The 72089-nt window shown below is 33.7% G+C and overlaps 5 protein-coding genes and 1 pseudogene across 9 annotated transcripts; 2 read left to right on the top strand and 4 right to left on the bottom strand.

Annotated features, from left to right (window-relative positions):
* Window positions 1-1653: 1653 nt before the first annotated feature.
* On the bottom strand, window positions 1654-6449 carry LOC112789848 (NAC domain-containing protein 73). Its single transcript, XM_025831938.3, has 3 exons — window positions 5831-6449; window positions 5349-5541; window positions 1654-2625 (listed from the first exon to the last, which is right to left on the bottom strand). The coding sequence occupies exons 1-3, from the start codon at window positions 5945-5947 to the stop codon at window positions 2075-2077; spliced, it is 861 nt and encodes a 286-aa protein (XP_025687723.1). The 5' UTR covers window positions 5948-6449; the 3' UTR covers window positions 1654-2074.
* Window positions 6450-9146: 2697 nt separating this feature from the next.
* Window positions 9147-12866, bottom strand: LOC112789847 (receptor-like protein kinase HSL1; annotated as a pseudogene).
* A 5158-nt stretch (window positions 12867-18024) lies between these two features.
* Window positions 18025-18639, top strand: LOC112769872 (protein DMP7-like). The gene has a single exon (XM_025814330.2). The coding sequence runs from the start codon at window positions 18025-18027 to the stop codon at window positions 18637-18639; it is 615 nt and encodes a 204-aa protein (XP_025670115.2).
* Window positions 18640-22928: 4289 nt separating this feature from the next.
* On the bottom strand, window positions 22929-24446 carry LOC112774631 (uncharacterized). The gene has a single exon (XM_025818469.1). It carries the CDS (start codon window positions 24444-24446, stop codon window positions 22929-22931), a length of 1518 nt encoding a protein of 505 aa, XP_025674254.1.
* Window positions 24447-29201: 4755 nt separating this feature from the next.
* On the top strand, window positions 29202-42596 carry LOC112789846 (homeobox-DDT domain protein RLT2). Of its 5 annotated transcripts, none has more exons than XM_025831937.3 (18): window positions 29202-30242; window positions 30392-30877; window positions 32049-32122; window positions 32960-33260; window positions 33337-33426; window positions 33508-33672; window positions 33751-33973; window positions 34454-34554; window positions 34657-34743; window positions 34818-34970; window positions 35097-35249; window positions 37519-37728; window positions 37832-38512; window positions 38594-39154; window positions 39513-40103; window positions 40230-40334; window positions 40949-41209; window positions 41382-42596. In XM_025831937.3, exons 3-18 carry the CDS (start codon window positions 32106-32108, stop codon window positions 42192-42194), a joined length of 4512 nt encoding a protein of 1503 aa, XP_025687722.1. In that variant the 5' UTR covers window positions 29202-30242; window positions 30392-30877; window positions 32049-32105; the 3' UTR covers window positions 42195-42596. The 5 variants fall into 5 exon arrangements, 4 of the variants coding, with proteins under 4 accessions (XP_025687722.1, XP_025687719.1, XP_025687718.1 ...); XR_003196428.3 differs by having other exon boundaries at window positions 29220-30242; window positions 32835-33260; window positions 41070-41209; XM_025831934.3 differs by having other exon boundaries at window positions 29220-30242; window positions 32835-33260; window positions 35175-35249.
* Window positions 42597-42818: 222 nt separating this feature from the next.
* LOC112789845 (uncharacterized) lies at window positions 42819-44976 on the bottom strand. Its single transcript, XM_025831932.3, has 3 exons — window positions 44582-44976; window positions 43657-44099; window positions 42819-43398 (listed from the first exon to the last, which is right to left on the bottom strand). The coding sequence occupies exons 1-3, from the start codon at window positions 44744-44746 to the stop codon at window positions 42954-42956; spliced, it is 1053 nt and encodes a 350-aa protein (XP_025687717.1). The 5' UTR covers window positions 44747-44976; the 3' UTR covers window positions 42819-42953.
* Between the last annotated feature and the right edge of the window lie 27113 nt (window positions 44977-72089).

Here is a 72089-nt window from a genome sequence, read left to right as displayed (position 1 = left end):
AATTCAAGTTTACCTCTCTTTTCAATGTCTCCCAACTATAAATTTAACATAAGTGGAAGGTGATTACACCAATACCAGATAATCAACTAACACTATCTACTTTTTCTAACAGAATTCTCTTTATCTATAACACCCTCTCAAATGTAGGTCTGGCCTGAACTTATACACACTCTAAATTTGGTTCTAAATTTGTCAAAGAAACGTGTGCAACCTTATAAGTTGCTGAAATATTCACAACAAAGAATTATCATTGATTAACATAACCTTATCTTTTAAAGAAGTATAGATCAATCTCTAGATGCTTGCGATGACTCTCTACAAGAGAAGCGGATATTAGTGGCGGTTTTTTTAAGTTTTGCGACAGTTTTAAACCGTCGCTAAATAGAAAATTAGCGATTCATCAATGGCCCTCCTTTAAGACGCGGAGATTTGATTTTGCGATAGTTTCTACCAACCATTGGTATAACCACCGCTATTCATGTATTTTGCAGCAATTTTGACGGATGCATTATGCCCAAACACGATTTTAAGATTCTTTTACGACAGTTACTAATTGTCACTATTTAGTGCTGCCAAATTTGATAAAATTTTATTTTTGGCGATTACCAACCACCGCTATATCAAAACCCGCGTAATTTTTCAAATGTATTCCATCGGTTACAAACCGCTGTTATTTATTGTTGCTAATTTTTTAAATTAAAATGTATTAAATTGTTTTTCTTTAAATATTTTGGGAATTTTTTTTGTTTTTTTTGTTTTTGTTTTTGTTTAGTTGCAAAGTTGATTTGGATCAAAAGATTGCTTAGTAAATTGCAATTTCTTATAACAGTTTCACCCATTGTTTATTATAATAATCAAAGTGTTGTGTTACTAGCAGTACATCCTATGTTACATTCTAAAACTAAATATTTTGAAATTAATTTTCACTTTGTGAAAAACTATGTTATAAGCAAAGTGATTCAAGTAATGCATGTTTTTAGTTCTGTACAACTTGCAAATACCTTTGTAAAGACACTTCTTTCGACTTCTGTTCTCAATCTCAAAGACAAGCTTATGGTATATTGTCCCATTAATTCGTCAGCATCGTCTAAAGCAAAAGAAAGTTTTGAAGGTGGAAAATAAAAGAGATGGAGTCATAAAGGAAGAATGTCGAAATTACTCTAATCTGTTAGTTAATTGTCTAACCACCTTTCATATTCAGAATGTTGGGCTATCAATTTTGTTAGAGATATACCACACTTGCAATTGTGTATATATAATTTCTGTACTCTATCGTTTAGTTTGTATTAAATGTTAAACAACTCAGATGTAGATGCTAACTAAAAGGTTCTGCCATCTCTTCTCTCAACTCTCTCTGCATTTCTCTTGTTAGCTCTTAGTTTTCTCCTTTTTCAACTAATCTTTAGTACCATTCAATCCTATTCTCCTTATATATACCCTCTTTTTTATAGATAAATCGCAGTAACAACTTATTTACAAATAAATTGTATTAAAAGACAATGATTTTTTCTCTTTTAGAAAGTGCATAAGTCGAACCAATTTACATAAGTCATGTCTATACAGATTGATGGTTAGAACTCACCCAATAATAATAATAATAATAATAATAATAATAATAATAATACCTTTAAACGGGAGACAGCAGAAAGACAGTGACATAACAAATACCATATTCTTCACTTCGCCGAATTTTTAATTGATTTCTTCCTCAACAAACACAGTAGTATCGAAAATGAACCAAATTCTCTCCTTATTAATAATTATTATTGTTCACTTACGTGCCCTCTTAACTATTTTTTATAATATGTTACAATAATGCCTCAGTATTATATAGAAAACTCCTATTTATGATTTTCCTCTCCTCAGCTCCTTTCACAAACTCTTTCACCTTATATGTCTATTTCCCCAAGTAAATTACCATTTCAACAACAAATTTTGATCGCTTTAAGTAATTTTGTTAAACAAAACAAAAAAAAATCTAGTACCATAAAATAATTATCAATCTCCAAAAAACCATTTTATCAGCAAGCTAATTCTTTCATAGATAAAATGGTAATTTACCATTTTTTCTACACTACTCCTTTCGATTCAAAGAATGATAATTAGGAGCACCTTCATGGAGAGGGAAATGTGAAATGACGACTTGAGCCCCACTAGACCTATGTTGGTGTTCCCCTTGATCAAATGATATGAAATTTGAATGGTAATACTCAACAAACCCGTTATTATTATTATCCTTGACAAGTGCGGCTGTTGAAGAGTCTTTGTTGTTATTGATCAAGAGTGAAGAACATTGTCTAGGATGTGTTTGGTAGAACACTTTGGAAACAACCAACTCTCCTTCTTTCTCCTCTTCATCATTGCCAAGGTGGTATTGGTGCATCACCCAATTGGTTTTCTCTGGCTTCCTTTGCTTCCCACCATAGTTTGTGTAGAGAACAAGGATTTTCTTGTATCCTTTCAGCTTCCCCCTAATATAGACTGGTCTGGTCTTCCCTGTTTTGTGCCAACGGGTTTCATTTCCCTCTTCGTCCGAGTTCACCTTCCTTCTCTTCCTTGTTCCGGTTGTGTATGCTTTCGACGGCCGGTGGAAGAAGTGCCGGATCAATCCATCCTTGCTTACTCCTGTGCCGAAATTCGATCATAAAATATTAATAATTTACATAAAATTATAAATTTCATTTTAACTTGGGTAATGCTAGTTAGGGTAACAAAAAAGATAATTCACTGTTTTGGTAAATATACGAAAAAACATGTAATTTATCTTCGTTTTAATTATGTTACTGAAGACTTAAAGAAAAGTCACTTTAAAGTTTAAACTGTGATTTTAAAATTATATTTCTGAGATTATTTAGACACTGAAAATGGAATTTTTTTAAGATATAATTATTTATGTATTTTTTTATTAGTTTAAATTTTTATAAAAAATAATTTTATAAGATGGTATCAAAATTTTTATAACCAAAACATTTAGAGTTCGATTCTTATTATTTTTCATAAGAGAAAAAATAATATAAGACAAATAAAAAAAATTATACAAAATTTAAATAACTCTAAAAGAAGTTTTTTTTATAATCGTATTAAAGACCTAATTATTTATGTACCTTTTTTACCACTTTAAAATTAAAAAGAAAAATAATTTTATGATAATTATATTTAATAAATAATTATGATTTAAATTGTACTTGAGGTGAATGCACTAGAAAATAATATAATATATGAAATCATGCCTTAATGATTGCAAAACTTTAGCTATGTATTTGTTTTTGATAAAGTTTTAGTTTTTGAAAATATCTTACCTAAACTAATTTTTGAAAGATGATTTTTTTTTTTAAATTATAACATATATATGTTTCATAAATTAAATTAAAAATAAATTTTAATAAATACAAATAATAACAATTGTGTTTGATAAAATAATTCTTAAAATTTTAAAAGACTATAATAAATATAAATATAAAAGTAAATTTAAATATTTATTAATGTATAAGGTTATATCAAATTTTAAGTTTTGATAAATACATGTTAACTTTAAAAATATTTTTTTAATTTTTTAAATATTTTTACCTTTTAAAAATTATAGGTTTAATTACTCTATTGTTTCTATAGTTTCGTGAAATTTTCAATTAGATCCCTTTATTTTTTTAATTGAGTTCCAACACTAATTTTTTTCAATTAAGTCTTTTTTAGTAGTAATTGGCTTAATTTTATAGGGATCCAACTAAAAAAAATTGGTATAGGGACCTAAATAAAAAAAGAGTGTAAGAACCCAATTAAAAAAAAAATTAGTGCAGAGACTCAATTAAAAAAAAAGTATAAAGACCTAATTAAAAATTTTTCGAAAATATAGGAACCAATAGAGTAATTAAACCAAAATTATAACCACAAATATAAATTGAGACGGATTTATGTATTAGGGTGTGGGCCGGTAACTCCTCCCCCCACTACAACTTAAACATTTATTGAGTAATATATAACAATAATAATTTTTTTCATTAAATTAATTAATTTGGCCTCATTAAAAAATTTTTTACTCAATTTTTAGTACTTGATAATCAATTGGAAAATTTTATTTTATATATGCATTTTCATGATCAATTCTCAAACTTAAATAAAATTGGTATTTTTTATTATAGAAATTGGTTAAGACTTAAAAAAATATTTTTTATCCATGACTATTTCCTTTTTTTTAAGTTAGATTTAATTTTGTGGTAGCAACTACATCAATTGAAAATACTTTTTAAGTTATGAATATTATAAAGAGTTGATTTTGTAATTGTATTGGAGATATATTTTTAAATAATTGTTTAGTAACATATATATATAAAAAGAGATATTTAATTGTATTGACAATGAAAAATTATTCAATTTTTGTTAATATAAAACTTAGAATAATTGAATTCTATAGTGTATGTTATTATTTAAATTATTAGATTCTTTTTAATTTTTTTAACATGTGTTTTTATATTTTATGTAGGATGAATTATAAAATATTTTAGAATTAGTGTATATTTTCTAAAAGATGACAACTACTAAAGATTTAATTAAAAAAATTTTAACCTAATATAATAAGTTAATTATAAACTTTTAGACTATAAGAATTTAACTAAAAAATTAGTAAAATATAAGAACAAGTAAAATATTTAAACCAAAATATTATTATATTATATATATTTTACTCTCACTATAAAATTTTTTTAGATCTATTGCTAAATACAAATACATGAATTTTTTTTTATTTAACATATATAAAACAAACAATTTGTACTTTTCACAATACCTCTTCAAAAATTTTGTCAAATCAAATCAAGCATAAGTGTCAACATTATTGGTAAATTCATTACAAAGATTTCACATTTATTATAAGATATCTAATCACCTTCAAGTTTCAAAACGTTCACTTGAAATTAAATATACTAATTGATAGGGAAATCTTATTATTAGTTGTTAGAATTTTTTTTTAGGCTCGTGAAATTAAACATCAAATTAAAATCACCGCTTTTATTTAAGAGCAATGCTAGGGGTCAGCAACATTTGTGATTGGTAGCCATCAACTAGCCATCAATGATGATTTGATGGTGTAAGATTTTATCCAATGACTCATCTTTTTCTGCTGGTTACATGCTGGCCCCTTAGACTTTTCCTTTATTTAAAATATGACTTTAATTTATTATAAAAAGACGTAATAATACTACTCCAAATCTCCAATGTCATGGGAATATATATGTAACAAATTAAATAAGTTCTCGCAAATTATCCAAAACTATAGTTATATATAATAAAAGTATCATTATATTTCTCAATATTATAAAGACTTATCCAGTAGTAATAATATATGCATGCATGACCTGGCAAGTTCTCTGGATGAGTATAGCAGATTCCATTCTCTCCTTCAAGAGTTGGGATGAACTCATCAATTAAAGGGTGAAGCTTGTGAATATCAGATCGCACTTTTGCTTCCAAATGTTCAAGAATCTCTTGATCTGTTGGATCAAACTTCACTCCAGCAGGAAGTCCAGGTAAGTCATGAATTCCACCACCCTATACTTATTTATATTATTAATACAACAACAATAATAATATTATGAATTATATTTCATGAATAAAGAAAATCCCACAAAATATAATAAATAAACCAAATAAAATATATAGATAATCAATTTGTGTAATAACTTGTTGCCAAAAAAAAAATATAATATATTATTATTGTTATTATAATAATAAAGTAACTCTCTCATATATATTTATGATATGAACAATTATCAAACTAATGAAAAAAATTTTATGTGCTAACTAATAACAAATTAAAGGGGTATTTAGAACTAAGAACCTGATCTTGGCATTTGATGTGATGACCACATGTTGGACAAGTTCTAATTAAACTGTCTTTTCTTCCCTCCACTATGATGTTGCCATGATTGTTTTCATGTTCATTGGACTCACTCATTTCTCTTTATTGTTTAATTTCCCTACTTATTATCCTTCTCACACAACATTCCACATTTCCACTTATGGAGATCTTCTTTTCCTTCCTTTGTTTTTCTCTTGTTCTATAAAACAAATAGAACAAAAACTAAAAAGAGAAAGATAGAAAGTTGTATGTGTTTGTGTGTGTGAGAGATAGAAGGGTTGAGTATGTACTTCAAAAGAGGGATCTAATAATAAAGTAACTAGTAATAACAATTATTAATTAAATATAAAATTAAAGGGAGAAAAAGTTTATAAACTTGTCTCTTCTAAAGATTGCACCACCCCCTCATGCTAGCACTTGTTGAGGTGTGGGAAGGAATTAAAGAATTAAATTCTCCCTCACTTTCTCTTTTTTGTGCTTTCTTTTCAGTTTTCAAGAAGCAGTTTCCTTCCCCCAAAAACAAAACTAAATAGAGAGAATGAGATTAACAATGAGATAGAAGAATAGAAGATAGGATTGGTTGCAATGAGAGAGATAAGAATAATAAAAAAAATTTAAAAAGGAATAAAAACATTGCTTTGATTTCAAGTTTAGGTATGCTTTGTATATATTACTTGGTATATGAAAACTTGTAGATGAATAAATGTTGGTTTTTATTCTTTTTAATTTTTGGGACGTGATTTTGTCCATTTTACACTGATTAAAGGTACATAGCTCTGCTCTGATGATGAATTTGATGAAATAATTAAATAAATCATGTTTAAACTTAGAAAGAAACGATTAAAATATGGATTTAGAGCTAGAGTGGGATTGGGGCAACCGAATGTATAAGCTCAAAGAGTAAGAATTTAGGTCCAATGTCACCCTAGAGTGTTGATAAAGTAAAAAATATAAATACCAAGAAGACTCTATTAATAATAAGGGGGGAAATTGAATTGAAGAGAACAATTGTTTTCATAGCCCAACATAATTCTATTACTTCACGTAGACTTCTCATGCATAGCAAGAAAACCCCTAGCGTTCCCACTCAATAGATATTTTCATATTGAGTGGGAATATTTGATTTGTAATGAAAGTATTGGTTTAATCTAATTTGTCTCTACTAATAATAATGGATTAAGTCATTATTATTATTATTATTATTATTATTATTATTATTATTATTATTATTATTATTATTATGAAGCCAACAACTACGATTGTTACTAAGTATAATATATCCTTTTATAAATTTTTCAAATTGCATTTAATAAAAAACAATGCTAAAGAATTAATATTCGGATATTCTTGTTTTGAAGAGTTTCGAATGTTTTTATCTTTACATGGATTGTTGAGTGTAATGTTGGATATGTAATACTAATTTTCAAGGCTTCTTGTTTAATCAGTATAAATATAATTGTGTTCATTACAGACATTATATTGAGAATGTTAAAGAGGTCGAATTGTAAGTTTCTAACAACATTACTAATCAAATAAACTAACAAAACTAACAATCTCTTAAAATGAAGGGAGTACGTACAAGTGATCCAAATGCTACTCCCTCCTCTCTGATGAGTTCCTTACTTATGAAATTCATAATTATTATATATATAATTAATTTAGTTTGTGTGCTTATGGATCTATGAGGTAGATTTTGTAAATTTTATGAGATTAACTAAGATTGGAAGTAGCGTCCCTACTTTTTGTCTAGTGTTGGTGGTTGTTAGAAAGCATATTGCTCTATTTGAGTATAAAGGTGAAAATCATTAGGTCCCAACCATCCTTTCGCCTTGATTTATATGGACCATTATATTATTGATTACTTCATTTTATATTATCCTAGACTTATATCATATCAAGCTAACAAATTAATAGCAGCAGGTGAAAGTATGTTTATGTAACAGTTTATGTGGTACTTAAGTTTTAAAGTCAAGTGGATCGGTGTTTAAGAAAATTATTTATTTATTTATATGCTCTCTTTTTTTTTAACATTTGTCTCAATAATATATAGATTTTATTAACCATAATTATATATTTTAAATTAATATTATTATAAAAATACATTATTAATATTATCTTGATATTAAAAACATTTGATATTATGAATTTTCAATTTGTTTAGAATGAGACTGATAAAAAATTAAAACGGAGAAAGTATATATATATATATATAAGTTTTTTAATAAATATTACAAATATCTAAATGTAAAATTCTTCAAATTTTTTAATTTATTCAACACACTAAAAATTTGATTCTAATGTCATATTTTTCTCTTCAAAAATTTTATCTTCATATCACCCTAGATTTGGAAGGACTATTTCCTTCAAATTGCTTCAGTATAAATTTAGTTAGAGTCGTTATGCTTAGATTTTATGGTTATAATTTTTTATTTAATCAAGTACAATTACAACTATTTTCAGTTAGAGTTACAAACTTACAATGAATATTTATTTATATATAATAAATTCTGGTGTAACTCAACTTGAGTTTAACCAATCTTTCATTAGAAACATCTTTATAGTATGAAAATTTTTCATGACTAATATCAAAATTTTACCATGCATGTCGCATGATATCTTTTTAGAAAACTCCACCGCCTCTTCCAATTATCCATCTTCAAGCCCCAAGATATACTTGGTAATAGTTTTGACCAAATTGTCGATGGCTCTATTGACTTTAATGGAAAAACTTCGGACCCTCTTCTAGTGCTTTTGAGACACATGCATGCAAGAATTTGATCATTTTCATTTTCAAGCCCCAAGATATACATTAGTGCATTTTATTTGGTAAATCAATAGTGTCAATCCTAGTGATTCTGCAATATATACGAGTCTCCAATGTAATTAAAGCAATAATAGATATACAAAAAAAAAAATTCAGCTTCTCTCAATTACACTCAAGTTCATCAGCATTCATTGTTGAATTTGACATTCTGTTATCGCTGTGCTCGAAGAACCATTATAGTCTTAGACTCTTGGTGACGAGTTGAGTAAAAAGTTTGGTTTAACATAATAACATGCTTTCTTCAATGAGTGAGTGAGTGGGATGGCAAGGTGTATTATAAAATAATGTACGTTATGGTTATGTAAGTAACTATAAATAACTATGTTATAAGAGTTAAAATCAGCATGAAGTATATGATGTTCCTAGAATGGGATCGCAAGGTATAAAGAATAAAGATTGTGTTTAATAAATCTGAAACCGAGTAAAGAACAGCCTTTTTTATTGACCTCCATTTTAAAATAAAAATTATAAAAAATGATGGTCCAGGATGCTAAGCCTACTAGGCTATATTGGGCCAGAAGAACAGTAACCTGTGATCCCTCCACTGTTGGGAGCAGGAAGTGGTCGCTGCTCTGTTAAGCCAGCCTCGCGCATTACCCTCCATTTTAGGGGCCGAGGGGCCTTGGGCCTTCGCCCAGACCACCGGGCCAACTCTCAACTTGGAGTGGGCAGGCCGACAATTAGCCCTTGCCAACCCAACCTAGAATGCCAAAGCACTTGTTCCATCACCTTAATTGCCCCCACTTGGGTCACAAGCTGGCGTTACACAACTCGGCAAACAAAGTGATACGGTGAGAATCTTATAAGGACTATGATTTTCTTTTATCTATCGATGTGAAACTATAGTGAGTAGGGACCTTCATAGGAGGGTTCCATCCAATGGAGCTATGCAAAATATTTACAAGTTCTCGAACTATGCTTCTTTTACGATAAGAAATCTCTATCAAAATAAGGGGAGTGTGTTACCTCCCTCACGCTTCGGGATCTGGGAACCGTTGCTGCTTCCGAAGCATTTTCACCACCCACCACATTGCAGGGCGGTTTATAAGGAGAACGTTTGTGCAGAGAAACCTCACACTAAGTACCTTGCTGATTTCCTCCTTGTATGTTGAATCAAGGGCAGGATCAATCACATGATCCATTCCTTTCTGTTCCAACAAGGATGAGACCCATTTTACCAGATCATTTTCCCCATAATCTGCATGATTAGGAGGTCTTTCGGTTACTAACTCCAAAATGACAACACCAAAGCTGTAAATATCACTCTTTTCGTTCACCGAAGAGTATATACATATTCTGCACAGGACAAAACAAAAGTTGGAGACAAAAGTCAACTTTTTTCTATGTAGCTCTGCTATCTGGTTAATGAGTAAAAACTCAACACATTTTGTTGATAAATGCTCATTAGCTATTTCTTTTCACACCTTGCAAATAACAGAAATCATGATAAGGTAAATAAAACAATATATATAATATGTCACCCATAATAATTCCACACGAGTTGCTTATGAAACACAGCAAATTTCTCTATAGTTCAGCATTATAAAACATTGTCATATAGACAAAGATAAACAAAGCACAAATACAAATTTTGATAGGCTCATATATTTACTCTGATTTGATATTTTAGAATATAGCATACACAACAAAAAGAGGACTCCAAAATACTGACTAAGTAAATATATAATTAATCAATTGTCAACTGAAATTCACCAACCTGGTGCGATGTAACCATAAGAGCCTGCAATTACAGACATGGACACTCCCCCTTGGCTAGTTCCATTAACAATTTTGGCAACTCCAAAATCACCACTTTTGCTCCAAACTCACCGTGGAGCAATATGTTGTTCGATTTTACATCCCTATGAACAATGAATGGCACAATACCATGATGCAAATAAGAAAGCCCCTCAGCAGCATCAATTGCAATCTTGTACCTTGTTGGCCAATCCAACAAGCTTTTCTTGTTACTCTTCAACATATCAGCCAAGTTCCCATTCGGCATATATTCATAAACCAAGAGCCTGTTGTCACCATTGTTGTAGCAACTCCACAACCTTACTATATTTTTGTGCCTTATTTTTCCTAGTGTTTCAACTTCAACATCAAATTCATCTATTTCAGAACCAACAATCCTGATTCCATTCTTGGTTTCTCTCCATAATTTCTTGACGGCCACAGCAGCACCACTGCTTAGAACAACCTTGTAAACCTTCCCAGATGATCTACTCCCTATCACATTGTCTTCACTCATCAATTTCACAATCTCAAACTCATCAAAGCCCAGCTTATGAAACGACCTCCACTTTGAAACATTTAAACTTCTCTTCTTCTTTCTTAAGTTCCTATATCTCACATAAAACACAGCCACCCCAAGGATGAACAAGATTCTAGCAAGTGCAAATATGGACCTGAAAATCCATGCAGAAAATCCATGCATACCTCCGGTACTTTCTCCCCCTTGAGCTATGACATTTCCCAAATCCTTTAACACAAAGCTCAGGGTTTCCTACAAAACATATTTCATAATTCTTAGTGGCATAATGAGGCAGAGCATCCCAAGAAAGCCGATTGTATGACAAATTGAACTTATTGAGCTTCAGATTCTCCAGCTCTAGAGGAATCTCACCAGAAAATTGGTTACTAGAAAGATCAAGGATAGTGAGCTCAGACAACCTTCCTAATTCCTTTGGAATTGTGCTACTAAACTTATTATGTGCCAAATTAAGCTCACAATTTCACTAGACATTTCATTATAGCTCAAATCAAGAGTACCCAACTGGATCAATTTGGCCATGCTATCAGGGATTCTACCAGAAAGCTTATTATTACCACCATGAAACTCCAAAAGGTTATTCAATGATCCAATTCCATCAGGAATTAACCCACTAAACTGGTTATCCGAAATCCTCAAATCAGACAGATTATAAGCAAGGGATATCAAATTTGAAACTGAACCAGACAATGAATCAGAATTAAGCTCGAGTAAATGCAAATGAGGCAAACCCCAAAGTGCATCAGGTACCTTTCCAGAAAAGTTATTGTTCCCAATTCTAACCCTCCTCAGGCTCATGCAGTTTCCGAGGCTCTCCGAAATTTTCCAGGAAAAAGAATTGAACAACATGAGCAACTCCTCCAACTTTCCCCACGGGCACAAACCCGCCGGCAACTCACCAGAAAAACGGTTAAAAGAGACGTTGATGATCTGTAACGGTGAGTTAATACCGAGTTCACTCGGCAAGCTCCCAAGAGTTCGTTTCTAAACAATTTGAGCTCATAGAGGTTCGGTGAACGAGCAATTCTCGCTGGCAACAAACCTTCGAGACTGTTGTTCTACAAATTAAGGGAACCGAGTGGCAATTCGCACAGCTCCTCAGGGATCATTCCGGTCAACTCGTTCTCCGACGCGTCGAACTGCCAGAGGCGCGTTAGGTTGCCCAAACCCCTCGGCAACGCGCCGGTGAGCGCGTTTTCGTATAATTCAATCTAGAACATGCTATTCAACCCCGAAAACGATTCCGGTATCTCTCCGGTGAGTTTGTTCTTCGAGAGGTCGAGATTCTCGAGGCACGTGAGGTTCCCAATGGAATTCGGGATTGGACCTATGAGGTTGCAACCCGAGAGCCAGAGTTCCTTGAGGTTAGCGAGTTGGACGAGTTGACTTGGGAGCTGACTCGGCGCAAAGGAGTTGTATGCTAAATGAAGGACCTTGACTGACGTCATGTTAGTTAACGAGTTCGGGAATGGTCCGCTGAGGAAGTTGTTGACTAAGTCAAGTAACACGAGGCGGTGAAGAGTGTGGCTGAGTTGAGCGGGGATGTCGCCGGAGAGGTTGTTGAGGAGAGGTCGAGGTGGCGGAGTGCGGTGAGGAGGGAGAGGAGGAGGGAATGGTTCCAACGAGAGTGTTTTGGGAGAGGTCGAGGTGACGGAGACGGCGGCAAGCGGAGAGGGATTGAGGAATGGTGTCGGAGATGAAGTTGTCGGGGATGGAGAGGGTGGTGAGTGCGGGCAGGCGGCCGTTGAGAGTGGCAGAGGGGAAGTGACGGTTACGGGAGTTGTGGTGGCGTTGCGGCACGTGACACCCCACCAATGGCACGGGGTTGTGTCTGAAGGGTTCCATGAAGAGAGTGAGTTGTCAAGGTCGGTTAGGTGGTTCTTGAATTGGAGTAGGAGGCGGCCTTCATGGTTTAGTGAGAGAGTTGGTTATGAACAAAAGAATAAGACGAGGAAGGTGGTCATGAAACTGAAAGAAGCATTATACTGTGAGTAACTGTAAACGGTTAAGTTGTTAGTGTGGTGGGGCGAAGAACAAGAGTAGTGGTGTGTTGGTGAGAGTAATAATACTGTTTGGTTTGAGTGTGGGGCGAAGTGCGTGTGGGTGGATTTGGTGTTATTTACTTATTTTGCATGGGGAAAGAAAGACGGAAAAAAACTGGGAAAGGATCAAGAGATGGGTGCCATTATGTTCCTATTTTTGTCTGTGAAATAATGAAATTATCTTCTTTTTTTTGTATGCTTTTTATATTTTTATTTTGAATATTTAAAATGTTGATAAAAATAAAAGAAAATAATAAAAAAATTTATGTTAATATTATAAAAATGAATAATATATATAATTATATAAATATCATTTTTTATTTTTCTGTTTTTGGTTTTTAAAGATAAAAAAGAGGTGGCTTGTTACGGTTGATTTAACAAGTGAGTACAAATTTGGCATGTAAAGCAAATTTATTAGATTTTTTATTTAAATAAGTTAAATAAATATTTTAATTACCAAAATAAATAATTATTGTCATTTTGGCACATAAGGCCTCATCCGTAACAACCCAAACCACATGCTAGCACGATATTGTCCACTTAGCTTTAGCACACAAAGCCTTACGGTTTTGCTTTTGACGATAGGGATGATAGCCGAAACCCCCCACACTTACTCGTCAAAACGCGTTATACTAGGGAGAGGTATGCACACCCTTATAAGGCATGTTTTGTTTCCCTCCCCAACCGATGTGGGACCTTACAATATTTCATATCTTCTTCTCTCCCGTTTTTCATACAAAAAGTAGGCAACAATGTCCAATAATAGCAGATATATGGTTGTCTGTGTGTACCAAAATTGTCGTATGAGAAACAGCGCTAATGGGGTGATATTTGAGTGTAAGAATCCGTTACTATTGCGCATTCGGCACGTAAGTTCGTTGTCCGAGTTGAAAAGTTTGATATTGAGCAACTTGGTGGCACATGGAGAAGAGAGTTCGAAAGGATGGGGTATAGGTTGCTAGTACCATTGGGTAATGGAATTTTCTGATTTCGACTATTTCGGGTTCATGGCGACGAGCATGTGCGACTGATGTTCGACATCCATGGGAGAATCATGGCGGATTCCACCAAGGTTGGTGATGTTGGTGGTGGTGGTTCTGTACATTCGACATTTGTGCAGGATGACCCACCTCTCGTACCACCACCGATTCATGTTGCCAGTCCCGTGGAAGACATGGAGGTGGGTGAGGAAGACTTCAACGAAGAGTACGTTGCGGATAACAACGATAGTGATTCTTCTAAAGATGATGAAGAAGAGGAGTTTGTACCGAAGACGCCGGCCGAGACAGCGGTGCGCTATGTTTTGTCTCTCCCTACCCGATTTTGACACTATCAGATGTACCAAGTTACTATTATACATTGGATATGGACGTTATGCATGAGAAATCTCCATTTTTCAACACCTTCTGATTCGCAACTATAGCATGTTCAACAAAGTATTTTGGACTTTTCCATCCTGTGTTGAGGCTTTCAAGCATTGCAAGCAGTGGATAATTATTGCTCGAGAAAGGATAATTATCAAGTATTGATTGATTTGGTCCAGCTTTAAGATAAACTCGACGAATTTCATCTCTTTTACTTGGATGAAATTAAACTTCCAAATCATTGGTCGAATTCATGAATCTCTTACCAAATGACATACTTCCATTTGTTCAGGATTAAGTCGTGGGCGCTTTGACTTTGAATTATCTTGTTGAGGAGTTAAAATACTCATGTTTGATACCTCAAGTATTGAAGAGGTTGGTGTTGATGTAACAACATTAGAAACATTTTCACTCTTCTCGCTAGTTTTTCTAAAAAAAAGTGTCTATTGTTTTCATTTTGCTCATGATTCAACTAAATTACTACAATTAAGAATTTACATAAATAATAAGATAAACATTATGCAACTTAACTAAACTCAATTTATTTTATTTTTTGCAAATCAATAATATCAATGTCATAAACAATTAATAATGAAAACAAATTTTAAAAAATACAAGGATAACATTATAATTACATAATTATCATCTTCAATTTTTTTCAAAAACCTAAATTATTATTATAATATTATAAATTAGATAAATAAATAAATATATAAATTATTAAAAAAATAAAAGAAATAACTTAAAAAAAAGAAGAATAAAAAATGATAATGGAAGATCAAAGACTTCTTATTATCTTTTAAGTTGTAATAATAATGAAAATATAGAGTGATATTTTATTTTTTAATTAAAAGAAAAAAATAGAAGAAATAATTTGTTGACTTCTTATTACTGTCCTTTTAAATTCTTCATTTCTAATATGAATTAGGACTTATTTTTTAACTAAACCTATGTCTATTCATAATCCAAATAATACACTACTTTTTAATTATTTTTTATTTCACCCTATGAATGAACATTACAGACAGGAAAACAATTTTTCAAATGGAAGGCCATATGTTTTTTTTAAGGGTCACTCTTTTACTTTTTATTATTTTTGTAAACAATTTTTTTTGGAGGGTCACTGCCTCCCATATAATATACCAAGCTTCGCCCCTGCACATACATGGAGGGTTTTTTTTTTAAGATGAATTTTAAGTATTTTAAAATTATCAATATTTTAACGATTTTAATTATTAATTTTAATTATAAAAATATTTAAAATATATATTAATTAAAATTCACAATTAAAATTTCTGAAAGATCAATTTTGTATTTTAGAAATATTTAAAAAAAATCTTTTATTTTCTAGAAGAAAAATACTATTTCTGTATGATAGTATCAATTTTAGCTAATATTGTTTTTTCTTAGAAGTTAGGACTACTCTTTCCCTAAACAGAATGCAATAAATTCGATTTTTTATTTTGGTACTACATAACAGTGTGCGAAACACACATATTAGTCCAGTTTGTAATTTATTATAGGTTGTGTAATAAATATTAAGTTTGATTTGTTATCAACGTAAGATTTGATCTAACATAAATTGTTAAATAGTATGATATTTTAAAAAAATAATAAACAAATAAAGTCAAAGATGTTAAAAAATAAAAAATATATATGAAATTAAAAAAATTAGTTTAGTCAACAAATATTTAAATATCATTAAAGATACAAGTTTAAATCTTCATTATTACATTTTTATATTAAACTACCATTTTATTAAAAAATATTTAAAATATTGATAAATTTATTAAGAAAAAAATAAACTAAAATTATAGTCATAAATAATAGATTTTCATTGACAAAATTATCCAAAATTTTTAAACTATCATTTAATTATTATATTAATTATCAAAAAATTATCTCTTTTATCGATATTAGGAATATTTTAGAAGGTTAATTCTATGATGTCTTTCATTTGATGTCTAACTTATTTTTTATAATAATTTTTAAATATTTTAAATATTTTTAAATTTCATATTTTTAAATATAAAATTAATTATTTAATTTTTTTAACAATTAGATAATAATTTTTAGGCAGTATAACAATTAGTAAATACCATTTTTAAAATTAAGAACTTATTCCAAAAATATGTATAATGATGAAACATATTTTTAATTTATTCTTAAGAATATTAAGATCAATTCTCAACCATTTATATATTACAAAATAAATGTATTTTTTTATAATATTCGGATAACCGGCTTTGAATATATATATATATATATATATATATATATATATATATAGAGGGGTGGCAAATGGGTTTAAATTCGTCGGGCTGACTCGTATAACCCGCAAAAAAAGGCGGAATGGGTTGAAAAATTGGGACCACCAAAGAACAAAAACTCACCTAATTCGCACTACTTAAACCGCGGATTTTTGCGGGATAGGCTTCTCTACGGGCTTAGTTTTTTTGGCAAGGGGGTATTTTTGTAATTTTTTAGCCAAAATTCAACTTTCTCCAACCCAACTTACAAGAGTATGAAAATGAAAATTGAATGTTTTGGATTATGCTTATATTTCTTTGGAGACAATATTTATAATTATGTTTATTTTCCTTTGGAGATAATATTTATAATTATGTTTTGGATGAAAACTTTGTTTATAATTATATTTATTAGATATTTATAATTACAAAAATTTTAATATTTGACCATTGGAAAAAAACAACCCACAATGTTTTTAAGGAAAGCTACACTATATACTACTATTTTAAAAAAAAAAATTTACTTGTATATTTTCTCTTGGCACTTTTAATTATTTATTGTGCAGAACTTTCTTATAAATTGAAGTGTTCTTTTTTTAGACCTTTTATTTATTATTTTTAAAATTTTAGGAACTCTAAGAGGTTTTAGACCACACCAGACTTAACAATAAGTTAATCTTAATACTTATAAAATAGTCTATAACAAACAAGAGTGTAGGTCAAGTCTTATCCGTTAAAAAAAAGCTTGATATGTTCTGTTTCCACCTCTACCAAGAAAGAAAAATACTTGAAGATGATTCATATGGTATATATACTTCAAAGTTGTAGGTAGAAATTACATCAATAATGTGAAAAAAATGACAACTAGAAATAGTATGTCATTCTAAACATTTTTTAAATCTAATTTAGCTTGCCTAACATAAAATAAATAATGAATAACTTTTAATGTATCTTAATAAAGTACAAATATATTAATTTTTTGTTTACCACATGTAACCTTTTTCTTTTATTTACACAGAGCGTGTAACATATTTTTTTTACCATAAATAGCTTTATAACTTTCACTTCCATAATCGTTATTAAAGAATTGATGCGGTTTAAACGAATTGGTTGAGGTAACGAGCTTCTAAGTTCTAATACCAAAGATAGCTTGTAAAATGAAATATATACAATATTATCCTCAACTCCCAAAAACAAAATTGAACTCAATTTTTTTTTTCTGTTTGCAACATACACACATTTTTGTTTTAGCTTTTTATATATAAAGATGAAATATATATCAATTCAAAAAAACAAAACAAGTGCATACAATTTTCGAAAAAACATCAAAAAGTTCGAGAAAAACTCAACCTAAACCCTAAATTCTAAAGCCGAAAGCTCGTATTCGAAGTTTTGTTCAGAATATAACTTCTTAGATTCATGGATATCGGTGTGGATACTCAAGCCTTACTAGAAAATGCACCAACACAACCTCAAAAACCATCAAAAACAGCAACAATAAAGACCATGAGAAAAGCATTCAAAGGATCAGCACATCTTGCAAATCTTCTTCCAACAGGAACCGTGCTCATATTCCAAATGCTAGCACCAGCTTTCACGCACCAAGGCGAATGCCACACCGTAACAAGCAAATTCATGACCATGGCTCTCTTAAGCTGTTGCAGCATTTCATGTTTTCTGTTGTCCTTCACGGATAGTTTCCGAGACGAAAGGGGGAAGGTTCGATATGGCGTGGCGTCGCTAAACGGGTTATGGGTTATGGATGGAGAGTCTATCAAGCTCCCAGTTGAAGAGGCATATAAGTATAGACTTAGGTTCATTGATTTCTTCCATGCATTCTCTTCCATTTTGGTTTTTGTGGCGGTTGCACTGTTTGATAAAAACATTGTGGGTTGTTTTTTTCCAAACCCTTCGGAAGAAGTGAAGGATATTCTAGCATCATTGCCCATGGGAATTGGATTTGTTTGCAGTCTTTTATTTGTTGCATTTCCCACCCAAAGACATGGGATTGGCTTCCCTCTCTCCCGTGAATAGTCGTCATATTAGATTTGAGCAAAAATGTTAACACCCAACAGAAAAATCAGTCATAATGTTTTATGTATAAATATTTGTGTTATTTATCCTATTTTTAATATATATTTTATATAAATAATTATTTTACTGTTTAATTTTTTGTGTATATCTAATATAATTGTAGATTAAATAATACCACTATATGTAAGTATACAAAATAGTAATTTTTATTAGCTACTTATTTTTAAAAGAGAAAGTTTAGGGTCAATACTTTTATTAAAATTTGGTTAGTATTTAACTAGTGTACAGAATGTCTCTGGTACGGTTTAGGAGGAGGATCGGGAACCTGCAGGTCGAGGCGGATGTCGGACAGTTCAGGCGGAGCGGAGGGGAGGTACCTGCAAAGACACTCCGACGCTCAAGTCAGAATGGATCTAAGAGGTAGAAAGTGTGAGGGATGAATGAATACCTGGAGGGACTTGGGTCCTTTTATTTATAGGAGATGGGGACCTGTCTTATCTTATCTTGTTTGGTTAAGATAAGGGAGGTGTTTGAATTTGAAAGTTGGTTAGGAGCTCTATAGGGCCGGTTTTGGGCCTTTCGGAGGGGGGAGACGGGTTGGTCCGAGGAGCCGGGTTCGGGTCTGGTCTCGGGTCCGGGATCCGTGGGCCGGATCCGTAACAGTTGCCCCCGCAGCGGGAGAGCGAGCAAGGTCGGTTTGTCGCTAGGAGGTGAGGTGTTTTCAATGCGTCTTCAGTCTTTCTCGAGTGTTCGTTTGGTTTTTCGTGACGAGGTCGGTGTCTCGGTTTCGTTTTGTGAAAGATTCGTCTGACCGTTTTTGGTCTTGACGTGACCTTTCCGTGCTTGTTGCGCCCGTTGCGTCCTTCGAGGCGTGATTTATTAGTTTGTTTTTCCAAGGGGGCATTTATTGCGAGAGGGTTTTTTCTCTTTCTTGCCCCTATGAGTCTTCATTGTGCCTAGGGTTAGTCGTGTCTTTTTGCTTTCTTTTGAAACCGTTTTTGCTTTTGTTCCATTTCCCTTGTCCGTTTTTTTCTTCTAAAGAAAACTCTTCATTCTGAAAGGGAACTCCTCTTTTCTCCGTGGTTTTTGCTTTCTGGTGCCGCTCTGCTTCTTTTGTTTTTCTAGTTCTCCTCAAGCTTCCTTCTGAATTACCAGGTTGGCATGCTTTGCCTTTTTTCTTCTTTACTTTGTGAATGCTTGCTCTGTTTTTGCCATGCGTTGTTCTGCCTGTTTTCCTTTTTTATTGCATGTTTATTGTGTTTGGTGTTTGTTTTTTGAGTTTCGGGGGAGGGGCTGAGCACCGCCGTGTTTACTTTAATTGTAGTGGTGGGTCATCGCGTCGGGTTGGTAGTGGTGTTAGGTTTTCGTCTTGCTACTGTGTAGAGTTAGTAGGCTGATGGTGGTGCTCCTCCCTGTTTTAGGTATGCAGCGTCGGAGAAATGAGGGTGTGGGAGCCCCAGTAGCCCCCTCCAGGGGCGTTCCCAATCGCTACGGTTGGGTGACCAGCGATGTATGGGGCGTTCCGTCGCGGATGACGGAGGGTGATCTTCAGCGGCTCCGCGATCAGGGGGCAATCTGTGGTGGTGGTGATGAGGAGGGGCGGTATGAGCTCGTGCTCCCTGATGCCGACGAGCGCGTCTGTTATTTGAACCTTCATTCGCCCACCGTGCCGGACTGGATGTGGGTTTATGAGTCTATGTTTACTCGGCTTGGCGTGCGGTTCCCGTTTTCGCCGTTTGTCCAGGGTTTGCTTAGTCGGTGTTCCGTAGTGCCGTCTCAGCTTCACCCGAATAGTTGGGCTGCCGTGCGATGCTTTGAGCTGGTGTGCCGGTATCTTGATCTTCCGGCTTCTGTTCCTGTTTTTCTTTTTCTTTTCTTATGCACTCTTCTGACTAAGGAGGGGAAGCATAAGAAAGGATATATGTCTTTCCGTGCTCAACCTCATCGCCAGATTTTTGGGTTGTTTGAGGATTCTTTTCACGGGTTTAAATGGGAGTATTTTAAGGTGCGTCCCGTTCAGGGGCACCATCCGTGTTGGCTTACATTGGAGGGCGAGCGCCGGTTTCCGACGTATTGGAATTTTGGTGCTGGCCCGTCGGTTCTGACTAAAATTACTTATGATGATTTATCTCGGGAGGATAAGGACATTGCCAGCGTTTTGTGGCATTTGTTTGGCGAGCGTCCGTTGAATCCTCGAGACGTTATGGGGGATCCTGAGGCTTGTCGGACATATATTGGTGTGTTCCCTTTTTTTTTTACTCTTCTCCTGCTTCTTTTCAGTTGAGATGGCTGGCGGGTTGACTTCTTTGGCGAGGCTGAAGGCAGCGCTGGTCCGGGAGGAGGGGTCGTCGTCTCCGTCTACTCCTGTTTCGAATCCGGCTGTGGATTCTCAGGCTGCTTCTCAGGGGGTGGTTTCTTCGGGGGCTACTGGGGCTCAGGCTCCTCCCGGTCCTACGAGTTCGCCTGAGGTTGTCGTGGTGACGGCTGCTGAGGCTTCTCGGAAGAGGAGTAGGCCTGAGGAGCCGGGCAGCGAGACCTTTGAGGAGGAGGGTTTGGTACCTAGTGTGATGGACCGACGTTTCGATGCCACAGGGTTTATTGATCAGCACTTGATGCCTGGAACGGAGTCATTTTTTGATGGCTGTGATGTCTCGTTCCAGGCAAAGTCGGTTTATCGTGCCCTTCTTCGCTCTGCCGTAGTTGTTCGGAAGGCCGAGCCCGTGATGGCTCAAGTTGGTTTGTTGGAAAAGAAGCTTCGGCAGTCTCAGGCTGAGGTGGCTAAGCTGAAGGAGGAGCTTGAGGCTGCCAATGTTGCGAAGGAGAGGGCGGTGAAGTCTTCGGAGGATGCCGGGGCGGAGATTCTCAGACTTTCCGGTGTTGAGACTTCGCTTCTTTCTCAATTGGCAGAGGAGCGGTAGCGCGCTTCGGATGCGGGCTCTCAAGCTGCCGTGCTTCTTGCTGAGTCGGAAGCTCTGAAGGCCGAGGTTGATGCTTTGAAAAAGGAGAAGACGGGGCTGTTGGCTGACGCTAAGGATGCTATCGCTGCTACCGAGGAGACGATGAAGGCACAGGTTCTGGTGATGGCTCCTGGCGTGGACATGTCCGTGATGGGAGCGTTTAAGGTTGTTCGTGATGGTCGGATTGTCGACCTTGAGTAGCTTTTTAATCTCTGTAATTAGTATTTTGAACTTTGCTTGTTTCTGAATATTTCGAATGGCTAAGGGCCGTAACTTCGTTTTAATGGTATTTTCGGCCGTCTGGGCCTTTTTGTATGATCCGTCTTGTGGTGTTTTTGGCCGTTCGGGCCTTCTTGTGTATTCTGAGCTATTCCGTTTGTTTTCTCGTTTTCCTCAACCGTCGTCTGGTCGGTTTTTATGGATATCCGCGTGTTCGGCCTAGGGGGTGATCAGTCCTCCAGTGGTGGCCGTGTCTTTTGTTCCGTATATGGGACGTGTTGAGAAGTGGAAATAACTTGTAATGGAAATTTTATTTGAATGGTTGGGCCTCATTAAAACCCTCCGTTAACGGCGGGAAAGAGTACCCGAGATTAAAAGACGAGAGTAAAAATAAAAAATGGAAAGAAAAACAAAGGGTGACCTATTTAATTTTGGTTTAAGTGTAGTATCTTCGCAAGTTGGCCGCGTTCCAAGTCCTTGGGACTTCGTTGCCGTTGAGTCGTTCGAGTTTTTTTCGATTACGGCCTTGATTCTGTATGGTCCTTCCCAGTTGGGGGCGAGTTTTCCTTCCCCTGGGGTCGAAGGACCGATATCGTTTCGTCGTAGGACGAGGTCGTCGGTCGCGAACTCCCGTCGGATAACACCGTGATTGTATTTTAGGCTGATTCTTTGTTTGAGCGCTAACTCTTTGATGTGAGCTATGCTTCTCTCTTCGTCAATAAGATCTCGTTCTGCTTCCTCGTCGTTACTTCCGACTGTTTTCCTGGGGCTGGGGTCCCCGATTTCCACTGGGATGACTGCTTCTACGCCGTATGTTAATCGGAAAGGCGTTTCCCCCGTGCTCGTTTGGGGTGTTGTTCGGTACGACCATAGAACTGACCCTAACTCATCTGCCCACAGTCCTTTGGCTTCGTCGAGCCGTTTCTTGAGTCCTTTAACGATTATTTTGTTTGCGGATTTCACCTGTCCGTTTGTTTGGGGGTGTTCTACCGAGCTGAAGCGATGGGATATGTGTAATCCTTCTAGGAATTCTCTGAATTTTTTGTCGGCAAACTGGGTTCCGTTGTCTGAGATGATGACCTCGGGGATTCCGAATTGGGTGATGATCTGTCGTCAAACAAATTTTCGACACTGGGTCGCCGTTATGGAGGCCAGAGATTCGGCCTCGATCCATTTGGTGTAGTAGTCTATGGCAACAACGAGATATCTGAGTTGGCCGGGCGCTGCGGGGAAGGGTCCGACGAGGTCAATTCCCCAACTGCCGAACGGCCGTTCTGCCGATATGGTGCTGAGTTGGTGTGGGGCGGCTTGGTGGATATTGGCGTGTCTTTGGCATTTGTCGCAGCTTTTTGCCAATTGTATGGAATCTCGAATGATTGTGGGCCAGAAGTAGCCAGCCCTGATGATCTTTTGGGCTAGCGTTTTTCCTCTGACGTGGTGACCGCAGCAGCCCTCATGGATCTCGCGTAGTATGTACTCCGTGTCCCCGGGTTCGATACATTTGAGTAGGGGTTGCGAGAATCCACGTTTGTATAGTTGTCCTGCTATGATGGTGTAGTTGGCGGCTTCCCTTTTTATTCGCCTTCCCTCTTTTGGGTCTGGCGGTAAGGTTCCGTCGAGGAGGTACTGTAGGATAGGGTATGTCCAGGACTCCCGGTTTGAGGATGCTAGATGCGCGTTGATTATCGTTGATACGGAAGGTGACCTAACGACCTCCTGAATTAGCGATTTGTTACCGTGTCCTGATTTTGTACTGGCTAGTTTGGAAAGTAGGTCCGCCCTGGCGTTTCGTTCCCTGGGGACGTGTTGTATGGTAATGCTTTCGAATCCTTCCTTCAATTCGTTTACCTTGTTGAGGTATTGTTGGAGCAGGAGATCCCGTGCCTGGTAGCTTCCGTTGATTTGGGAACTGACTACCTGGGAATCGGTATTTACTTCAAGGACCTTTGCACCGACTTCCCGGGCTAGGGTCAGGCCTGCTAAGAGGGCCTCGTATTCTGCTTGGTTATTTGATACTGGAAATTCATATCGTACTGATTGTTCAATTGTGATCCCGTTTTGGTTTTCGAGTATAATTCCAGCACCTCCGTGAGTGGAGTTTGATGAGCCGTCGACGTGCAGTTTCCATGGTTCGGGGGTGAGCTTAACCGGAGTCATTTTAGCGATGAAATCGGTCAAGACCTGCGCTTTGATGGCATTTCGGGGTTCGAACCTGATCTGGAATTGGGATAACTCGATGGACCATGCTAGCATTCTTCCTGCTAGGTCAGGTTTCTGTAATACCTGTTTGACCGCTTGGTCGGTTCGGACTGTTATGGGGTGAGCTTGGAAGTATTGTCGCAGGCGTCGGGAAGCCGAGAGGAGTGCGAAAGCTAGTTTTTCTAAGCGTGAATAGCGAGCCTCTGCATCCTGTAGGACTTTGCTTATGAAGTATATGGGTTTTTGCTCTTTTTTCTCGTTTTCCCGGATGAGTGCTGCTGCGAGTGCTTCTTCTGTTATGGAGAGGTACAGGTAAAGTGTTTCCCCTGTTTGGGGTTTGGCGAGGATCGGTGGTTCCGCTAGAACCCTCTTGAAGTGTTGGAACGCTTCTTCGCACTCCGTCTCCCATTTAAAAGGGGTTCCTTTTTTCATTAGTTTGAAGAAAGGGATTGCCTTCTGGGCCGATGCCCCGACAAATCGGGATAGCGCGGTCAGTCGGCCAGTAAGCTTTTGGATGTCTGAGGTTTTTGGGGCTTGTCATCTCGAGGACGGCACGACATTTCTCCGGGTTTGCCTCAACTTCGCGTTGCGTAATCATGAAGCCGAGGAACTTTCCTGCTTCCATTCCGAAGGCGCATTTTGCCGGGTTGAGCCGCATTTGGTGTTTTCGTAGGGTGTTCATTATTACCTTGAGGTCGTCGGTTAGTTGCTCACCGGATTCAGTCTTGGCGAGCATATCGTCTATGTAGACTTCTATTTTGTTTCCGGACAGGTCTCGAAATATCTTGTTAACAAGTCGTTGATAGGTGGCTCCGGCGTTTTTTAAGCCGAAGGGCATTACTGTGTAGCAGTAGGTTCCGTCCGGGGTGATAAATGCTGTTTTTTCTTCGTTTGGTCGGTGCATCGGGATCTAGTTGTAGCCGGAATATGCGTCCATGAAGCTGAGGTATCGGTGGCCGGATGCTGCGTCTACTAGCCCGTCGATGTTTGGTAGGGGGAAGGCGTCCTTCGGGCAGGCTTTGTTGAGGTCTGTGTAGTCGACGCACATTCGCCATTTTCCGTTAGATTTCCTTACTAGTACGACGTTGGCTAGCCAGGTCGTGTAGGGGAGTTCTCGGATGAAGTTGGCTTCGAGTAGGGCTTTAACTTGATTTTTAACCTCGGCGGCTCGGTCTGGTGACATTTTCCGTCTTCTTTGTGCTACTGGCTTAGCTTGGGGGTCCACGGCTAGATGGTGAGACATTAGGTCGGGGTTTATTCCCGGCATATCGGCTGGTGTAAATGCGAACAGGTCTCTGTTCTGTTTTAAGAGTTGGGAGAGTTCTTCTTTAAGGTCGTACGGGAGGTTTCTGTTAATGAAAGTGTATTCCTCTTTGGTTGGCCCTATTTGTAGCTTTTCCATGTCTCCTTCTGGTTCCGGCCTAGGTTGGCCGTCTAGTCGTGCGTCTAGGTCGGCAAGGAATATTCCGGCCGCGTCCCGGGATTTTTTCCTTAGGGCTAGGCTATTGTTGTCGCATTCGGCTGCGACTTCTCGGTCTCCGTGAATGGTTCCGACGGTACCGTCGTCGGTTCTGAACTTCATGAGGAGGTATTTGGTAAAGATGACTGCAGAGAAGTCGTTGATCGTTTTCCTCCCGAAAATGACATTATAGGCTGTGGAGTCTTTTAGGACTACGAATTCAGATAGGATTGTCTTTCTCTGATTGCTTGTTCCTATGGTGATGGGGAGGGTAATCGAGCCATCTGGTTTGAGAAAGTTGTCTCCGAGGCCCGTGACGCCGTGGCGGTGTGTTTGGAGGTTGTCGTTGCGGAGCCCGAGTTTGTCGAAGGCTCCTCGGAAGAGGATGTTGGAGTCTGCGCTGGTGTCTACCAGTATTCTTCTTACTAGTCCTGTTCCGATTCGGGCTGAGATGACGAAGGGGGCATCTTCGGCCGAGGTGCCGTGTTGGCAGTTCTCCAGTAGGAAAGTTATCGTGTTGTCAGCCGTGGCGACTGGGTCTTGGTTTTTGACGGCCATTATCTTGAGGTCTTTTTTCATTGTTAGTTTTGATTTGCTTGATACGTCCTTGCCTGTGATGACGTTTACTATGATGGTCGGGTCTTCTTCCGGGCTTTCCCTGGGGGGTAGCTTTTGAGTTCTCGGGTTACGCCCTTCTCTTTCTAGCGACTTGTCTCTGTCGGCGCGCCTTGGTTCTCTGATGATTTTGGCGAATTCTGGAAGTTTTCCGTCTCGTATGGCCTGTTCGAGAGCGTCTTTAAGGTCAAAACAATCTTGTGTTTTGTGGCCGTAGCCTCGGTGGTAGTCACAGTAGAGGGTTTTGTTGCCTCCTGTCCTTTCCTTGAGTGGTCGGGCTCTGGGGATGATGCCTCGATCTGCTATTTGGTGGTATATCTCCGTAATTGGTGCTGTTAGGAGCGTGTAATTAGAGAATTTTCCTATTCTCGGTGGCCGGTTGGCCGGCCTGAGGTGGTCTCGTTGGTTCTCTTTGGGTGGTGGGTTGTGACGTGGAGCCGGGTTGCCGTGTTGGGTAGCAGCGTGGTGCCGTTTGTTGGCAGCGACGACCTGGCTGACTTCCTCGTCGTTGATGTAGTCCTTGGCGACGTTCTGAATTTTGTGCATGGTCCATACTGGTTTGGTAGTGAGGTGCTTGCGAAAATCTTCATTCATGAGCCCGTTAGTTAGGCAGAGGCTTGCAACGGAGTCCGTGAGTCCATCGACCGTCAGGCATTCATCGTTGAAGCGGTCGAGGTATTTCCTTGTGGATTCTTCTTGGTTCTGTGTGACCCCTAACAAGCTGATGGGGTGTTTGGCCTTGGTGATTCTGGTTATGAATTGGGCCATGAATTTTCGTGCTATGTCGTGGAAGCTGGCTATGTATCCGTTTGGGAGGGCGTTGAACCATTTGATCGCTGGTCCGGCAAGGGTTACTGGGAAGGCTCTGCATCGGACCGCGTCGGATGCTCCTTCTAAGTTCATTCTGGCCTCGAAGGCCGTTAGATGTTCTTGGGGGTCCTTAGTTCCATCATACTTCATGTCGGTGGGTTTGTCGAAACCTTTGGGGAGTTTTGCTCTTAAGATTCTTTCTGTGAAGGGCGTGGCTCCCATTATGATGTGGTTGTTTCTCGTGCGTTTGGTGTTTCGTCGTCTCGGGTCTTCGTCCGAGTCGTGTTGACGACTTAGATCGTGGGACGCGCTGCGGTGGTGTTTCTTGTTGTATCGCCGTTCTGGCGATTTCTCGTGTCGATGGTTACGTGAGGTACTGCGGCCATCTCTCCTATCGTGTTGCCGGGTTGGCGTCCTTCCGCGGTGGGATCGTGGCCTGGAAGTTGCCTGGCTTCCGTGTTCGTTGGCGTATTTTTCTCTGTCGGTCAGTTTGCCTTCAAGTTCCCGGACTCGGAGGCAGAGATCCTGGATGATCTGTGCCGCTTTGTCCCTTGCTTTCTCGGGATGTTGTGGGTCCGTGACTATGTGTTCGTTCGTGCGGTGGATGGTGCTTGCTATCCTTGCTTGGTTCGTGACCTCCTGCTGTTCTGAGGCCGGACGACGTGGTCGGGAGTCGTCCTGGCTTGACGGGTTTTCCTCCAGGATGCCCTCCATCTGGTTCGACTGTCGCAGGTCCCCACAGACGGTGCCAATGTACAGAATGTCTCTGGTACGGTTTAGGAGGAGGATCGGGAACCTGCAGGTCGAGGCGGATGTCGGACAGTCCAGGCGGAGCGGAGGGGAGGTACCTGCAAAGACACTCCGACGCTCAAGTCAGAATGGATCTAAGAGGTAGAAAGTGTGAGGGATGAATGAATACCTGGAGGGACTTGGGTCCTTTTATTTATAGGAGATGGGGACCTGTCTTATCTTATCTTGTTTAGTTAAGATAAGGGAGGTGTTTGAATTTGAAAGTTGGTTAGGAGCTCCATAGGGCCGGTTTTGGGCCTTTCGGAGGGGGGAGACGGGTTGGTCCGAGGAGCCGGGTTCGGGTCTGGTCTCGGGTCTGGAATCCGTGGGCCAGATCCGTAACAACTAGTAAAAGAAAAATGAGTAATCACAAACTATCGGTAAAATTTTACACCATTAAAATTTTTGATAATGACTAATTGATAGTTACAAATCACAAAACTTATTGTCATTGGTCTCTAATACTTCTCTTACTAAAATATGGACCACTGACACCATAAGCTCACTAATTATAAGTTTTTGGAACATTATTAGTAAATTAGTCTTATGGTTATTATGTTATTTTAGCACTTTTGCAAAGTTTTAAATAAAAGAATATGGTGAAGAGTGGGAAAAAAGAATGAGGGTAATGTAAATAAGTAAATATTTAGGATGTATTTGTTTATGGAATTGAAATTGGATATTGGATTTTTAAAATATGTAAAATGTATGCCACAAGTTCAGGAAATTTTTTAAATAAATAAAAAATATTTTTCTTAAAATAAATTAAAACAAAATTAAATATTAAACTCAAAATTTTTTTGGAAGGATAAAAATTAAGGTGAACCTCTTATGATTTTGGTCAAAATTAGATGGATTCCACCTAATAATATATGTTTCTTTTAAACATTTATGATATTAGTTTTAATATGTATTTATATTAATGGTAAAAATTCGTATGGTTAGCAAATTATATTTAACAAACTTAACAAACTTAGTTTAACATAATTTGATTAATTTTAAAATTTAAAACTATGTTAATAATTAATTATTTAATATTATTTAAAATTATGATTTAGAAACAAACACTAATTAATTTAAACTCAATATAATTTATACTAAATATGAGATCAAAATATCAATTAAAATTAAAATGTTATGATTTGAATTTGTCAATTTATTTAATTTAAAAAATAAAGATATAATTAAAATTGAAAAATAAATAACTAAACAAAAATATTTTTTTAAGAAAAATAAAAATGTATTTTTACATTAAGAAGCTATGTTTAAACTAAATACAACTTTAAAATTCCAAGTCATTTTTTAAAATACAATTAAATTTTATTTGAAAAATTTATTAATTAATACTCAGTTTTTCTGGACACATTTTAGTTTTTACCACGGTAACAAATGAGCGTATAATACACGCGCGGAAAGGGGTAGTGTTCACGGTAGAGGTGAAAACTAAGTACGAAACCACACCCCTATAGCCCTATCTCTTTTGTTCAATGCAAAACGATAAAACGACAAAGCCACAAACCGTTTAAAGTTTGAAACGAACGAAATGGTTAAGATCTAAGGATTTGGAATTGGAGCACCCCAACCCAACCCCAAAAGAAAAACACAAGAAAAAAGTTAGAGAGAGAAACCCTCAAAAGATTTAGAGAGAGAAACACACAAAAACCACGATCATACTCGGAAAAGAAAAAGAAGTCAGTCAAGTCATATATATCCACAACAATTCCTCTCGCTCTCTCACACACACATTAAATCTGAATTTACTTTTTTTCTAAAATTTCGTTTCTCTTTACTCTCTCTGTAGCATTTTATCGAACACATTACGGTATATACAAAAGCTTATAAAATTTCGAAAAAACGAAACAACAAAAAAACAATTTCATGGCTGTGATTGGGGACTGGGGCAGCATTACTGCTCGTGGTTTCTTCTTTTTTAATCAGAGATCATCATATTTTAAACAAAATCAACTTCTCAATTTTTCGTATGAGTTGTATAGTTTAGCAATTTTTCTTCTTCTAATGCTGCTTCATTTCCCACCATAGTTGGTTTAGTCTTGAATATTCAACTATTTGCATTAATTATTATTATCGTTCTTTCGTTATTCCCAAAATCTAACCCCGCATCACAATCACGCACCTTCTCAGAAGAGTGAACTTCAACGATTCCCGTAGAGAGAGAGAGAGAGAGAGAGTAGCTGAATGCTAGAGAGAGAAGCTCTGAATTCGTGTTCCCAACCACTCCTTTTGGCTCAGATTCTTGGATGAAAAAAAAAATCTGGGTTTCTTTCCCTTCTTGATTTTCATCTATGTGTTTTTGGTTTCTTGTGTGATTCTGAGTGTCGATTTTATTTTGGTTCTTTTTTATTTTGGGGGCTTTCTGTGGTTCTTTGTTTCTGGGTCTGGGTATTTCGTGCAAGTGGAACTTTGATCTTTGGGTATGGAGGGTGGTGGTTCAGAAGAAGAGAAGAGGAAGGAGAAGCCAGCGGAGGTTGAGAACAAGATCAAGCGCAGAATGAAGACTGCTTTTCAGTTGGAAGTTCTGGAGAAAACTTATGTTGGTAAGGGAAGTTTTTAGCCATTTTTGAATAATTTTGTTGTACCCCTTTTGCGTTTTGGTTTTTCCCATAGTTTTGGTGGATTGTGAAGTGAATTTTGTGTTGAAATGTGAAACTTTGGGTTGTGATGATTGTGCATTTCTTTGGTTCAGGAGAGGCTTACCCTTCAGAAGCAGTGCGAGCTGAGTTATCTGCGAAGCTGGGTCTGTCTGATCGTCAACTGCAAATGTGGTTTTGTCACCGGAGGCTGAAGGATAGGAAATCAGCACCAACAGCGAAGAAGCCCCGAAATGATCACCCGCCTGTGGCACGGGATTCAGTGCCCGTAGGAGAGGGTCTTGAGCAAATGGCAGTGGCTGATGCCATGCATGATTGTGGTTTAGCTTCTGGGTTGAAGCCATTTGGATATTCGGATCCAAGGCAAGTTGTTCCAAATCCTTCGATTTCCTTTCCTAGAACAGGAGCTGGATTGCCAACAATGGAGAACAATAGTTACTATGAACCACATCAGGCCATCGAGGTGCTGCGAGCAATTACGTTTGTGGAGAGACAGTTGGGTCAGCCATTAAGAGAGGATGGACCAATTCTGGGAATGGAATTTGATTCCTTGCCCCCAGGGGCATTTGGTGCCCCAATAGGTAAACTTGTTTTTTCAACCTAAAATCATTAGCAATACTACTAAAGTTGCTGTTGCAATTAACATCTGTAGGACAAACATAGCAAAGGGGTGGGAAGGGAAAGGTGATGCCATTTTATTTTAATTAGAAAACTGATCTGTAATCCATGCTTTTGGCATAGATGGGTTTGAATACTATTGAGAGATGGGGAGTAGAAGACTTATAATAATAGCATTTCTACTGTAGTGCTAGATGATTAGATCAATAGATGTTCTAGAGTGAATCTAGAGAGATTGGAAAGCTATCCTATGCTTCATAGATTACTCTTTTATTGTTTTTTCTGCTCCTGTATAGAGGACCTCTTATTCTCTAATCTTGTATTATTTTTTCTCTCTGTCTTAATGAAATTCTTCTTTTATAAAGAGAAAAAAAATCTTTAATAAGTAGCAGTGTTTCCAAGTTCCAACAATATTAGAGATTTAGCATGTCCAAGTTCCAATAATATGGAGTGCATATGGCCTCAATGGATTAGTTACTTTTGTGTCTTATAAATGTGTATCTAATAAGTACAGCTCTTATACAAATGCTTTTGTGCATTTGCATGGGATAATTTTCATAGCTTATTTAGTAGAACAAACATAGCAATGTGCTAATAATTAAGCATATGAGAATATGCTAGAATCAACTTATGTATGTCTAAACTTTTTAAATTAGCAATGCCTGTGGAAATACCTTAGTCAAGTATCCTAGCATAAATACATTTTAACATTAAATGTGTCTCACGTTAGGGTAATTTAAATTTGTATGAGTTTTTCTTAAATGAACTCGGTCTTTGTCTAGATTTGATTAGGTAATTATCCATTTAAATTGTGGGATATTTGGTAGTTAATATGTGAAGTGAATGAGATCTATTTATAGGCTTTTAAACATGTATCTCCATTTTGAAAGTTGGTACTTTGAAATTTTGTTCTTTCGTCATAAGTATATTTTACACTCAAAAGATAGCTTTGAAGGTCAATAATCACACTTCTGATATTTGAAAAATTTTAAGGAGTGGTTTTTGAAAGGGTTATTCAAACATATTGTTCTTAAATATGCACGAGAGAAGTTTCGCTTGTTTCATTTGGGATGGCTTTATGCTCCTCTAAGCGCTAAAGCTTTGATCCCTCACCAATTTTTTATATTATTCCAGAGGAAGTGACATTGGGACAGCATAGGCATTCTGGAAGCCCTTTCGAGGCAAAAATTTATGATCAACGAAACAAGGTTTTATTTCTTTTCTTTTTTCCATTATTTATTTCCTCTATGCTCAGATTTAAATGTGTGCGAGGAAAGTGTTTTTACTATTTTAACCTTAAATATTGATATACTTTATATCTGTTCCTTCCTTTGTTATTCTTTTCATTTGTCATAAACAAGGTCGGTAAACTTGTCAGAAGTCTAAACATGACTTGTAAACTTAATAAGGGTTTACTTTTTTTTTTTGAATAACATTGAAAATATAATATAATATCCAATTATAATATATTTATTCATAGTAATGTAAAGACAATTCAGAACTTGTCTTGCAACATCATATTGAGGCAAACACAAATCATAAATCCTAAATTAAATTTAAATTCCAGAAAAAAGTAACAGATCAATGCTTAAATATGTTAAAACTGTTATCATAAATTTAGCAAGTTCTAAATAAAAGTGCTTTTTTGTAAGATACTGTATTTTGGTTAATAAGCGACCTAATTTTGACTAAATTTGTTAATTCACAAGTCATAATAGTACCTTAGCCTACCTAAGTTTATCCTAGTTTACCCAAATTTAGCCAAATTCACTTGACTCGTAGTTTCCAAACAAGTTAACAAATAACAGTCACCAAGTATACATGCTTGACTTATCTTAAGGCGAGAAGGGGGGAGGGGGTTAATAAGCTGCTTATATGCACTGTTATGTTTTATCTCTTGGATGAAATGTTCGATTTCAGGGCATTCCAAGGACTCTCCACGAGTATCAGTTTATTCCAGAGCAGCTAACTGTTAGAAATGAGACATTTGACAGAGTTGCCCCCACTATCCATTACAGTTCTCCTGATTGCATTTCACATTCCAGGACTTCACTACCTAGCCAGAAATCTTTGCTTGGTGGGAATGAATCTACACCATATGGATATGGAGTTCAAGATCAGATGCCTGCTTTGAATCATTTGTCTCAGCATGTCAGGCAGAATCATGTTTTGCCTTCTGCTTCTGGACAGATTGAGGGTATTCCACGAAAGAACACATTTGTTGATGTAACAGTTGTTACTCATAGTGGGGTTCACCCAATAACTCTGACTGACACTGCACTAGTGCCATCTGACAACACGGTTATCCATGAGGAGGAACCTTCAAGGTTTCAGAGGAAGCGAATGGTATATAGACCTGCAACACCATGTTTATTTCCATAGAATGGTTGCTTAGTGCTTGCTGACTCATCTTTGCTTGCAGAATGAAGAAGCTAGAATACGTCGTGAACTTGAAGCTCATGAGAAAAGAGTTAGAAAAGAGATTGGAAAACAGGATATTCTAAGGCGAAAGGTTTGAGTCACTCTCAACTTTTCTCCCTTTGATATAAATTTATTTTATGATATAGCTAATACTGTCATGCCATACATTAAGAGGGAAGAGCAAATAAAGAAAGAGATGGAGAGGAATAACCGTGAAAGGCGGAAAGAAGAAGAAAGGTTGTTACGTGAAAGACAGCGAGAGGAGGAGAGGTACCAAAGAGAACAGAGGCGTGATCTGGAGCGTAGGGAGAAGCTTTTACAGAAAGAATCAATGAGAGTATGTAAGATTTTCCTACTAATTCACTCTGATCTGTTAAATGAAAATAACTGATGCTAATCTTAGTTATTCTTGTAGGCTGAGAAACTGAAACAGAAGGAAGAACTACGCAGGGAGAAAGAGGCAGCAAGGATCAAAGCTGCTTATGAGAGAGCTCTTGCCCGCAGAATGACCAGAGAATCAATGGGACTTATTGAAGATGAACGTCTGGAACTCATGGAACTAGCTACATTGAAGAAGAGACTTCCTTCGATACTGGCTCTTGATTATGAAACTATGCAAAATCTCGAGTTATATAGAGGTGAAGACATTAATGGGATTATGCATCTTGTGTTTATCTGCTTCCTAAAGATTACACTGTTTGGACATTGAAGTTGATTTGTGGTATTTTTAATTTTTCTCATCTGTTAACATCTATTTCATTTTGACTGAAATGAAGTGCTGTCTACTTTGTGTGTGTGTGTGTGTGTTGTGTTTTGGCTTTTCTTTTTTGGGAAGGGGGGGGGGGGGGTTATGAAATAATGATGATGACAAAAACCTCAAGGTTAACTTTTGTACGAATTCTTCCTGTCTTTATAACTGTACGACGGATAGGAATTTAAATATTTTTATGGTCAATTAGGTGTTTAAACATAAAAAATGGGCGTCACTTTAAAATCATAATTTTAATTGATTGTTTTGGCTTAAAACATGACTCTCATTTTGGTTTAGCCTGTGATTCTTATGGTTGAAATATTCAATGCTGATCTTCAAGGGAGCCATTGTTGGAATTTGTTTTCAGATGGGCAAACACCATTCCCACCCAAGTCTGTGCAGTTGAAAAAACCATTTTCAATCCAACCTTGGTCAGACTCTGAGGAGAAAACAGGAAATCTTCTCATGGTTAGGTTTTCTTTTTCATATATATATATATATATATATATATATATGTTTGGCATTCTTTATAAGAAATATGCTAAAACTTTCTGATCACTTCATTTTTAGGTTTGGAGGTTTTTGAATACTTTTGCTGATGTTCTTGGAATATGGTCGTTTACCTTGGATGAACTTATTCAAGCTTTCCATGACTATGTAAGTTATTTCTTACCTGGTTAAGCTTGTGATTTCTTGCAATGGATTTGGTTTATCTCTTCTTAATACTGCAGGATCCAAGGTTGTTAGGTGAAATTCATATTGCTCTTTTGAGATCTATTATGAAAGATATTGAAGATGTTGCAAGAACTCCCTCCACTGGATCAGGAGGTAACCAAAACAATGTTGCCAATTATGGTGGGGGGCATCCTCAAGTAGTTGAAGGGGTAAATTTTTATTTTTTTTTCCTCCAACAGCTTTAGAATTTAGGTCTACATTCTCTGTTCCTTGCTTAACATGAAAAGGTTTGTTTTAATAACGTGAAAAAGGTTTATTTTACTTACTTTTCTCAGGCATATGTGTGGGGTTTTGATATAAGAAATTGGCAACGGCATTTAAATCCATTAACATGGCCTGAAATTTTGCGGCAGTTTGCTTTGTCAGCTGGATTTGGCCCAAAATTGCAGAGACATAGTGAATTGGTGCATCCTTGTGATAACAATGAGGTGATTTATATTTTTCTGTTAGTTAATTATTTTGACTGGCTGGCTGTGTTCAACAATCATAGTTTTCAGCTTGAGTAGTTGCCTTCTTCTTTGCCATTATTCCTCTGCACACAATTATGCAAAGAGGGATGATAGGCATGCACACAAGAATAGTACATTGACCACTCATCCCCCTTAACTAAGGTTAAATAGAAATTAAAGTAAAAAAAAAATGTCTTGAGAGAAGAGAAGGATAGATACAAAAGTTGGATGAGATAGAGATGTTGTCAAACTAATAAATCATACATATATGTATACTATATACTAAGAAAAATGTCAAAATTTAGTATCTGTACCTGAATGGATCTGTACTTGCATCAGTGCATAGCATCGATAACGACGTCATTGAGCTCTATCATATATCATGTCTACAGAGAAACCGTTTACATGTAGATCTCGTCTGACCACTTCATGGATGGTCTTCCTAGGCCTTCCTCTACCTTTCACCATTTGTCCATCTTTCATCTCATCCACCCTCCTGATTGGGTATTCTGTCGGTCTTCTTGTCACATGTTCAAACCACGTGAGACACGATTCTATTATCTTTTCCACAATAGGTGCTACTTCAACTCTCTTTTATATTTTTGTTTCTTATTCTATCCAATCGCGTATGACTACTCATCCTTCTTAACATCTTCATCATTGCCACACTTAACTTATGTTCGTGTTCCCTTTTGGCCGTTCAACATTCTGACCTTTACCTTTTCCTTTGTGAACTAGCTTATTTATCCTCGCCCGTTCACGAAAACGCGGGAATTCTTGCTCATTTAACATTACATCCGAGCACCGATGCAGCAGCTCTTGCTCATTTGAAATTGTACACGGGTCATACAGCGCGTTGCTTTCGGGCAACGACCTAGGTTTAGCGCAATAACGTCTTTAATCCATGTCATGAAGATTTGACTAAGTTTTTATGTTGGCTGTCGAAGACTTAACACAACCCTCCTCGTTTATCCGAGCTTGGGACCGGCTATGTACTGCAGGTGTAGCATCAGTGCATAGCATCATATTGTTAAAATCTTATTATACTAAAGTCTAATCATGTATATTTATCTATGCCGGCTCATCTTTAATTGGAACTTTCCCTCTATTCTGTCCACATTTTTCTTCCCCATTGTAACATTAATACTTGAAGTTAAAACTTGTTCCACAAGGGATTAAAAAAATATTGATTGACTGACACCAACGTGTGAACTAAGCTTCTAATTGTTTGTCATTGAATCAAATGCAACATGAAGCTACAATGGGTGTGAGTATTAATCACAAGTAATCTAAAAAAATTCTAAAATATAATTGAACGAAATATTTGGGTAAAAAAAAATTTAATCACGGAATACAGTACTCCCATAAATAAGTTATGAATAAATGTAGAAAGAAAGGTTTTAAAATACCTAATGGTGAAATACATAATCTTAGTTAGAAATTTTTTTATTATAAAATAATACTCTAATCAATTATCTAATATTTTTTTATCATGAGTATATTAAAAAATATCATATAATTAATTAGAATACTATATTTTATTGTAACAATTTTCTTTAACTAAGAATATGTATTTCGTTATATTGTATTATAGTTTTTTTTGTATTTTTTATCAATATTTATTTATGTTATTAAACTTAGTTAAATTGATAAATATATTTAAATGTAATACTACTTTTATCAACATTAATTTATTAATTTACTTATTTTTAATTATTAATTATGTATAAAAAATTTATTATTCCACGAGGCGCTTGTTCGTCTCGCGTTTCCAACCTGAATGTGCCTTTACTTTCAGCATATCCATAGCGGAATGTGCTAAACGCTTAGCGTTTTTGCATAGGAGGCGCTTTCGTGATTGGTGCTTTCTTCATGGAATACAGATTTGGATTGGGCGCCAATGAGTCGGTGCGCCAAAAAAATACAAGGGCACTAGTTTGAAAAGGGTCACGCTTTGGTAAAAGGTTTTAAAAAGAGTGATATACTGGAAAAAGGCCTCAATTTGGAGAGGAATATTCTGCTAACTCTCAACATTTTTTGCGCAGCAATGACCTAATTATAAAATTCAAAACAGTATAAGGACCCAATTAAAAGCTTTTAAATTATAGGGATTTAGTTTCAAATTTGGTTAAACTATAGGACTATCAGAGTAAGTTAACCCAAAAATTACATATTAGGAACAAAAAACATTCTATGCATTTCTTAAAAACTGGTATTTTTCTTTATTTTCTTCGGGTTGCAAGTGCAGGGTCATGATTGTAAAGACATAATCTCTCATCTGCGCAGTGGAGCTGCAGTAAAAAATGCAGTTGCTATCATGCAAGAGAAGGGATTATCTAAGCCAAGTAGATCAAGACATCACTTGACTCCTGGAACTGTTAAATTTGCTGCATTTCACGTCCTTTCTGTTGAAGGGAGCAATGGCCTCAATATATTGGAAGTTGCAGAGAAAATTCAGGTGTTTTGTGCAATTTATTTTATTTTTTATTTTATTTTATTTTTTCCTGGATGTCTTCTTCTTGAAACTGAATTATTCATGCATTCCTATGTTCTTTCTTTAGAAATCTGGGCTCCGTGATCTTACAACAAGCAAAACTCCAGAGGCTTCTATATCTGCTGCATTGTCTAGAGACACAAAGCTATTTGAAAGGATCGCTCCTTTGACGTATTGTGTACGCCCTGCATATCGAAAGGATCTGTCTGATGCTGAAGCAATTTTTTCAGCTGCCAGGGAAAGAATCAGGGTATTCAAAAGTGGATATATGGATGCTGGTGAAGCAGAAGAGGGGGGAAGAGAAGATGATTCTGAAAATGATGTAGCAGAAGATATTGAAACCGATGATTTAGGAGCTGAAACTAATATAAAAAATGGGGGTTTCAGTTCTGTAGAATTTAATTCAAAAACCGTAATGAGAATTAGAAAGGACACTGGTAAGGTTTCTCAAACACTTGGTTGCTATGACCATGAGAAACTGGATGAGGATATACTGTCAATTGTTTCTGAAGGCATTGATATGCACAAAGGGATTAGTGCCTCTTGTGATATTGCTGTTTGCAGCAATGGTGTGTCTAATCCTAATCTTGAAGGTATGGATATTGATGAAAGCATTCCAGATGAGTCGTGGGTACAGGGGTTAATGGAAGGAGAGTACTCTGACCTCAGTGTTGAGGAGCGTCTTAATGCTCTCGTTGCTTTGGTTAATGTGGCAATTGAAGGGAACTTAATTCGTGTTACACTTGAGGTATTCCTCATTTTAAAATAATTTTCTATTGTTGTGGGTTGCCTTAAAAATATATGGTTTTCTGATGAGCAGATATTTCAGGATCGTCTAGAAGCTGCAAATGCTTTAAAGAAGCAGATGTGGGCAGAAGCACAGCTGGGTAAACGTCGTATCAAAGAGGACTACTTTGTTAAGATGCATCCTGTATCTAATTTCAGCAACAAGAGTGAATCAAATAGTGCATTTCCATCACTTGAGGGCAAACAGAAGCCATTCCTTTCTGTTGATAACAAGAACGACGAGGCTTTATTAACCCCTCTTGGCCGGTGCAACCAGATCAACGAACTACTGGAAAATCCAAATCATATTGAGAGTTCCTCATTTGAAGTTAGCCACCAGCTCCATCGAAGTTCTGCTAACCAAGATAATTATTCTTTTCAACAATTTGGATTTGCTCCTGAAAAATCAAGGTCAAATATAAAATCTTACATTGGTTACTTGGCAGAACAAACCTACATGTATAGGACATTGCCTCTTGGCTTGGATCGCAGACATAACCGATACTGGCAGTTCATTACATCTGCTTCTCCAAATGATCCTGGTTGTGGCAGGATTTTTGTGGAGTTGCATGATGGTTGTTGGAAATTGATTGATTCTGAAAAGGTATTGCTTCTGTGAGATTGATGTCCATTATATGATTTCCAAGTGAGAACTGTGTGCATTGTGTGCCATATGGCGGCATTTTTATTTGTTTAAGTCGTCACACCCTGACCCTGTCTAGCCTGATTTATTTTATCCAAGAGATGTCTGTTACTGATGTTTTGCTTGTGGAAATGATCACCTCAGTGTTATGAAGTTTGTTGTTTATTGGAAGTTGTTCGATGTCTTCATTTCTTTAGCATTTAGATATTAAGTTTAATTCTCATTGATGTCATGAACTAATTCTTTCTGTTGCATGTCCATTTTTTTGTATCCTAAACATCTCTAGTTGGGTTCTTTTATGTATTCCATTTACTTACAGGGATTTGATTCCCTATTGGGTTCGTTGGATGTACGTGGGATCAGGGAGTCACACTTGCATATGATGTTGCAAAGTATCGAGATGGCGTTCAAGGAATCTATTAGAAGGAATGTCCATAATGGTGATGCAAGAATGGAGAATGGGGACACTGTCAAGAGGCTCAAGACAGAAGCTTTTGAAGTGGATACGAACAATTATTGTAGTGATATTCACCATCCTACATCTGTGTGCATCGATAATTCAGATGCTTCAAAGGTCTCGACATCTTTTGCAGTTCAGCTTGGAAGAAATGAAGCTGAAAACAGGGATGCTCTTCTGAGATATCAGGACTTTGAGAAATGGATGCTAAATGAATGCCTAAATTCGTCAATATTATGTGCCTTGAAGTTTGGGAAGAGGAGGCGTAGCAAACTGTTGACTGTGTGTGATTCATGTCATGATGTTTATTTCTTTGATAGAATCAAATGCCCTTCCTGCAATAGAACTCTCAATGCTCACGGCAAGGCAAAGATTGACACTGATTATTTTCATGTTTCATCTTATCTTCCTTTGAGAATGAGATTGCTGAAGGTCTTATTGTCAATTGTTGAGGTGATGACCTACTTTTATTTTGTTGGCAATGATTTTTAGCATTTAGATAATGTGTTTCCTTATTGTTTGTTTCTGTTTCTTGTTCACTGGAAGTCTGCAACTGATCATATTTAGCCATGGTGGTAGGTTTCTGTTCCCGAAGAAGCTTTTCACGGTATTTGGACCAACAGTTATAGGAAATCATGGTGTACAAAACTGGATGCTTGCTCATCAACTGAAGACCTCCTGGAGGTTATATTTCAACATATCTTGATAGAGCATGCTTTGGAACTTAAACTTGTTTTGCTACTTGTTAAGCATTTTTATACTGGCCTGTCATATAGTTGTCATCATATTGTCAATGATAAATCCTTGATCTTCCTTTCTCATTACAAAAAGTATAATTAATGCTAAATTGATGGTTGGTTTTGAAGACTCTTTAAGTGTTAATAATTGAATTTGTAGCTGCCAAATGTTTTTTGAAGATTACAGGAGGAAATCTAGGTGATTACTATGGTTGATAGATTTGCCATGTTTTGAATACTGGTACCCGGAGGAAATAACATAGCCTTAAATGTAAAATTGTGGACAATAATCTCTTAAATTTTCCCTATTGCAATTTTATGGTGTATACAAGTTAACACTTTCTTCTGACATAGTAATCTGTATATGTGTAGTTATTCTGACCTAACTAAAAGGGTATATGTCTAGTTATTTGTAAGTTAAGCATCTCAAAGATTTGGGTTTTTTTTAATCCAAATCACTTTGTCCTCCTTTTTAATACCCTGAAGCTACTTGAGTATCTGTGATGTATTCTTTTATTCTAAGCTTGTTATTTACCAGTTAATAATGTGTTACACTTTCAGATATTAACTGTATTAGAAAGCGCTATAAAGAGGGAGTATTTGGATTCAAACTATGAAACTACCTCTGAGCTGCTGGGTTCGTTTAGTTCTTCTGGATGTCCTCCAACTAATGATTTTGTAGGTGCTGAAAGGATACTTCCATGGGTGCCGTGCACAACAGCTGCGGTGGCTCTGAGACTCATGGAACTCGATGCATGCACCTCTTACACCTTTCAGCAGAAGATGGAGTCTGAAAAGGATAAAAGAATTGGAATTGTTATGGTGGGTATTTCTGATTCAATAGTAAACTTTTATATGAATTTAGACATATTTATTTGATAGGAACCATATTTGAGTTTCTGAGTTAGAGTTGGTTGGCATGCCATCAATAGAATTTTTTGATCAAATTATGTTTTCTCGTTGAAAAATTTACGCCAGTCCTTGTCACTTTCAGAAGCTTCCGACAAAATATGCTTCTGCCAAATCATCCTGCCGTGATAGTGCAATTGAAGAAAGAGGACAAACGTCCCAACAGGGACAAAGATCCCAGCAGGGACAAAGCATGCATAAGGTTAAGCATACTGTTGAAAACATGGTTGGTCTTGGTGCTGGCCTTGCAAGTTACAGCAGAGGACAAAGGTCCCGACAGGGCTGGAGCCATTCTTGTGTGAGTGGGAGATCACAAGGACGGATTCTTAGTTCAAGACATGATTCTAGAAAGAGAAGCACGACCTCTAGCAGCATGAAAATAGGAAATTTACTTGGATGGAAAGGGAGACCATGTAGGCATGCAGAACAAAATGTACGTGGTCGTCGGAGTGTTCGAAGTAGGCAGAAACCGGCTGTCAAGGTCTGTGTCACCGGTGTTGAGAAGGACACTCCAGATGATATCACAGGGTATACAGCTGGTATCTTTATCAATGAAAAGATGAATGGAAGTGAAGTGGAAGCTGCTGCTAGAAGTGTTAGCAGCTCAGAAAAATCGGCCTATGAAAATGATATTTATCAGTCAACAGTTGATGCGTATGAATATCTAATTGATGATAATAATAATGATGGATATGAGGGTGGATTTAGTGGAAAATCTGAGAACTTTGTAGAGGGGAGCAACCGTAATGTGGATGATGATGAAAATGAGGACGTTGATGACAATGATGATGAAGACGGACAAGTTGATGTTGAAGATTATATAAGCCACAAATCAGATACTGACGCCGGAGAAAATGCCGACCAGAACATGGATCCTAATGGAACAGATTCAACTTAATCGGAGTACAGTGATTAAAGAAACATGCCATGAATAAAGTGACACCATAGTGTTTGTAGGATCATTCTGAATATATATATATGCGCAAGTAATGTAGGAATAGGTAAATGGGTAGGTACTCGGGATAGAATTTGTAGAATACAAAAATGATGCAAGGAAATTTGTTCTCCCCTCTCGTTAAATGATGGCATCGCTGGGAGAAATTAGATTCGTGGACAGCAAAATCATCTCATAGACTTTGATTTGTATTATTTGAGTGAGTTTGGTCATGTCAATCTGAGAATGATAACGTGTTAATACTTAAATATAGTGTACAGAGAGTTGGGAAATTAAATCATTTCTCGCCTCTCCATAAAATTTTTATACCATTTGATCCTATTAAAGTTGAATTTCTCAACCAAACCACCGAATTCAATTCACACAATTGACAGTTTGCATTAGACGTTTTCATGTCTAGAAAAAATTTATTATATTAATGTTCCTAAACTTCATAGAAAGAAGATATATAAATTTTTTTGGTCATATTTTTAAAGATTTATTTGTTCAAATAATTTGATTAAAATAAGAACTTAATATATATATATATATATATATTGTAAATTTCAAGAATGTAGACGTAAAAAATACGAAAAATATTTTAGAGATCTATTTATATTTATAACATGAAAAATGTTAAAAGAAAGACAAAAATAATACGTATAATATTTCTCTAAATAGCTTGTATACGATTGTCATCAATATATATTTTAATTTTTATTCTCATGCTGATGCAGCCAAGAGTTTCCTAATTCCTGATTTCTGTTCGTCAGTGAGCCTGGTTGGGAACTTGATGTTGAATCTTATTCTCAAGTTCCCCTTCTTTGATGGATCCTTTGGTAATGGCATGCCTTCTCTCGGTACAAGCTCCTCATAGTTGGGATGAATCACGGTGTTGATTGGTATGTTTAAGGTTCTGCCATCCAGTGTGGTGAGGCGCACTGTGTAACCGGTCAAGGCTTCCACGAGGGTGATCTTCTGCGTCACGATGAGATCGTTTCCGTCACGAGTGAAGACGCCGTGCGGCTTTTCCTCGATGACGAAGACGAGGTCTGCTGGCGTCACGTTCACCTGTTCGTTTCCCTTCTCCGGGAAGGTGATCTTCGTCCCCTTCTTCCAACCAGGCTTCACGTTGATGGTCAATATCTCCTCTACCGGCATGGTTTTCCTGCACACATCATTACATAACAGAAAATTAGGAAAGAGAGAGTTCTTGGTGATGAAATAAAGTGGAAACTCATATGCAGAAGTTGATAACTAAGAGCTATTAAATGATTTGATTGACTTCACTAAATTTTTATCTGAGTTTTCACCGTGAATAATCCATAATTGAGAAGCAACCATGTAAAAATGCAGTTAATTTCTTCTTCAATGATTCCATGCATGCTCTAATTAATACCACATATTAGAAAATGTTATTACGTACCCACTAGCATCCACAATTTCTCTAGAAATCTTCATCTTCTTGGTGGTCCCTCTGTATATCTCCTCCAGGGTACAGGGCAACTTGTTCTCAATGGTAGCCGCCTTGCGAGGTGCGCCATGGCTCACATGCACCCCTCCTCCTTCGCCAAAGGATCCAAACATATCATCTCCAAACATTCCACTAGAAAATCCTCTCGACCTCATGCCACTTCCTCTCCCACCGGAGCCACCAAACGGGCTTGAAAACCCAAAGAATTCTGCGAAAATGTCGTCTGCACTCCGGGGATTGAACCGAAATGATCCTCCCGGGAAATCTCCGGTTGAAAAGAAAGTAGTTCCAGCACCTCCACCAGGTCCACCGGCATCAGGAGGGGGTACCTGTCCCTTAAGCCCCTCCTCCCCATACTGATCATAGATAGCTCTCTTCTGAGGATCACTAAGAACCTATGATATTCATAATGGGAACAAAGTAAGCATTACTATCATGAAACTTTTTTTTGAATCCAACTCCTTTTCTCCTACAATTTGGTAAAAGCTACAAAATTTGCTCTACCCTTTGAGATAGGAAAAACCATCAGCTGTTTAGCATCACATAGAATTACAAGAAAATCCAAAACATAATAAGCATATTTCAGATTGCCCTGTTCTGATACTGGTTTCTGGAACAGGAAAAAATAAATAAAAATTATAAGAGTATTAAGAAGATAAAAGCACAATCCAGATAGATAAAATTGTTCATATTCACCATCCAACCATGATCTCAGGATAAAAGAAAGAATATCAGCAGTATCAACTGTAAGCATTACATACAAAAAAGTAAGCATGATCCGGGTTCAAAGTTCTACTCACTACTCAGTTCAGTTTTTCACTACAAATTCCGATTAAAAAAGATTAAAAGTTTGCAATAGCCATAAGAAGAAAGATACCTCGTAGGCTTCAGAAATCTGCTTGAACTTAGCTTCAGCATCTTTTTTGTTGTCGGGGTTCTTATCAGGGTGCCACTTCATGGCAAGTTTCCTATAAGCCTTCTTCAAGTCTTCATCTTTTGCATTCTTATCAACCTGCAAGATCTTGTAATAATCCACACCCATCTCTCTCTTTCTCTTCACTTTTGCTGTTTTTTCTGTTGTGTCAGATAATTGAACAAATGATATAATGGTATTGGCAAGGAAATAAGTGTGTATGAATGAACACTTTCGTTTTTAACTGTTTATAGTTCGTAGGTGTCAGTGAAGTGTATCTCGATCTCTGTGGAAATTTCCAGAAACGCACGTACACTTCTAGCCTTATACGTATGCTTAATGCTTATGGAATCAGTGACAAAAAATTTTAAGAGTGGAGTAAAAAATATATATATTAAAAAAAATTTGTTGAATACTATTAATTATAAAGAGATATAAAAATTTAAAAAGTTAGTGAATATTTTTATTTTTAAAATATTATTTATTATATATAATTTATAAAAAATATTTTTTATTTTTAAAATTTAAATTTAAATTTAAAATATTTTAATTAAATTATAGAAAATTTGTTATCCTAACTAATTTTTCATACATATTTAATAATAAAAACCTAAATCAATTAGCATATTAGCGGTTAATGATACACTAGTATTTATAATTTGAAACTAGAATTATATATAAATATTAAAAAAATTAAATTTGTATATAAAAAGTATATTTATATAAAATAGTAGAAATATAATTACAATTTTTTTCTTTCTTTAATTTTCTTTTAAAATAATCAAATTTGTTATATATTTTTTAATTTAATTTTGATATAATATTAGATGAAAGATTTTATGTATCTGTTTAATTATGTATTATAATTTAAATATATATTTTTTATTACTATTTCTAAAAATAAAAAATATTTTTAAATTAGTAAATTAATCAGTTCATTTTAAAATTTATATACAACATAGGTACATATAGTAGAACAAAAGATATAAAACAAGTAATAAGGATGAATAAATTGAGAATAAAATAAAATATATAAAGTCATGAAGAAAATAAAATATTAGATTAATACCTAAACTATAATTATTTGAATTAAAATTTGTAATTGAAATTTTCAAAAAGAGAAACAATACAATTGGAAGATACATAGAGTTATAGAGAACTATATTAAAAAAACATGAAGAATTTAAAATTTACCTTTTGATAAAAAGAAGATAATCACTAGACATGAAATAGAAAGAATGTTAAAAATATAAAAGTAAGAAGAATGTTTAAGAGAATAAAAGAGTGATGACACAAAAACTAAATTTGATTAGGTTAAATAATAGTCAAAATAATAAAAAAAAGTGAACTTAGAACTTTGGCCATTGAATTTAATTTATTTATAGTGGAGTCATTTAAAATTTGAAATAGGAGAACATTATATATAATTTTTTTTAGGGGTGAGCACGGGTAGCGGGTACCCGATTACCCACCCGAATCCGAACCAAACCAATCAAATTGGTTCTAGAACCGACGGGTAATCGGGTCCAACCCGAACCAAACCAATGACATTTGCTGATGATTGGTTCGGGTATCGGTTTTGGGGGTGCGGAACCCGAACTAACCCGTATACCCGATCATATATATATATATATATATATATATATGACTTTTTATGTGTTTTCTAACTCATAACGCTAATCCTATCTCACTAATGTTTAGATTTTAATGTGTTTTGGTTTTAGCTTCTTTCAAAGATTATTCACTAGACTTTTGTATTTAACTTCTAATATTTCTATTGCACTTTTATATTTTCATTAGACAAGATTATTTACTATTATTATGTTTGGATTTTGATGAGTTTAGTTTTTAATGTATTTCGTATTTAATATGTTTGCATTATTTCTGTTGATGTTACATGTTTATTGTATTTCTTGAATTTTTAAGATAAAAATTTGCCAATTTAGTTTTTTTTTTATGAATTTCAAAGTCATCGGGTACCCGCTACTCGAACCGAACCAATCCGCTCTTAATCGGTTTGGTTTGGTTCGGGTACAAGCACAAAAAAACGCAAATCCGAACCAAACCAAACCAATTACTTTTTGATCGGTTCGGTTCTAATTTTACCTTGAACCCGAACCAAACCGACCCGTGCTCACCCCTAAATTTTTTTTTTAAGAAAAGAAAAACACAGTAGAGTAAGTGTCCCTCATGCTTGTTACTTGGTCCGTGCATGTATGGATGCTATAGTGTCTAAAAGTATTTCTTAACTTATTATAAAGAGTTAAAAATTAATATTTAATTTTAAAAATATAAAAATAAAAAATTATTAAATATTTAAAATTCGTCATAAAATATAAGTTAGATAAAAAATTAGACACAAGTTATAGACATCATAAAATTTATTTTTTAATAAAAATATTGAAAACTAATTTTTTAAATAGTTGATATTATTAATTTTTAAAAATTTTTAATTTTGTAGAACTTAAAGTATAGGTTTATCAGTTTATGTTGAGTTTAGAAAAATAAATAATAAATTGATGATGACAAATACTCAAGTGGATTTAATATTATTGTTGATTTAGTGTTCAGGTTCAAATTATTTTTGTCGCAATCCAAACATATGAAACCAAATGCATTCAAGGCTACTGAATGAAAAATGATTTATCAGCCCAGCCTATTAGCTTTTAAGCAAAAGTAAAGCAATTTTAAGTTAAGTCTCAACCTTTGTTCATTTCGGGTGTTGGTTAGACATGAAAGAGAAGTTCACTTTTTAATTCAAATACCAAAATAAAAAAAAAGAAAAAATTAATCAAAGAAGCTAATGTCAAATCAAGTGCATCAAAAACAAACTGAGCAGAATTCAAATAAGTTAGAGGTAATTAATTTTTTTAAACATAGAAGTCAATTGCTTCACATTTTTTCTTTCTCCTATACCACTATTTTGGAAAAAATTAAAGAAAGTGGTGGTAAAATTTTTTTTATTGTAAATCAATGGTTGATATTGTTATTTGGAGCCAAAACACAAATTTAAGGATTTAGATTTGGGATCATCACTAAAGAAGTAAGTTTCTGCTGCTCTTCTCTCCTCGATCAAGCAATATTCAAATTTCTAATTTTTATAGTCTAATTTTATGGTCTGAATAAAAAAAAGGGAAAAGGAATTTTTAGCTGGTTATAAGACCAAGAATTTGACTTTTATAAAAAAAACCTTAGCCGTGGCTCAAGAAAAATACAAAAGAAAAAATTGCTTTTCATTTGAAGACAAGGAGAGAGAACCTAAAAGAAAGAGAAGAAAGAAACCTCATAAACTGAGTTTGAAGTCTTGAAAGAATTGCAACTACATTAAAGGGAGCACTTCACCAAGATGAAAAATAACATTTTGAGTTCAAAAGTTGAGTTTAGCGCATAAAGTCAAGGCTGTAAATCATCATCTCTTTCATGGTTTACTATTTGTATTTCTGTTTCAATGTTATATCTTTCTTTGTATTCAATTCAAATGTAAAAGACAAAAAAGAGAGGCATTGAGAGAAAAGGTTGAGAGAAATATTTAGAGAGAAATGTCAAGAGTTACTTCAGATTTTTTTTGGTTATATTTCTGTTTTGTATTATGTACTTGAGAGATATTCTTTGTTAAGTTGGGTAAGCACTTAGTATGTTGAATTTAGGTAGTTACATAGCCAAGTCAAGTTTATTTTGAAGCTTGTGTATCTTAGATAGGATTATGTTGAGTTCTAGGGATCGGAATTAGTGTATGTAATACTTGAAAAATAGTGAAAATTCTACTAACATTGTGGTGGAGACTGGATATATGTTGCATTATTGTACTAGACAACTGAATTAAGATATATGACTATGTCATCTTCTTTCTCTATGCTCTTATTCTATTTTTTACAATTTATGAGATAAAACAAAATTGTCTCATGCATAATCATATACAATGATCAAGCAGAAGCTAAGTTAAAAGATTTAATTTAAAGCTTTATTATTCAAGTTTTAAAGAAGGTTATAGATTCAACCCCTTTATCTAGATCATCAAAAATCTTTAATTTAAAATTTAGGATATAAATTTAAAATTTATAATTTAAAATTTGTCCAAATAAAAAATTATTTATAATATTGAATGAGAATGAGACACAGAGTCACCAGTGAGTCATTGCTTTGAGGTCAAATGAGGCGGGATCCTACAATGACTCTGAGATCAAGTCGGTCTAAGGTTCAAAAGGCACAAGAAATAGGATTAGAGACGTAGTTATTAGAGCTGAACCAATAATCGAACTAGTTAAATTATTGATTTATTGGTTTATTAATTTAACCAATGAGTTATTATTTGAATCGGTAGAATCGATCCTATGTAAATTAAAAATATAAAATAGTTAAAAATTTAAAATTAAATTTAAAATACATATTTTTACTAATATTAAAAAAATAAATTTTAACAAATTATAATCAACAAGTTATAATCCGATTAGGCAATTATTATTAAATAAGTATATAAAATTCTAGTATTTTTTCATAATAATTTTTTTAATTTTATTTTTATATACAAATATTTTTATATTTATTATTATTATATACTATATGTATTTATTAAAAAATAATATTAATAAATAACATATAATCATATCATAAAAAAGTAATTATATTGTAATTAATAAAAATATTTGATATTTTTATATTTATACATATTTAATAATATTTTTATTAATAATTATGAATAATAAAAATATAATTAATTTAAATATAAATGAGTATAAAACTAAAATAATATCTAAAAAGTTATTGTGCTGTTTTACTATATAACTAATAATTAGCATATAAAATATTAAGGAATAACATAGTTCAGTGACAAAGGAAATATACAGTAATAAAGACCCAAGTTCAAACCACACTTTTATCAATTTTAAAAATTTTTTTCAAGCGATTTAATTGAATCGATTTTTCACCAATTTTTATCGATTTTGATCGGTTTTCACTGACTTTGACCGATCACACCGATTCTTGTCCTTATGTAATCAGAGATTGAATCGAACGAATTGAGAATAATTTACTAATTTTTTAATCGAACCGATTGATCCGATTCGATTTTTACAACTATAGTTAGAAATTATACCTTGGACCATGGGTTGTTTACGCATTTCTCGACCTAGTTGGGGTGCTGGATCGTAACAAAATTAAATAAATAAGAATGCTATATATATTATCAAAATATTTTATTATGTTTGTTCGATATTTGGCCAATTATATACATTAAAAATTAATTTTTAAACCTTAAATACTAAACTTTAAATTATAATAGTATAAAAATAAGATGTTAATACTTAATACATACTTCAAATGTTCGTAATGTAAGGAGTTCAAGTATTATTTAAGAGTTATTAGTTTATATTTTTAACATGTTCAATTTAATTTGATATATTTGATTTTGTTTATTAGTTACTAAATTGAGTTTTATGTTTGTAGACTTAGTATTTTCTTTATTTCGACCTAATAAAGGTTATAAATACATCCTTAACTATTATAGTTGTAATATAGAGAAATCAGAGGAGTGTCAAAGCATTTTTTCGTTTCGTAATAAAATTATGGTTAGACAAGTGAGGTCGAATGTGTCTCTCTTGTTGCATCGAAAAATCGGATAGAAACTTGAGTGAGTCCATTCAATTTAATTTCCAAACTATTGGTTTAGATAAGTTAGGTTGAGTGAGTTCCTTTCTGTTTGCATCAAAAAATTTGATAAAAAAGAATTCTCTTTGTATTCAATTTTAACTTATCCCTTTCATTTTTTTTAATTTCAATTTATTTTTTTATTCAATTTCAATCTTTATCTTTTTGTTTATCCTTTTTTTCTTTATCATTTGTTATCATATTTCAGGTATTAGTTTAATCCTTATTAATCTATATTTATTTTTCTTGCGTCCTAAAAAAATGAGTTTCAATGTCTAATCTCTCGCGTTCTTCTTTAGGTTCTTGTCGTCTTTGTCTTCCATATTTGTGTTTTATTGTTGTTTTGTCGTTCTTGTTAATTTTATTATTTAAAAAGAGATAACAAAAAAATATATAATGCAAAAAAAAAAAAGAAAAATAATTATCTTTCTTGTATTTGTCATTTTCATATACTATTTTTTTTAATTACAAGATTCGAGAATGAATATTTTTTAAGAGGAGAAGAATGATACGTGTTTCAAATGTTAGTAATATAAAGCGTTCAAGTATTATTTAAAAATTATTAGTTTATACTTTTAGAATGTTTAATTTAATTTGATGTATTTTGATTTTTTTATTCAGATTCTAAATTGTGCTTTATGTTTGGAGGCTTACGATTTTTTTTTTATTTTAACCTAATAAGAGATTAGGGATAAGTATTGTTTTGGTCCCTCACATTGAGGGTCGGAATCAAACCCGTCCCTGATCTAATTTTTGATTTAGAATCATACTTAACGTTTTTTTTCGTATTAAAATCGTCCTTTTTATTTTTTTTAGACAAAAATACCCTTCCTCTTTCCCCCCAACCCCCACCCACCCCGGTCTCCCCTCCCCTCCCCTTCCCCTCCCCTTCTTGCCTCCCCCTCCCCTCCCACCACCACCAACCCACCCCCAAGCCCAGTCTCCCCCACCCCGCGTCCCAGTCCCCTCGCCTTCCCCGTATTTCCTTCCCCCATCGCCGTCCCCCTCCAACCTTTCCCCTTCCCCCAATAAATTCAGAAATAAAAATTCAACAAATCAACCCAAAATCAATCCAAATTCAATAAATTCAACAATCAAATCAAAAAATAACAAATCAAAATCAAAAACAGAGGCAATCACAAATGTAGAAGCAGAGACAGTCATAGAATCAGAAACAGAAATTCAAGCAGAAGCAGATGCAGAAGAAAAAGATGCATTCAAGCAGAAGCAGATGCAGAAGAAGAAACTGCAGAAGAAGAAGCTGAAGAAGCAGATGCAAAACCACCGCTGCTGCTATCCAAGAAGCCATCTCTTCTGCGAACCAGGACTGAGGTGAGAGAGGACTGCGAAGGAGGGAACTGCTCTGCCCATCGCCGCCTGTGCTGCCAGATCCGTCACTGTCAGCTGCCACAGGGTCGCCGTCAAGCTGCGTCGGAGGAGGGGTGTCGTCGCAGGGTCTCCTTTCTTCTTTCTTCCGGCGACGGCGACGGCAACTCCAAGCTTCGCCGGCGCCGTCCCCTCTACCCCCTTCCCCTTCCCCCTCTCCCTCCCCTCCCCCCTTCGCATTTCCTTTCAGCCCCCCACCCCCCCAAAACACGTTTCCTCTCCCCCTCCCCAACTTGTTCTTTTCTTTTTTTTATTTTATAAATTTTTTTATTATTAAAATAAGGGGTATTTTTGGAATAAAATTAAATTTTTTAAAAAAAAAGGACGATTTTAATACAAAAAAATACGTTAAGGATGATTTTAAATCAAAATATACACCAGGGACGGATTCGATTCCAACCCTCAACGCGAGGGACCAAAATAATACTTATCCCTAAGAAATTATAAATACCTTATTAACTATTGAAGTCGTAATATAGACAGATTAAAGGATAGTACCAAAGCACTTTTTAGTTGATGAAATCATAGTATGGACAAGTAAAATCGGGTGAGTCCCTCTCTTGTTACATCGGAGAATTTGGTAAAAGGTTGAGTGAGTCCATTCGATTCAATTTTCAAACTATGGTTTAGACAAGTTAGATTGATTGAGTCATTTTCTTATTGTATCAAGAAATTGGATAAAAAGTAGAATGCTTATCTTTGTATTCAATTTAAATATATTCTTTTTATTTTCTATTTCAATTTTAATTTATCTTTTTCATTCAATATAATTTGAGTACTTGTCTTCTTGTTTATCCTTTGAGTCATTTATCATTGATGATACGTTCGTGATATGAAGAGTTTAAGTATTATTTAAAAGTTATTAATTTATATTTTTAAAATGTTAAATTTCATTTGATGTATTTCGATTTTGTTTGTTTAGTTATCAAATTGGGTTTTATGTTTATGGGTTTAGGATTTTCTTTAATTTAAAGGTTATAAATATATCATTAACTATTATAGTCGCAATATAGCGAGATTAAAAGAGTGCCAAAACACTTTTTGGTTTCATGATAAAACTATATATAATGTGAACAAGTGAGATTGAGTGAGTCATTCTCTTGTTATATTGAAAAATTGGGTAGAAGATTGAGTGAGTTTTTTCGATTCAATTTTCAAATTATGGTGTGAATAAATTAGGTTGAGGAGTTCCTTTTTATTACATTAAAAAATTGAATAAAAAAGTAATTTTTTTATTTAATTTTAATTTATTATTTTATTTATTATTTGTTCTTTTTTTATCAAGTATTATTTTAAAATATTAATTAATATTAATAAAAAATATTAATCTCTAATATTTTTTAAATTGTTTAATGTTAGCTAAAATAAATTGGTTCCATAGTTAAACTTTTTCTTGGAAGTAATTTAATTAAAAAAGTCAAACTCATAAGTCGGTTTAAGCTTGAATTATTTTGTTCACAAATTTATGACTCGAGTTTGAGTTTGAATTTGAATGCATATATTAAATTTGATTATACATATTATAATTAATTAATATTATATATTATATATTTTTAATTCATAATGATTAATAAGATATGATTTTACACACATGCATATAATTATAATACTTATGTTTGTTGAATATATATAAGGCAAGGGTGCATTATTTCTTATTTTGTCATATTTAAATTACAATGTTTTTGTTTATTTTATCATAGGTTGAAAAGATGATAAATTAAAATGTGATAAGTCTAATTAGATTTATATAAGAGAAATTATTAGGGGTTAATAATTTTTAGTATTTTTTTATTATTATTTAATCAACATAAATATTGAATTATTTTTAACAAATAAATTTTATTAATTTATGTATATAAATTTTAAAAAATATAATTATAAATTATTTTAATTTATGTGCGTAAATTTTGATAAATATAAATATAAATAATATGTTTCTTATATACAAAAATTTTGTAAATATAAGTATAAATTATTATTGACTAAATATTGATAAAAGATAATAACATTTACTAATGTAATATCGCTCTTTTTATAATATAGAAGAGAACAACATATCTATATCTTAATATTTTGATATAAAATTTTACAATCATTTTTTATATATGATTTTGACAAAAGACATAAAATATAATTGATAAATATGTAATATATATTAATATATATATATATATATATATTATAATTTATTTAAATAAAATTATAAATTATATACTTATTATTTGAACTAATATGTGAACTCAAGCTAGTATCTCTCATTTGTAATTCATTCACCTAATCGATATTAATTCATTTGGTACATCTCCTCCATTTCTTTGCTTCTCCTGTTCTCTTTATATATATATATATATATATATATATATATATATATATATATATATATATATATATATATATATATATATATATATCACCACACTCTTATTAATTAATGGATATTGTAAATTATTCTCAAGTTTATAATTATTTTATTTTCAATATTTATTTTTTTATATTTATGTAATCACATTTTTATTTTAATAAAAATATGTGATCTCTTTATGTTGTATAACATTATCTCTAATAATATTTTGACATATGAGAGGACCATAATGAATACAATTATACAATATTTTAAGTTCGACAATGGATGATAATATTGAGTTATTCTATCAAATCTAATTCCAAAAAAGAAAAAATAATAATAATTTGAGTATCCAATTATTAAATGATAGATAAATTTAGATTTCAAGATAGATTTTCCATCATCCATATATATATATATATATATATATATATATATATATAAACAAATATAAATAAACCCAAATATAAACTAGAAATTGAGGAGAGGGAATCACAAATGCCATAGAAAAAGGATGCAACCTATTATACCGAGAAAAGAGTGTACTCATACTATAGGGCAAAATTTTTTTATTAAAAAAAGAAAAAAGATTAATATGCTACAAATATATTGATCTTCTTTTATCTTCTAAGTTCTAACAAGGAATTAGGTCAATGAACCATCTAAGAATTCGAACTGGGAGCTGCACAAGATCCATAGCTAGATTGGCCAATTCTGCTATGCATCCACAACATGGACAAAAACACCTCAATATTGCCCTGCATTTTCACAATTCAAGTTTAGAAAATTGAAAACAAATCAAACAAGAAAAAAAATAAAAAATAAAAAAGATAAGAGAGATATAATTAATAAAAAGGAGCTTTTCATATCTGACTATGAATATTAAACAATCATTTTTTGCCCCCCAAAAAAAATAACAAATATTACATGAGATTGTAGATATAATGTTGTAAATAAATAACAAAGAAACAAAGAATTTAAAAAGAAAATTGCAGAAGAAAGGAAGAAAATGAATACATACCCAAGAATCCAAACAATAGCACCCACAACAGATAAAACCAATGCCAACAAAGCGAAGGGTAATCCAAGAACGAAAGCCAATGGTCTGCATTCAAAGCAAAACCCAGCATCCTCATCAAATTTTTCTTTCTTTCTCTCTGAAGTCTTTGGAGATATTGATTTATCGGATGGCATTATGGTTTTCGTTCTGTGTTTTGAATACGAGGAAGAGATTAATCAAAGAATCAAGGTTCGTATAGTACATTTAATTCTATATGTGTTGTATAGATTACACATAATAGGAAAATATATATTGGAAAACCAAATGTGAGAAGAACTGCATTGACTTCTTTCTTCTCACAATGCAATGACTTTGGATTGAGACTTCCCTTATGGGTTTTTTCTTTTCCCAAAAGAATTATCTCCATATTTAACTAGATTTAGCTTATGTCTTTTTATCTTCTATTTTTAATCTGACATGGAACATCTTTTTATTGAGTATTTTAAATTTGGAGGATTTCAAAACCTAAGAACTCTAAATACTAAACTTTAGTTTATTTAAATTCTAAACCCTAAATCTAATAAACTATCTAAAGGTTGTGTCTTTTGCTTCCTTGTCACCTGTATTTCCCTATTTTTTTTTTAATTTTCCTTTTTTATCTTAAATCTCTCCGTATGCCTAGTTGTACGCGTTTTCCAACTATATGTTCTTTGACAACATTCAATTCTTACCAACTCATTGCTCCTTAGAGTCCTCTTTTACGGTGTTCAAACCCTTCATCTCGTTACTCTGAATGCTATCGAATCCTTGCCACTCTTCTTGCTTCTCATTTTCTATTATCTTTTTTTTTTTAATTTTAATTTTTATATTATAAATTTATTATTATTATTTGGTTTTAGCTTTAATAAGTTAATATAAGTTTTGTGTCCAGCTCTTTAGGTTTTGAAGATGGCGCTAAGGACTACGTGAAGGAAGAGGATCTTGATGCTGAGTCTCCCACCTCCATCCTTGAAGATGACGTATTTTTCATTTCTTTGCTTCGCCGTCCTCTTTTATCTTTTTAATTATTTTTTTAAATTTTCTATTTATTTATTGACAACAAAATTCTTAATAATTTGTGTACAACCAGATGACAAACACATCATTGACCCATCAAACGACGACCTTCCATCTGAGTACAACAACTCAATCACATGCTCCCTTACTATATATTAGTGTTACAAAATAATCGATTTTGATGGATTTTCAATCGAATCGAACTCATGGATCACTATAAATAATCCCTGATTCATCTCTTACTGAAAAATTCAACGACAGGCCACCTTGGGGGTTCTCTTGCTGGATCTGGGTTTTCCTTGGCTTATTCTCTTGTTGTAGGGTTGGTCTTGTATGTTATGCATCATAACCAAAATGAAGATGAGGACAAATATTTTTTTGGAAATAAATTAGGATGCATCTTCGCTGTTTGATCATTTGTTTACGTTTTTTGGTCACGAATTTTAAAAATTTTGTAGGGTTTGATTGTGAAAGGATTTATGGTCGTAGCTTAGATAATCTCTAATATTTAGTTTTAATTTATTATTTTTGAATCTTATAAAATGTCATATAAATATTTGTAGAATTATATATTATAAAAGTTAATTTAATATTTAATATAAAATTTATGACTCTAATGTTTGATTTCATTTTAATTTATTAATAATATTATAATGTTCATTTAATAAGGCTAATAAAAATATAAATAACTGTATTTTATTAGTCATTCTTAAAATTAATACGATATCTTCTTATTTATCAGTATTATTTTAAAAATTATATTTAATATAAATTTTAATTTTAAATTAATTTAATTATAATATAAAAGTTAAAATTGATACGCAGAAGTATCCTATTAAAGTTGCTTTTAATTTCATTGTTAACTTGGTAGTTATTTTTTATTATTTCTTCTTTTTGTTTTGAGAAAGCATAAAAAGTTAATGAAATATTTGTACAATATATATAATAAAGATTTAGGAGGTATTAGAGATATATTCATTAGTATTACTTTTTTTTATCAGTAAATGATTTTACGACATAAAATGTTTATTATCCCTAAGTATCAAATAATTATTCTGAATATTTATAAATAATATTTATTTTTTAACTCATATAATCAATTATACACATTATATAAATATCCTATTCGCTTCCTAATAAAACTCTTTTGCTTTTTAACTTCTTGGTAATTGAATTCCTGATATTTTTTCTCACTCCCAATCAATTGCGCTTTGTACCTGAGTAGTGTTGGAAATAGGAAAATAGCAGTTGATACTTATTGTTGAAATTTTTGGAGCAGTTAAAAATTTTGTTATACGAAATGGTCCGATTCATAAATATTTTACACAATTTCATTAAGAGACTTCTATCAAATATTTTTCCTTGATTGTATGGAATCACGTCACTATTTGGCTCATGAAAAATATGATTCGTTCAACATCAATTTAGCCTTTAAACATTTTTTAAATTTAATTATTGTGTTATTAAAACCGATTCGACCCATCGATTGTCTCGAAAATCTAGTAAATCAGTGATTAAGTCAATCCCAATAAATTTACTGATCGAACAAAAAAATAATTGACAAAACTCGATTTAAATCGATCGATTTAATTAAAACCGATAAACCAAGAAGTCTAATTTAACTCGAACCAGTTCAAATTCTTATTTTTTTCTATATGTGAAACGACGTTGTTTCAATTAAAAAATAAAACTAAATTGAACTAAAAAAAATCCTAGCTCGAAGCCTCCATCCCTTTTCCTGTTTTTTAATCTCATTCCCTTTCGACCATGAGAAAGACTACTTGAGAGTTGACAGTCTGAGACTGAGAGTGTGAGAGTGTGAGAGAGTGAGAAAGACCCGTTGAGCTGGCGCGATGATGCATTACTGTACTGAGTTGGTGACCAGTGACTTCGAAAGTGAGAAGGAAAAATTTTAGCGGTGAGAGATAGGTGAAGGTAGAAGACGATGAGAAGACGCAGCAAGGTAGTGTCTTTTTTTTTGTTGCTTAACTTCAAAAATTCATTATATGTCCAGAAATATCTCATATTGTCTTACGAGATAAAATTCTCACAAAAGGAACATTGGTAAAATTATATCAATGATTTAGAGTTAATGATTCCTAAAGTTATTCTTAATTTTCAGAATCTGTACTCAACTAACGGTTTAGTGAATATATTAACAAGTTGATCTTCTAATTTTATAAATTAAATGTTAATATTACTTTTTTAATATATTTTTTAATTGAGTGATATCTCACTTTAATACATTTTGTTTTTGAATATAAAATATAATTTTTAAAAATATTTATAACATTTATATTATCACAAAATAAGAATATATTATTGACTTTTAATTTATAATCGGCCAATTGAATTTTCAACCAAAAGAAATTGAGAACAGCAAAAAGATAGAACTATATGCTCAGTCTCAACAATTGATAGAACTATGATAATTTACTTTTTGTTTGACTACACGTTTAGATATTTTTTTTAAAAAAAATAACAGATTCTAAAAGTGTTTTTTGATCAATTTTATTTTTTTTTATAAATAATCAATTACAAAAAATTCATTATTTCAGATTGAGGATTCAGACAATATAATTACAGGAATTATGTTGACGTCTTGATTTCACAATCTTGCACATAAATAACATATATATAATTTTTTTATTTAATTTTTTAATTAGAAATTACTTTCAAATATATATATGGGAACGGACATATATACGCCCCTAACTTTTTGAAAAAAAAAAGTTAATAATAATAAATTATTAAATATATAAAATTATTATATATTATATATTTTTATTTTTTGTTTAAAAAGTTATAAAAAAATTATAATCTATAAGAGTAAAATTATTTTGGACTTTTCCTCAACCTTTGATCTTCTCATTGCAAATACATGTTTTAAAAAGAGAGACGAACATCTTATAACCTATAAGAGTGGCATGACAAGCTCTCAAATCGACTTCTTCTTGTTGAGGAAAGTCGACCGGAAATTTTGCATTAACTGTAAAATTATCCCGGGAGAGAGTTTGACAACACAACATAGGGTGCTTGTCATGGATTTTCGCGTTGAGCAAAAGTTGAGAAAAAGACATCATACGAAGAACCCAACGACGAGGTGATGGAGGATGAAAGGTGAGGAATAAAGAAGTTTCCTAAGACGTGTAGGAGAAGAGGAAAAGTGGGATGAGAATGGAAGCGCAGAAGAGATGTGGAGGGAGATGGCAGAAGTTATTAGAAGAACAGCAAAAGAAAGTTTTGGTGAATCTAAAAGAATAAGACCAAGAGACAATGAGTCCTGGTGGTGGAATGCGAGTATACAAGAAAATATAAAGATAAAAAGGGAATACTTTAAAGAGTGGTCTTTATGCCGCAATGCAGATAACTGGGAAAAATATAAGGCGGCTAAGAAAGAGACAAAAGTGGCTGTAAGTGAAGCAAAAACAAGAGCATATGAGGGTCTCTACCAGTCTTTGGCACGAAAGAAGGAGAAAAAGGTATATATAGAATCGCAAAGAGTCGGGAAAGAAGAACGAGAGATTTGGATCAGGTTAAGTGCATAAAAGATAAGGATGGAGAGGTGTTGGCTCAAGAGGAGAAGATTAATGAAAGGTGTAAGAGTTACTTCTACGAGTTATTTAATGAGGGACATAAGACTTTTCCGAGCCTTGGTCGATTCTGCACAAGGGAAGAAGATCAAAACTTTGACTACTATCGAAGGATTCGAGACTTTGAGATAAAAGAGGCTCTAAAGCAGATGAAAAATGGTAGGGCAGTAGGACCTGATAATATCCCGATTGAGGTTTGGAAGGGTCTTGGAGAAAAAGGCATCAACTGGTTAACCAAGCTTTTTAATGAGATTTTAATGTCAAAGAAGATTCCTGATGAGTGGAGAAAGAGCACCTTGGTACCTATCTACAAGAATAAGGGGGATATACAAAGTTGCGAAAACTATAGAGGGATTAAGCTTATGAGTCATACTATGAAGTTATGGGAAATGGTGATAGAATGGAGGTTGAGAAAAGAGACACAAGTAACAGAGAACCAATTTGGATTTATGCCAGGAAAATCTACCACTGAAGCGATATACCTATTAAGAAGAATGATGGAGAGGTATCGTAGTAATAAAAGGGATCCACATATGGTGTTTATTGATTTGGAAAAAGCGTATGATAGGGTACCAAGGGAGGTCTTATGGAAGGTTTTAGAAAAAAGGAGAGTAAGGATCGCATATATTCGGGCAATTAAAGACATGTATGATGGGGGGCACAACTAGTGTGAAGACTCAAGGTGGTGTGACGGAGGAATTCCCTATTGGTATAGGATTACACCAGGGATCATCCTTAAGTCCATACATTTTCACATTAGTCTTGGAAGTACTCACAGAGTACATCCAAGAGCCTGTGCCATGGTGCATGCTTTTTGCCGATGATATCGTCCTTATGGGAGAGTCAAGGGAAGACCTAAATAAGAAGTTGAAGTTATGGAGAGAAGCTTTAGAAGTGTATGGTCTACGCATAAGCCGTAGCAAGACGGAATATATGGAATGTAAGTTCAGTCTGAGAAGGGAAAACCCCAATATAGAGGTGAAGATTGGAGAAAACATTCTAGGAAAAGTTAAAAGTTTTAAGTATCTTGGGTGCATCATACAGGATAATGAAGAGATTGAACAGGATGTAAATCATAGGATCCAAGCAGGTTGGTCAAAATGGCGGAGTGCATCTGGTTTTATATGCGACAAAAAAGTGCCTTTAAAACTTAAAGGTAAATTCTATCGCACCGCTATAAGACCGGCTATGCTGTATGGTACGGAGTGTTGGGCGGCTAAAGGGGAGCACGAACATAAGCTGAGTGTGGCAGCGATGAAGATGTTGAGATGGATGAGTGGTCATACGCGATTGGATAAAATAAGGAATGAAGATATAAGGGAGAGAGTTGGAGTAGCACCCATTGTAGAAAAGATAGTTGAATCGCGTCTCAGGTGGTTTGGACATATGAGAAGAAGACCAATAAAATATCCAGTCAGGAGGGTGGATGAGATGGAAGATGAACAAAGGGCGAAAGGCAGATGAAGACCTAAGAAGACCATCAATGAGATGGTCAAACGAGATCTACATGTAAACGGTCTCTCTATAGACATGATACATGACATAGCACAATTGCGTCGTTTGATTCATGTAGCCGACCCCACTTAGTGAGACAAGACTTTGTTATTGTTGTTTAAAAAGTTATATTTAATATTTAGTTTAATATAAATAAAAGTCTAATTTAAATATTAAAACTTTTAATATTTAAAAAATAAGTGATAATATAAAAAAATATTATTATCAATCATTTTTTGATTAAATAAAATTTTTAAATTCTATAGAGTGAATTCTTTTTCCTTCTATGACGACCGTGTTCTTATGTTATGTGACTGATGGTCTAACGACGCATTCATAGCCTGAGCTTTCAATTTTATTAACTAAAGGTACTCACCTATATAGAATTATGAATCAATAAAGCTAAATATTTTCTGACCAAAAAACAGTAAAATTTTGTTTCTTATGTTATTATCTCACGTAGATAATATCTTTCTATCTTTTTATTAAATAATTATTTAACAAATTTTGCTATTTAATTGTAAAGCTGAAACTTTATTAAATTTATGGTGGATGTTTGTTTGACGAAAAAAATTATTATATACAAAGCTAAAACTAAATTAAATAAAATAATAAAACAAATAAATAATATATAATATTAAATAATACATTTATTTATGCTTAAAAATCTAGACTTGGTTTCACATAATTAACCAATTGAATTATTATTATTATTATTATTGTTATTATTATTTTTTATTTTTTAATACAAGTCAATTTAATTTTTTTCATTTCAAAAAATTAAATTTATAAATAATTTTTTTATTGTATTGATATTTAATAATATAAATTTTTAACAGACATAATTAAAAAAATAAATATGAGACAAATACAATGATATAATAGGACATTATATATTTTTATGTATATTTATTATTCAAAAATATTATTTATAAACTAAAATTAGTCATTAAAATTAGTCACCAATATATTTGTGTATAAATATATATGTAATCTAATTTATTTTCAATGTGTATTTATATTTTAACATATATTTTATACTAATAATTTATTTTTATGACTAATTTTAATATACATATAACATTATTTTTTTATTATATTTTTTATAATTCGATCTTTTAATTCGTATGTGGGTCCGTTCCTAATATATATATATATAATTTGCAAACGTGAATTAGATTGAAAAAAGGAACACAGCAGAGACAGTGTACGTGAACACGTGATGGTGATTATTCTCGAGCTTTATAAGATTCGTCACATTCTTCAGTTCAATTAATAAAACCTTTGATAAGATCTAACTGGTAAATAGTAAGAAATGAGGGGCCAACTTGTCATATATAATCTTAAACCCTGTTTCATGCCCTACACAAAGCAATAAGGACCTTTGCTAAACTACGTAGTGGTGTGGTGATGCTGCTATTGTAGATTTGTAGTCTTCTCCTTCTTGCATACGCGAATATATAACATGCATACACAGTAAAGTATACAAAGATTATTATTAAAAGGAGAAGTATATATTGTCCATCTATGAACTACGAATATGTTGTTGAGCCATCGTACATGTCGGATAAATTTTGAACATAACACTCTCATTCAATATTTATATATGTGTTCTATTTTCAACTTATCTTAATAAAAAATATAAATTATTTTTTCGAATATGTATACACTTAAATATTACTGTATATCAACGTATTTAATTTTAATTTATTCTTAATTTATATAATTAAAATAAATTTAAAAATAATATATAATTTTATTTATATAAATAAATATTATTTTAAATATTTTATATAATTAAAAAATTATTTAAAATAGTTAAAATATTAATTTATATTTTAATATCAATAAAATATTAATTTTTTTATAATTTATTTAAAAAATATTTTATATTTTATATATATGTCGTGTCTTTATGTCTTATACAAATTTAAATTTTATGTATTTGTGTATTCTGTGTCGTATCGATGTTAATATTTGTGTTTTATAAGTATCTATAATTACAGTGTTTTTGATGACTAAAGAATTTTTGCAACACTTAAAAGTATTGCTAAAATTAATATAATATTTTTTTATTTTTATTTTTGAAATTAAAAACTTTGTTAAATAGTAAAAAATTGTTATTTTAATAACATTTTTTAAATATTACTAAAACCATATATAGCTACTATAATGACTGTAATCAGAATCATTATAGCATGCACTTATATTAGAACTAATTTAATTGTCATCATTGTTATAAGAACTTTTAATAAGTAAATATTAATACATGACTTCATTTAAAAAAAAAAAAACAAGAGTTAACAGTGTTTTTGGATTATTTTAAAAAAAATTAAATAAAAATAATAGTTTTTTATTAAAAAAGTTATTGATATTTTAATAGAAAATATAAGAAGTGTTTTTAATAGATAATTCCTTTTTTTAAATTTAGCTCGCCTTTGAAAGCAAAATATATATTGCTTGTCAATAAAAGACTTTTTTTACTTTTTTTTATAAAAGTAATATTTTAAAACAAAAATTATCCAAACACCTTTATAATATATATCATTTTTTAAAAAAGTCAATCCAAAGAAATATTTATAATGTAATGTACACTCAATGAAAATCTACCACATATATAAGGCAATGTTTGGTTAGTGTCTTTTAGACATAAAAACAGAGACACGCATAAATATACAAAGATATATAGATACAAAATAGATAAAAAAAAATTTATTATGTTTATTTATAATGTACAAGACACACTTATTTAAATTAAATATTATTTTTATCTCTATACTATATCCACCGCTACATCACTTTCACTGCTGCCATCATTGCTTTTCACCATCACCATTGATTTTTCTACAATCCAAATTATTATAACCAATATCTCTAATTCATAATCAATTTAATAATTAAAAAAAGTTGGTCAAAAAAATAAAAAAATGAAAAGATGAGAAGGAGGTCGGAAAGAGAAGAGTTCTAATATCCAATTGGACTTTCTTGTGTTCCATTACTATTTTTATAAAATACAAATTTTTTAAAAAAAGTGGTGGAACATCCTAAATACTCAAGTCATGCTTTCGTTCAAAAAACAAGCTAAGATTTTGTTTTGAACATGAATTTTTTCTCAAATAAAAAAATTAAAAATTTTGAAAATATTTAATAAACTAATATTCGAACAATGCTTCATCCATCATTATTCAAAACTCTTATTTTGTGTGTGTTCTTGTATGGATACCTGAAGGGAGAGCTCAGTCCCTGGGAGTCGACGCCGAGTTGTTATCTTCGGTGCTGACCTTTGAGCTTTTGTGGAAGTCTGAGTTTTTCTCCAAGGAGATGTCCAATTGCGCAAAGCGTGAGCAAGGAACAAGGGGGGAGTGTACCTGCAAAGGCACTCCGAAGATTAAGTCAGTATTGAGAATTCAATGTCCCCTTTGAAGATAAAATATCATACCTTTATAGGTGAGATAAAATAGGTCGGTTACGTTTCTATTGATCATCTGAATTGAAGAGCGTATGTTTTAACAAGTGATAATGTCTGATTGTAACGTATAATGCCGAGTTATAACGTAAAGTGCCGAGTTATGGTGCATAATGCCGAGTTATTGTATATAATGCCGAATTATGACATCGGATTTGTAACGGTCGTATCATAGCCCCCAAGCTTAGCCTGGCTATATTTTGATAAAGCAGGTTGAGCTTTTTTTTTAGTTATAACTCGGCGATTTGAGTTATAGGTATGGAGCCCCCAGATCAACTTACTTTATTAAAATAATGAATAATTTGAATTTTCAGACGCAATTTGAAGTTAACGTGTATTGGAAAGTGTAGTAGTCTTGTCATTGATTGTGCCTTTGATTTTTCCAATGAAATTTTGAACCGTTGATTTAATAGATGCAACGGTTAGATTTTTTCATGGAACCGAGTAGTTAATTTGAATAGTTGCTGAGACGATGTTGATAAAAGTGAATTGGTTGGGCGAGAATATTGAGTTAATTCACCGTTGTTTGGTGATTTGATTGCGCATGTGTAAATGATGCGACTTTGAATTAAAGAGTTGTCGCGAATGGATAAGTGTTTGTACTTGTATGATATGTGATTGAGTTTGTTGACTGTTTATAGTCATAGTTCGGAATTGAAGACTGAGTTTGATTGCGCATGTGTAAACGATGGGACTTTGAATTGAAGAATTATCGCGAATGGATAATTGATTGAAGATTGTGTTTGATTGCGCATGTGTAAACGATGCGACTTTGAATTGAAGATTTATCGCGAATGGATAATTGATTGAAGATCGTTGATAGTCATAGTTCGGAAGATAGTTGATATAGATTTGACAAAGAGTGATAATGATTGATATAGCTCGGATAATTATTGATATAAATCTGAAAATAAAGATAATAGATATAGATTTGAAAATAGAAAAACAGATATAGGTCAGCGAATAGGGATAACAGATATAGGTCGACAAATAGAGATGACAGATATAGGTCGGCAAATAGAGATGACAGATATGGATCGAAAAATAGAGATAACAGATGTTGATCGACAATTAGAGATAACAGATATGCAAATAGAGATGATAGATATGGATCGAAAAATAGATATAACAGATATAGATTGGCAAATAGAGATAACAGATATAAATCGGCAAATAGAGATGACAGATTTAGATCGGCAAATAGATATAACAGATGTAGATCAGAAAATCAGATATAGATCGGCAAATAGAGAGATCAGATATAAATTGGCAAATAGATATAAGAGATGTAGATCGGAAAATCAGATATAGATCGGCAAATAGAGAGATCAGATATAAATTGGTAAATAGAGATATCAGATATAAATTGGCAACTAGAGATAGCTGATAAAGATCGGCAAATACAGATAACATATATAAATTGGAAAGTAGAAATGACATATAGATCAGAAAATCAGATAACAGATATAGATCGGCAAATAGGGATAACGGATATAAATCGAAAAATAGAGATGACATATAGATCAGAAAAATAGAGATAACAGATATAGATCGGCAAATAGATATATCAGATACAAATTGAAAAATAGAGACGACAGATATAGAATTAAAAAATAGAGATAACAGATATAAGTTGAAAATAGAGATGACAGATATATATTAGAAAAACATTATAGATCGACAAATAGATATAACAGATATAAATGGACAAATAGGGATAACAGATATAAATCGGAAAATAGAGATGACTGATATAAATCGGAAAATAGAGATGACTGATATAAATCGGATAATAGAGTGACTGTTATAGATCGGCAAATAGAGATTTTTAATATGAATCGGCAATTAGAGATGATTGATATAAATTGGATAATAGATATAACAGATATAAGTTGGCAAATAGGGATCACAGATATAAATTGGAATATAGAGATGATTGATATAAATCGAAAAATAGAGATGACTGATATAAATCGGATAATAGAGATGACTGTTATAGATCGGCAAATAGAGATTTTTTATATAAATTGGCAAATAAAGATGATTGATATAAATCAGACAATAGATATAGATCGGCAAATAGAGATGACTGATATATAAATTGAAAAATAGAGATGACTGATATAAATCGGCAAATAGAGATGACTGATATAAATTAAAAAATAAAGATGACAGATATAGATCAGAAAACAGATATAGATCGGCAAAACAGATATAGATCGGCAAATAGATAAACCAGAGATGAATTGAAAAATAGAGAGATGATAGATAATGATCGGAAAAACAGATATAGATCGTAAAAACAGATAAAGATCGGCAAATAGATATACCATAGATGAATCAAAAAATAAAGATGACAGATATTGATCGAAAAAGCAGATATAAATCGGCAAATAAATATATCAGATGATTTGAAAAATACAGAGATGATAGATAATGATCGAAAAAGCAGATATAGATCGGCAAAACAGATATAGATCGACAAAACAGATATAGATCGGCAAATAGATAAACCAGAGATGAATTGAAAAATAGAGAGATGACAAATAATGATCAGAAAAACAGATATAGACTGAAAAAACAGATATAGATCGGGAAATAGATATACCAGAGATGAATTGAAAAATAAAGATGACAGATATTGATTGGAAAAGCAGATATAGATCGGCAAATAAATATATCAGATGATTTGAAAAATATAGAGATGACAGATGAGGATCGAAAAAGCAGATATAGATCAGAAAAACAGATATAGATCAACAAAACAGATATAGATCAGCAAAACAGATATAGATCGGCAAATAGATAAATCATAGATGAATTGAAAAATAGAGAGATGACAGATAATGATCGAAAAAACAGATATAGATCGGCAAAACAGATATAGATCGGCAAATAGATAAACCATAGATGAATTGAAAAATAGAGAGATGATAGATAATGATCGGAAAAATAGATATAGATCGTAAAAACAGATAAAGATCGGCAAATAGATATACGATAGATGAATCAAAAAATAAAGATGACAGATATTGATCGAAAAAGCATATATAAATCGGCAAATAAATATATCAGATGATTTGAAAAATACAGAGATGACAGATAATGATCAAAAAAGCAGATATAGATCGGAAAAACAGATATAGATCGCCAAAACAGATATAGATCGACAAATAGATAAACCAGAGATGAATTGAAAAATAGAGAGATGACAGATAATGATCGGAAAAACAGATATAGATCGGCCTTTTTTGGGCCTTAATGATTTACTATATGACCTTTGTTTACAAAGGTGCAGGTAAGTTTGAAGCCATTGGAAGGAAATGGGGCCTATAGAAAGAAGGGTGTTTATTTCGAGGCCCCACGGTGGGCGCCAATTGTTCTTGTATGGATACCTGAAGGGAGAGCTCAGTCCCTGGGAGTCGACGCCGAGTTGTTATCTTCGGTGCTGACCTTTGAGCTTTTGTGGAAGTCTGAGTTTTTCTCCAAGGAGATGTCCAATTGCGCAAAGCGTGAGCAAGGAACAAGGGGGGAGTGTACCTGCAAAGGCACTCCGAAGATTAAGTCAGTATTGAGAATTCAATGTCCCCTTTGAAGATAAAATATCATACCTTTATAGGTGAGATAAAATAGGTCGGTTACGTTTCTATTGATCATCTGAATTGAAGAGCGTATGTTTTAACAAGTGATAATGTCTGATTGTAACGTATAATGCCGAGTTATAACGTAAAGTGCCGAGTTATGGTGCATAATGCCGAGTTATTGTATATAATGCCGAATTATGACATCGGATTTGTAACGGTCGTATCAGTGTGATTTTTTTTATCATCTAAATTTATTGTTATCATGGCTGGAGAAGAGGCAAATCTAAAGGTGGCACAATCTGAAAAACACAAAAGCGGAAGCACATGGAAGAGACAGATAAGAGACATCGACACGAAAATCAGATCTGTCCTCTGAGACATGAAGAAGATGATGGGTAAAAGAAGAAGGAAGAAGAAAAGAGAGAAGAGAAAGAAAAATAATAATAACGATTAAATTTGTCATCTGGAACGCGAAGAAGAAGATGATGGGTTAGAAGAAGATGAAGAAAGAATAAAAAGAGAGAAGAGAAAATAAGGGATTAGAAAAGAAGAGAGAGGGCGTTAATAGTATAGAATAATTATGGAGTTTTCAAAAAATAATAAGGATAGAATTGTCCAAAACTGTAATTTAATCTGTGTCTCAAGCCAAAAATTTGTGTCTCAACATAGAAAGACACAAAATACACGTCTTTTGTGGGTAACCGTGTCTTAAAAAAATTATGTCTCAACAAGCAAACGATGAACATGTATCACCGTGTCCATGTCTCTTATGGACATGGACAATAACCAAACGGTGCCTAGTATACATTCTCTATCCCAAACAAGACATAAGTTATCGGTGACAGTGTTAGTTTGGTTCAAAGAAAAAAATTACTGGTAAAAAAAATCGTTTTAAAACTGCTAACTCGGTTAAAATGAGCTAATCAAACCTAATTGAGATTCTGCCGGTTTATTCTAAACGATGTTGTTTTGAAATTTTATTTAAAAAAAAAAGTGTTTCTGAATTGAATTGAGAAACTAGAAATACAGTCTCTCTCTCTTCTTTCACTCACGCACAGAGTTGTCTCAAAGCTCTTCCATCTCAATCTCATCTCTTGTTTGAAAACCCTAGCCTCCATTATACTGCCGTTCATTTCAACTATGGGTGACAAACAGAAAAGTCTGACCTACCAAAAGCTCACTATCTGGCGGGTTAGCCCGCTCCACCCCGCCTAGTGAGGTGGTTCTAAATTCTTCTCCCGCCTTGCCTAACGGCGGATTGGTGGGCCAATCCTGCCAAATATTTTTTTTATAATTTTACAATCATTTCAATAATATTATAATTTCTAAAGACATAAAATATTTATAATTTTTAAATTCACAAATATTAAAGTCTTTATAATTATAAATATGTAATAAACATAATCATAAACCAAGTTTTTTGAAACAAAATAATAAAACCAACATTATCCAAAGCGAAACAAACATTATCCAAAATATATATTTAAACATCTTCAAGTTCATAATCAATCAAACATAAAATATAATCCAAAATATAACTTAGAACATCTTCAATTATCATCTTTATCCGCTTATAGATCAGTAACATCATAGAAATTTGTCAAAAAATGGCCCTGACAAAAAAAAATGCCTGGCCTACCAGGGAAGCCCGTCTCGCCCCACCAAAGCCCACGGATTGGGCGGTGCAGGTTAAGCGGGCTTTTTAAGTTTAAAAAATTTCAAATTTCCAATCCAGCCCACTATTTTTGGCGGGTTACGCAGACCGGCCCTACGGGTTTTGCCCCGTTTTCCATCCTTAATATTGACATCGCTGCTGCTTCGTCGTGGTCATTCGCCAATCGTCCTGGTTTGTTGTGCTCGAACGCCGCCCTCCCCTTGTTCGCCCAACACCAACGTCTCCAGGTCCCGCTCTGCAGCTCTATGCCCAATGTTAGTCTGTCGTGTTCATCGCCAGCTCATCAGTGTTTGTCGCCATCTCCTTGTCATCTGCCGCCAACTCGCTAATGTTCGTCGCCAATTCCTGTCATCCTTTGCTCTCCCTCAAATCTCTGCTCACTGCCCTCGCTAAAGGTAATGCCTCGAATGCTCAGTCAGTGTTCATACTTGTTCTTGGTTGATTGGCTTTGCTCATTGCTTGAAGCTAAATTTCAATTTTGATAACTCTATTACTGGCTTACTGTTTGATGATAAATTACATATTCTATGTTACTAACTCACTGCTCAATCTTGCTCTATTTTTCTATTGTCAAAATTTGTTAAAAATTCTTGATGATAAATTTTGTGCTCATTTGGTGGTTTTTTTTGTTGTTATTCAATAACCATTATGTCGGGCTTGATAAAATTAGGTTAAACTTTTGTTAAATCATGTTAATTTTTGTGCTGACCTTGCTAAAATTATATTCAAAACTTTGTTAATGTTGGTTAAATGTTGTTAATTTTTGTTAAAGCTTGTTAATTTTGGTGCTAACATAAATTAGTCAGCTTTATTTTTTATTCAATAAAGAAAAGCATAAACTGAATTAAGTTAATTCGATGAATTTTTTTGTTTCTTGTAATTGGCTTAAAGAGATCAATAATGATTCAATGAACGTTAACTTGTTAATACTTAATAATTAATGAGATCAAAAGTTATTAATATCTTTCATGATTTTTCTTTTAGTTGTGGATAATGGTATCAATAAAAAAACACATGCTAATAATAATGTATTTGTAGATAATAATCTGATAGCTAATCCTCTCTATTTGAATGATACTACTAATCTTGCTGATTCCAATGATTGTTAATCACAAGCTTCTTCCAATATACAGGAAAAATAGATCTAGCTTGAAAATATATTATTTTACAAATAGTGAATGAAAAGTCACATTACTAACTTTTATTTTGTCTACAAACTTTTGGAGGAGGGAGATTCACATAATAAAGAAACATTGGATAAAGATAATTGGAGACATAAAAAATATTCTAAAATTTCTTGTGATGTAGAAAAAACAGATGAAAAGCTTATTGAAAGAAATTCAGAAAAATAAAAGCAAAAGAAAAGTAAGCTTTAGTAAAGAGGGTGGTGATGAGATTGAGGATGCAATCAATAAAGCAATAACACAATAAGAACAATAATGTACTTCGAGTCGGCTACCATCTAATAAGCAAGTGGTTGAAGGAAATCCAAAGAAAAAGGCAAAAGTCATTCTTCCTATGTTTGCACTGAGAACAACTTCAGGAACTCAACCAAGTCTTAAAATATTTTTTCAAAATAAAGAGACAATACTGAGGTTGTTAAGCAGTTTATTAGGTGGCTTTTAGATTGTAGAATTCTTTTTAATGTGATTATGGTGCCATATTTTTAAGATATATATGATAGATTGTGTTGCTAGTGTTGGACCTGGTTACAGGGATCCTTCTTAGAGTTAAACCCTAAAATGATCCCTTAGATTGGCGTCGTGCACTAAAATCGTCCCTGAGATTCCAATTGCACCAATTACGTCTATGAGAATGAAAAAAGTGCACCATATTAATTCTTGACCTATTTTCCGTTAACGACGCGATGACATGGCATGATGACGTGGACTGTAAGTGACACATGTCACTTCATGATTTGGCCACTTGTAATAGTGACGTGGATGGTTGTACCACGTGTCACAATGTTATTTGGCCACGTGTTCGTTTGTGCCACGTGTCGCAACAGTATTCGTCCACGTGTCGTCTATTATGTCATCATCGTAGATGCACCAGATTAGTCCCTCACTTTGCATTAAGTGACTCATTTTAGTCCCTAAAATTGAATGTCGTGCACCAAATTAGTCCTTTCACATGTTTTTGGTGAAGAAACTAGTTTGTGCATGACATTCAATTTCAGGAACTAAAATGAGACACTTAATACAAAGTGAGGGACTAATTTAGTGCATATA

The sequence above is a fragment of the Arachis hypogaea genome, chromosome 3, assembly GCF_003086295.3.
Source record: "Arachis hypogaea cultivar Tifrunner chromosome 3, arahy.Tifrunner.gnm2.J5K5, whole genome shotgun sequence".
Lineage (NCBI taxonomy): Eukaryota > Viridiplantae > Streptophyta > Magnoliopsida > Fabales > Fabaceae > Arachis > Arachis hypogaea.
Note: the sequence above shows the minus strand (reverse complement) of the source record. Positions and strands in the feature narration are given on the sequence as shown.

Excerpts from the sequence above, each read along its gene's own strand:
- LOC112789845 (XM_025831932.3), bottom strand. The coding sequence starts at position 44,746 with ATGGGTGTGGATTATTACAAGATCTTGCAGGTTGATAAGAATGCAAAA. Across the intron at positions 44,100-44,581 it reads AGATTTCTGAAGCCTACGAG|GTTCTTAGTGATCCTCAGAA; the intron begins GTATCTTTCTTC and ends TGAATATCATAG. Across the intron at positions 43,399-43,656 it reads GAAATTGTGGATGCTAGTGG|GAAAACCATGCCGGTAGAGG; the intron begins GTACGTAATAAC and ends TGATGTGTGCAG.
- LOC112774631 (XM_025818469.1), bottom strand. The coding sequence starts at position 24,446 with ATGAAAAAAGGAACCCCTTTTAAATGGGAGACGGAGTGCGAAGAAGCG.
- LOC112789846 (XM_025831933.3), top strand. The coding sequence starts at position 30,122 with ATGGAGGGTGGTGGTTCAGAAGAAGAGAAGAGGAAGGAGAAGCCAGCG. Across the intron at positions 30,243-30,391 it reads TCTGGAGAAAACTTATGTTG|GAGAGGCTTACCCTTCAGAA; the intron begins GTAAGGGAAGTT and ends TCTTTGGTTCAG. Across the intron at positions 32,123-32,834 it reads TTTATGATCAACGAAACAAG|GGCATTCCAAGGACTCTCCA; the intron begins GTTTTATTTCTT and ends GTTCGATTTCAG.
- LOC112789848 (XM_025831938.3), bottom strand. The coding sequence starts at position 5,947 with ATGAGTGAGTCCAATGAACATGAAAACAATCATGGCAACATCATAGTG. Across the intron at positions 5,542-5,830 it reads ACATCAAATGCCAAGATCAG|GGTGGTGGAATTCATGACTT; the intron begins GTTCTTAGTTCT and ends AAATAAGTATAG. Across the intron at positions 2,626-5,348 it reads TCATCCAGAGAACTTGCCAG|GAGTAAGCAAGGATGGATTG; the intron begins GTCATGCATGCA and ends ATTTCGGCACAG.
- LOC112769872 (XM_025814330.2), top strand. The coding sequence starts at position 18,025 with ATGGATATCGGTGTGGATACTCAAGCCTTACTAGAAAATGCACCAACA.